This window comes from Lepidochelys kempii, chromosome 9 (assembly GCF_965140285.1).
Source record: "Lepidochelys kempii isolate rLepKem1 chromosome 9, rLepKem1.hap1, whole genome shotgun sequence".
NCBI lineage: Eukaryota > Metazoa > Chordata > Testudines > Cheloniidae > Lepidochelys > Lepidochelys kempii.
The window spans coordinates 59,306,876-59,378,964 of record NC_136388.1 but is presented as its reverse complement, the minus strand read 5'-3'; the positions used below and the strand labels follow the sequence as shown (position 1 = coordinate 59,378,964).

At 46.6% G+C, this 72,089-nt stretch overlaps 1 long non-coding RNA gene across 1 annotated transcript; it reads left to right on the top strand.

Annotated features, from left to right (window-relative positions):
• The first annotated feature begins 31,093 nt into the window (after positions 1-31,093).
• On the top strand, positions 31,094-38,101 carry LOC140917535 (uncharacterized). The gene is made up of 3 exons (XR_012160882.2): positions 31,094-31,209; positions 36,090-36,251; positions 37,887-38,101. It is a non-coding gene; the product is annotated as an uncharacterized LOC140917535 (long non-coding RNA).
• Positions 38,102-72,089: the final 33,988 nt, after the last annotated feature.

Below are 72,089 nucleotides of genomic sequence, written 5' to 3'. Positions count from 1 at the left end.
CAGCCAGGTGGGGAAGCCTGAGGACAAACACACGCCAGCTCCAAACTTCCTGGCTGGGGAACCGTCAGAAGATTTACCTGGGCTACTTTGGAGACCCACCAGCCTTCTCCCTGCAAATAGGAAATCTGCATACTCCTGGGCAAATCCGTCCTTGATCTCTCCGCACAGCTACAGAGCCACAGACTGGTAGGCTGCTTTTCAGAACTCGGGGGGCTCTGATCTGTGCTGGGCTGGCCAACAAGGAAAGCACCGTTTCAAAGATCAGGAAAAGCAAAGTGCAGGGCCGAGCTGTGGTTGCTGTCTATTTCAGTCATTGCATCAGCAGGTGCATGTAAACCTGTCAACAACCTAGAGAACTCCTAGGGGGCAAAATAAACAACAAGGGACAGATAAACTGAGGTGGGTTTGTTAACATTCAGAAATAGGGATGCATTTTGTCACAGCATTTTTTATCCAAGAGCACAGAGCAATCATGGTAGATTTAGTAAAAGTCACTGTTTTAAGGGGAAATGGTGTGTAAAGTCATTGGAGCACAGTTTATAGTTGAGGGAGGTGGGTCTACATGGATCCGTCCCCCCAGAGGGGGAAGGCTTCAGGGGAAGAGGGGGATGAGGAGAGCGGCAGGAGAGAAGGGAATGCATGAATGCACCTGACCCAGAGAGTGTTAGATTTAGCTCACTTTGTTTCTGCACTGCCCCTTTTATGAATATTTGGGGGGACCATGGCAAAAGCTGCACCAAAATGGCAGATATTGAAAAGGAAAAAAAAGGATCAGGAAAGAAACTCTGAGCAAACTATGGGTAACACAGACTGATGATTACAGTGGGTATGTGTATGTATGTATGAGCAGCACAGGAAAGATGAAAGAGATAAGGTATAAACCCTTTTGAATTGAGATAATGGGAATGAACATTTTTTGTATTGCATTCGGATGCATTTACATAGCATTTATTGTGATAGCAGCCGTTCAGTGATATGTTTTGTAAATGGTGCTTTTCATTTATACTCTGTAGATAAGTTTATGAACAGGATAACCTGATGGGGTTTCCTGTGATATCAGGGGACTGGACTCAATGACCCGGCAGGTTCTATGTTCCTATATTTGCCTAGTGTAGCTTTGCTGTGCTTTGCTTTTGTTGTGAGTTTCTTTGATGGCGAAACCTGACAGCTTAAAAGAAAATGGAACTATGGGAAGTTAGAAAAGCCAAGAACAAACAAAGTTCTGTTTCAGGGGCACTGCTGTAGGGAGGAACATAGCTACAGCACTGGTTTTACAGTTGTTTAAAGAGATTGGAGAAGATTTCAGAAGAACCCACATGAAAGTGTGTCCTCTGCTCTCACTGTCCCCTGGGACCTTCCCAGGAGTTTTCCAGGCTCCTCTCAACATCTTCCTTCCTCCCTTCTTCCGCCTCTGCTCCCTCTTCAGTCCCCACTGCTTGTGCTAATCACCTTGTGTGGGAGGGGCCCCGCTGGTAGCGGGTGGGTGACAAGCTCCTGAGCTACTGATAGGGGAGTGGATGACTCAGGAGTCTGGGCATTAGGTTGATACCTTTTGCCCAGGGCACCAGTTCAAGTCCAACCAGTGTTCGGAGTGGCTGAAACACATGACTGTGTGATAGGAAAGGGGTCAGTGGTGTCCCGCACAGTGGGCAGTACTTGGCCCCCTCCCTTCACGGCAGCCTCAGCAGAGCCAAGGACTAGATGGGCTGTGGAGACAGAACACACCTCTCACCCTATCCGGGGTCTCTGCAGAGCAGAGCTTGGGTGCATTGCTGCGGTCACCAGGCAAGCTTACATTGCCATTGCCTGCGCTATGGCAGGAGGCCTGCGTTCTTCAGCCTGGCAAGCCATTCATTAGCCTGGCACAGGAGAGAATGGAGGGAAGGTGTCTGTAAGTTGAAAATACAGCTCTGCTCTGACTGTAGAAATGACACCACAGAGGCCTCCTCTTTATCTTCCCCTGCCTCCATCTGCAAAGCACTCAGGTTACACATCAAAAGATGGTTTTCTTTCTAACTGCCAGCCCCATCAATTCCTGGTACTTGAGTCTCAGACTAGGCTCTTTCCTTCTCACACAGCACTAGCAATAATAAAGGTCCTAGAGGCCAAACTCTACCCTCAGTGACACCTGTGCAACCCCATTGTCTTACCTGGGTTTGCAAAGGTTTCACTGATTGGCCCTGTAATTGTAACTGTCATGATGCTGCACCAGGAGAAACAGAATCCAGGTTGTTCTTCCACGGGATAGGCAGGAGTGAAAACGGAGTTGGCTAAGTAAAACCAGCAGCTTTGAACCTGATACACACATGGGTAGCAGACTGTGGAGTAAGGAGGGGCCATTTTTCTACAAACACCTTTCAGAGCTCAACCACACTTCCAACAAGCTCTTGTGTACTGTGGAGCGTCCCCTTTGAGGTGATATTGGGTGTCCGGGTCTGTCTACGCTGCAATCAGATGTGGGAGTGCAGCACATGTAGATGTACCTGAGCTAGCATTGGTCTAGCTAGGCCAGACATTGATAACAGTGAAGCCATAGCAGTATGAACTTCAGTAAGTTCTGAGTAAGAACTGAGTAAGCACTGGGGGTCCTAGACGGGTCTGTTGAGCGCACACTAATGCAACTTCACTGATGTTGGTTCCTGAGCTAGTCTGGGTCTGTCTACACATGCTGCAGGCACAACTCTGCCAGACCCTCACATGTTAGCCTCAAGAGTTCCCAGGAATCTGGGAGGCAGAAGGTGTCTCAGTTCTGCCAGGCATGCATTCCCCCACTGTCTACTCTTTTGTCCAGATGCTTTCCAGTTTCATAGCTGACGATTGCCAAGTATAGTTTGGCACTATACAGCATTTGTTCTTGGTTGTTTCACAACCCTTGTAAATATGCCTTTCCCAGCCAGCAGCTCATTACTTCTTAGGGAGGAAGGATGGACTTGTGGTTAAAGCAAACAACTTCAAATCAGGGGATTTGAGTTCCATTCACTCACTGGTCACTGTAACGCAGCCTTCAAAGACTCAAGAGTGTGAGCACCAACCTCAGGGCGGCCTGTTAAGAACTTAGACTTCACCAGCCAATAATCAAGTGTAAACTCCACAGACACTAGAACAGCCTAAAAATGGAGTCACAGACATTCCCCTTGGGTTCTCCAATCTGCCTTGCCACCCAAGTGAGCCTGCCTTTGTGACACTTCAGTGGTTCTCAACTAGGGGTATGCCTACTCCTGGGGGTCCGCAGAGGTCTGCCAGGGGGTACATCAACGCATCTAGATATTTTCCTAGTTTTACAACAGGCTACATAAAAAGCACTAGCGAAGTCAGTACAAACTAAAATTTCATACAGGCAGTGACTTGTTTATGCTGTTTTATATAGTTCACATTCAAATGTAAGTACAATATTTATATTCCAATCGATTGATTTTATAATTATATGGTAAAAAGGGGAAAGTCAGCAATTTTTCAGTACTAGTGTGCTGAGACTTTGGTATTTTTTTTGTCTGATTTTGTAAGCAAGTAGATTTTAAGTGAGGTGAAACTTGAAGACAAATCAGACTCCTGAAAAGGGTACAGTAGTCTGGAACAGTTGAGAGCTATTGTGATGGATGGCCCTTTAGACCAAGGATCTCAGCAGTATTCAGGTTACTTCCAGTCCAAAAGGACCAGTCATTTACCTCAGGTCAATTGTACCTTAGATCTCACACCAAAGACACTTGTGACCAGTGTTCCCACTAATTTTTTACATTCATGTGCACAAAGAATTTTGTTATGTGCACCAATATGGAAGTGATGTGTGGCAGGGGTGGGGCTGAGGGGTTCGGAGTGTGGGAGGGGGCTCAGGGCTGGGATAGAGGTTTGTGACGGCTCTGGCTTGGGGTGCGGGTTCTGGGATGGGGCCAGAGATGAGGGGTTTGGGGTATGGGAGGGGGCTCAGGGCTGGGGCAGAAGATTGGAGTGCAGAGAGGTGAGGGCTCTAGCTGCAGGTGGGGCTCTGGGGATGAAGGGTTTGGGGTGCAGGCTGCCCCGGGGCTGCAGCAGGGAGAGAGGACTCCACCCAACCCTCTCTCGCCGTAGCAGCTCCGGGGCAGGGGGTGGGGGTGAGGTGCCTCTCCTCCCCTTGATAGCCTGCTGCAAGGCCACACAGCTTAGAGAGAACTTAGCTTGTAGCCTATCCTATAATAAACTATATACAGATTTATAAAGTAGGAAAAGGAAATAAGAGTTATTTACAAGGTTAAAGCAGATAAACATATATACACAAATGAGTTACAATCTTGTTTCAAAAAGTAATAGAAGCTTCTATAATAAGTGAGCTCTATATGTTCTTTTGGGCTAACCCAGGCTAAGCACTGAGGATCTTTTGCTTATGCCTAGCAAACCTTGCCCCCCAGAGGCCAAGAGCATAGAGACAATCAGTTTCTTCTGTCTGGGATTTTATCCCCTTCCTGCCATGTGCTCTGAACTGCAAACTCAGCTGATGGAAGAATTCACTTGCATAACTTATCTTCATGGTGGGGGAGAGTAGGACAACAGAGTTTTTTGTCCCCTTTAATGCCCCACAATAGACCATCTGGCATCCATCTGGTGTCGATGGACCTTTCCCATTGGGCAGGATGTAGCACCTACTGTTGCAGATTAGCACTTTACACTAGTTAATGCATCTCTCCTGTCTGGTGATTTACATAGTCACAGAGGCTTACAATACAACCACTCTAATATTACCTTACAAAACAAGATGCAGATGTTATAAGTGAGATTAATGCATGCAGCAACTCACAAGCCTTCAGAAAAAGACTAAACACATTTATAATCCTAATATCTATTTTAACCACTCTAACTCATCGGTGATCCAGCCTGGTCCCACCAGGTATTTGTCAATGTTCCATTGAGACACAGGGGTGTTGGCATGAGCTGGCACCTGGTCTGCTGGCATCACAGTCACACTGCAGACCAGCATCAGTGCAAGCTTCCTGAACACCAACCCCCACCAATAAGCCTCACCCTGCCCTGGAGAGGCCACCTCTGTTGGTGAAGCATGGCCCATTCAATCCTTGGCCTTTCAGCTAAAATTGCCAACAACGGGGATTAGTGTCATAGTGGTTTCTGTGATGTAGCTCCTAGCCACTGGACTGAGCCCAGCAAATCCCTTCACACAGGCCCACTAACCAACTGCTGTCAGAGAGCCACATCATTCAATCCCTCCTGGCCTGGTGCAGATTCAAACCAGTGATGTAGAGGTGAAAGGCTCCAAATACTGTTACCAACACAACCACACAATTAGCATAAAATTGAGGGTAACCTCCCTCAGTGGTGAAACAGAAAGCATGTGAACTTGGTTGACATTTCCAACATGGTAACCTGAGGTTTTGCTTCTCCTTCTAGCTTGAATGCTGGTTGAGACAATGGAGAAGTATGAGCAAATACTAACCATAGGCAGGGGATCAAGTGCTGAGGTCTTCCTGATGAGGAACACAGAGACAAAGAAACTGTTTGCCGTGAAAAAAATCAAGACAGATCCATCAAAGAAAATGAGAACCAAAGAGGCAGTGCTTCAGGAGGTGACCATCCTGGGCAAACTCAAGCACCCCCACATTGTAACCTGCCATGAGCACTTCTTTGAGGAGGAACATATGTTCATCATCCAGGATTACTGTGATGGTGGCTCCCTGGATGACCACATTAAGATGAGGAAGGAGGGGTACTTTCCCGAGAACACAATCATGGAATGGTTTGTGCAGCTAGCTATGGCTGTTCAGTACATCCATTCCATGAAGATCCTGCACCGAGATATCAAAACATCCAATGTGTTTCTCACTAAGAAAGGGATGGTGAAACTGGGGGACTTTGGCATTTCGAAGGTCATGAACAGCACCCTGGACATGGCAAGCACTTTTGTAGGCACACCCTATTACTTGAGCCCAGAGCTCTGCGAGGATGTGCCGTACAGCTCCAAGTCGGACATCTGGGCACTGGGATGTGTTCTCTTTGAAATGTCTTCCTTAAAACCACCCTTTGATGGAATGAATCTGGTCAGCTTGTTTTACAAGATTGTGAAAGATGAGTATGCTGCTGTGCCAGAGTGCTATTCTGAGCCCCTGCATGGCTTGATCCAAACCATACTGGAGAAGTGCCCAGAAAAGAGACCCAGTGCCAGCAGCATCCTCAACATCCCTTATGTCCAGCAACACCTCAAGCTTTTCCTTCTTCACCAAGAATCCCAGCTCTTCAAGCAGCAACATCTGGCAAAGCTCCATGAGGAGGACAACACAGATCCCCTCCCACCCACATCTCAAAGTAAGACACTGTTGGCTCACCAAGGGAGGGGAGCCTTAAGGCCAAAGTCAGCTCCACCGTATGTCAGCACCCACAGTCCAGAGCTTTTTGAGCCAGAGGAGCTCTTCAGCACTCTAGACAGCAGCTCAGATTACTCTGAAGACTTTGAGCATGAAAGTGTGTCTTCCATTGAGGAGAACTTAGAAGACGACATACCCATTCCACCTCTGATCAAGGAGGTGCCAAGAGAGATAAGTAAGAGCTGGGTACTGGCCACTGTTGGGGAGAGTTTACTCAACTAGTCTATCCTATGCTTCTAAATACTGTAAAATAATGGGTTTAAACAGTAAGTGACATCAGAGAGCCACCAGGGAACACTGGGTGTAGGAGGGGAGGAAAGGCTCCGGAGACCAGGCTGAAATCCAAGAAATGGAAAAGAGGAAAGTGTGAGATTTTGCTGGTTTGTTTTTATTTGGTGGGGAGAGAGGAAAGGGAGCAGCCCTGCTAGGCCCCCAGCCCTGGTTCTTGACTTTTTTGCCTGTGCAGAATGGGAGGTTTTCATTATTATTTATAAGAAAATCAAACAGCCACAGTATAAAGGCTGGTTCCTAAATCCTGACAACTATCATTTACATATACAGATGTAGCATCTCAGGAGATTATGGGCTTCATATTAAGAAGTGCCTCCAATTTTGTTTCTGAAAAATTACACGTGCGCATTTGTTTGCATAAACCTCACATTTCTACATGCAAATAGGCATCTGTGCATGCAGGGCAAGTAATTGTGAGCCTAACTGCACACTTTCCAGGCACAAAGTTAGAGGCCCCTTTGAAGGTGGCTGGAAATTTGTCCTTAACTATACAGCTACAGACATACCCCATATGAAAGCAGCAAACAGCTGCCTTCCCACATCATATTGAATTTCATATCCACACTGAAAATGTTCAGACCTGGCCTCAATATTAATTTTGTCAAAATTACAAGGGAAAACTATAATTTCAAGTGTTTTCAAATTCAGAACCCAAATACGAAATGCAGGCTTGATGCAGACACATACAACTGCATGTACATCCATGTATGATCTGCATATCTTCGGGATGAGAAGCACAAGGCTTTCATATCAACCTTCAGGTCTTGTGTGCAATCTGAACCATGCACCTCTTGCAGTCTGAGCAAAAGTCTTACCTCTAGTATGTCTCTGCTAAAATTAGAGGTGTCACAACTTTCATAGTATTTTTTCTTCTGCCACCAGGGCTTCATACCAGGATCTCTGTCACCAAGAGCCACATCCTTAAGCTGCTAGGGCAGCAATAAGACCGTTGACTCTTAGGTTCTGCAGGTTCTTGCTCTGTTGGGCTAATGAAACAATCCTGCATATGCCTCTGCTGTCCTGGATTTCCTCTGCAATAAAATATCCAGGCAACCGCTTTGGCTTTAATTCAGTCTGAACATTACACAAAACTGAAGGACTGGCTTGAGACATGTGATTCCCGGATTCCCTCCTGCCATGACCTGAATCCGAGGTGACGGCTGTGCTATGTAGAGGGCACAGAGAAATACTTCAGTCCTTGCCCTTTTAACCTTGGAACCACCAGACATTTCAGCTAACAACACTGTGGAGGAGCCAGCAGTTGGCTAGAAGGACCTCTCAGGGAGGTGCTGGCAGCGCACTGTGAAACCATGAACCATACAATATAATGTATTGCAAAGTTACCAGGCACTGCTAAATAACTCCACCTCTAAGTTCTAGGAGCATAGAAAAGTGTCCCAGACAAGGGCATGGGCAATTTTTTTTTGCACTGTCTGAGCTTAAAAAAAAAAAGGATGAGCATTTCCCCTGAAATTTTGTATGAAAATAAGGACAAGTCAGATTGTTCTTACACAGGCATATAGCGCCATGTGGCTCTGTCTGCCCTATGTGCCAGCCCATGACACTGGCCACAGTGGCCAGCCATGCAAGGGGAGTCTGTGGAGTTCCTAAGGGACATGGGGCCTCTGTGCACCTAGCTCTGGGAGGCAGTGCCAGGCCTCTCGGCATTTTCCTTGGCAGGGGCAGCTCTGTATTGCCCACAGAGCAGGGACGTGCATCATAGGCACAAACTGAGCCCTATTTACATAAAAATAAATATGTAACCCAAATGTTTCCCTAAGTTGGGTATATAAGCAGTAAGTAGCCACAGCTCATTATGGGCTGTATAAGGCCTAACCCTGCAAGTGGTTACTACCATGTATATCCATACTCCTGTTCAGAGGCACATGATTTCAGGATGGGGGTGAAGACACCCAACCAACTTCATAATATTCTAGAGGTTTGCTGTCTAGGGCTATAAAGAGCTTTGTACCAGGCACACTTTTCCATCAGTTAGAACTAGACAGACCCATGCATACAACTTTGACTCTACTCCCCAACCTGACCTACAGTAACCCCTCTTAATCTAGTCCTGCCCCTTCCCGCAGCACTCTCTGCCAGTGGACCTCAGGCCTGGCCTGCTGCTGCCTCTTCTATTGCAGACAGGCATTAGGGAGAGCTAGCCATGCGAAAATGGCTGGTGGCTTTGGGATGAGGTAGAATCAGATCTAGGATAAGATCAACCAAGTGGATGTTTTTACTGGAGACTTAAGCAGGATTTAAACTAGAGACTGGTCTGAACCAGAGCCCCAGAGCTGGACACCTGGAATTTTGAGGGAGCTGAAATCTGGACCTATACCCAAATTTGAATTCTGCATCTCAGGACCATCTCTGGTTGACATCAGTGTTGTCATAGAAAACCCACTGCATTAAGCCCCTGCTCTGTCTGACATGTGTCTTCCTTCCTTTGTTGCAGACCAGTGCAGCTCTCCTGACAGACTATTACCCTCCAGCCCTCTGAGCACAGATTTACAAGGTACCTTCACATGTCCTGTTGGCACAATCCCTGAAACCCAGGGCAATGAAGGCCCAGATCAGGACTTTCACAAAGGCATGCATGATCTTGGTCAGATACGATATAACCCCCACGCCAACCATGTGCCCATCATTCGTTTTTGCACACAGTGCGTTGTTGTACAGCTGGGTTTACACTGGGAACAGATGTGGAAAAGACAAAATACATCCAGGAAGATGGTTCTGGAGCATGCCTGGGAATGTCGGGGAAGAGCCCCAGTGTCATGAGAGTCCAAGCTCCGCTTTGCAATCCCCTTGTGCAAGTCAGACAACATTCAGAGAACACCCAGCCCCCTGGCTGATTAATCAAACCCAGCCGAAACTGGAAATTCTTTCATCTTGTTACAAAGTTGCTTACTGCACTGAAAATCTCAGTGTTCTGACACAAGTTGCATAGGTAAGGGGTCCTCAACCTTCTTCTTTCTGAGTCCCCGCCCCACACACACACATGCTATAAAAACTCCACGGCTCAGCTGTACTGCAACAACTGGTTTTCTGCATATGAAAGCCAGGGTGGCATTAGGGGTTTGGAAGCAGGGCAATTGCCCGGGGTCCCACATCACAGGGGGCAACGCAAAGCTCAGGCTTTGGCTTCAGCCCTGGATTGTGGGGCTGGAGGCCCTGGGCTGCAGTCCTGCACAGTGGGGCTTTGGCTTTCTGCCCTGGGCCTAGTGAGACTAATGCTGGCCATGCTTGGCGGACCCCCTGAAACCTGCTCGCAACCCCCCAGGGGGCTCTCTAGCCCCGGTTGAGAATTACTGGCATAGGTCACTGGCAAACACAAGCCTTCTGGGAGAACCAGTTAGTCCTATCCTCTCAGGGTGTGTCTCAAGTAGGGTAGCAGGGAGGCCTCATCCCACTCCTCTCTGGCTCTGTTGGGGAGGTTTGCAGTCCTGGCATGAGACATGCACAGGGCTCCCCCAAGCCGCACTGAGGCCATCCCCTGTGCAAGGGCCGAAGGTCTGTGTAATGTGGTGTGGAGACAGGGCATGGCGGTGGGCCAGGGTGTGATGGGTGGTGAGGTGTGATGTGTGTGTGTGTGTGTGTGTGAGGAGGTGTGTGTTGTGTGGGGGCACAAGGTTGTGTATGATGAGGAGTTGCTGTGTAGAGGCAGGTGATACGTGTGACATGCCAGGGAAAGTGAGTATGTTGGGGGGAGCGTGGAGCTGGGTGCAGCGTGTGTGTAGTACAGCAGGTTGAGTTGTGTATCATGGGGGGGGCGGGGTTTGGTGCAGAGGAGCATGTCATATGGCTCTATCCTGAGAGCAGCACCAAGAGCAGCCTGAGACCATACTAATGCTCTTGGGGCTCCCCTGCCCCTCCCGCTGCAGAGTGGAAGGATGAAGCAGAGCTGACCGATTACCCTGATGATTTCGAGGAGGTTGAGGAAACCAGCCTGGAGGAGGTGGTGAGCAATGCTCGCTGTGCGATCAAGGTGCCAGCTGACAATGAGGCATTCCAGGAGGAACAGGTGGATCACCAAGGGCCCGCTGTTCTCTCCTCCACCCTGAAGACTTTGCGGGAGACATGCAAAGGTGAGGAAACACTGGGAAGCCAGTAAATGCACTAGGGACTACTAATCTTCTTGCCTTTCCATACTAACTGCAGGCTTGCAGGGAACGGACAAGGAGGCTAGGCTCATCTGATTCCTGGGCTTCTGCTTTGCAGGAGACAAGCTGAGCTGTGAAAAAGGGTCCTCAGCTTTTTCCATGCTTTGATAGAATTCAACCACCCACAACCTCTCTCCTTCACATGTCTTGTCCTGGAATCCTTTGCATCATTCCACACAGGGCACGGGCCTAGGGACCCCTAGGTTCAAAAGCTCAACGTTAGCTTGAGGCCCCAGGTGGGAAGTAGGAGTGGGGGGTGGGACTCCACCCACCTCCCTAATGCTACTGTTGGTACCTTCTGGGGGGCTGTGAGACACATCTTGAGGGAGTGAAGTGCAGTCACTATGGCCCATTCTTTCTGCTGAGTCTGCCAGAGAGGGTGCAGTAACACTTAGCACAGTCCATCCCCAGCGCAATCACTGTACACACTTGAAACCAGTGAACTTCCTGATTGGCTCTCAGATAGCTAATCACCCTTATCTCCATTTCACAGCTGGGGAAACTGAAGCCAAAAAGTCATGTGACACACCCCAAACTGTACAGTGCATTGGGGCAAAGCGGAGACTAGACTGTAGCCTGGCTAATTCCTTCCTATCACCCTGATGTGGCAGCAGCTGTCCCTGCCATGCTAAGTGCAAGGTGCAGCAGCAGTTTTGTGCTGTAGACATCTATCTACCAGAAAGTCGAGTGAGATCTAGAAATACTACAGAATGACCACTGGGCAGTGTCAGCCTTCAGTCCCTAGTCAGCTGGGCTGGGTTTGAACAAGTGAGGTGAGAAGCAAGGTTCCATACCACATTGCCCAACTCTGAATATATCCACATGGGGTCATCTGAACTCACCTGTCTGACACTTGCTTGCAGGTGGGGTTGGACCTTCTCTGTATGATGAAATCACAGGTCAGGCCCAGTTCACCCCTGAGGATCTGCAGCCTCATTTTGAACATCGAATGGGCCCTGACCACCTGGAGACCTGCTACCTGCTCCTCAGCTTGGACCAGGAAACAACTTAGTCCAGGCCTCTTCATGGAAACAGCCTGAAGGACGAGAGTTTAGCTGAAGATACAAAGTAGTGTGCTGCTGAGTGTTGTTCCAGATTGGCAAATAAGGTGGCCTGATGGCCAATGCTGAGTTTTCACTCCTTGCTTGGTACATAAGAGCAGCCATGCTGGGTCAAACCAATGGTCCATCTAGCCCAGTGCCCTGTCTTCCAACATTCTTGGTCATTCTTCCAACAGCGGCCAGTGCCAGGTGCTTCAGAGCAAATGAACGGAACAGGCAATCGAGTGATCCATCCCCTGTTATCCACTCCCAGCTTCTGGCAGTCAGAGGTCTAGGGACACTCAGAGTATGCGGTTGCATCCCTGACCATCTTGCTAATAGCCATTGATGGACTATCCTCCACAAATAGCATCACAATAATATAAAGCACTGAGCCTGCTGGAATCCTGCTGCAGAGATGGAGTGCAGAAGGAGGGTGCAGTGGCATAGGGTGTGCAGTCACTAAAGTACCACTTTCCAATGCAAAACTAGGGTTTTTTTCTTTTCCAAACTACATTTTCATTTGCCCTTGGATTATTTTTTGGCCCAGGAGATGGAGCTGTAGGAAGTAGCACAATATAAATAAAGTTTTATGACAGACATTAGAAGGTTTGACAGCTCTGGGCGCTGACGTACATGGTATAAGCAGAAGGCTCACTCAGCAATGTGAAAATATAGACTCTTCATTAAGTCTTGTTCACTTGCTAATCCTGAAGTCTCTGAAAACTCCCCAGTCCTTGCCTATCTTGTGCCACAGCCAAATAACTATTGACTTCCAAATGCTGATCCACAGACCCAGAAGCTCTAACTAAGCCCAGAGCTGTAACTGTAATAGGTACCACTTCCCTGGAAGCACAGTTTTGATCTGGTCTACTACATCCTTTTATAGGACTTGTGTGAAGTGAGGGAATATGAGAGCTAGTCTTCCCTCTTTCTTATCTTCAGACTAGAGTCCCATTGACGGCTGATCAACCAATGCTTCTGTGATTTCTAAGTCAAGCTGAAATTCTGAAGTGGCAAGAGTCTCATAGGTAACACATGCCATCTGTGCCTTCAGAATGCCTGCAGACACCTCTGCATGGATTGCCTCCCACAACCCATATTAAAAGGGGCAGGATCAACTTGAAAACCACTTTTCTATCTGAAAGTTGTGTACGAAAAATTCCTATTAATGAAAGAGATTAGAGGAAATGTATGTAGCAATTCCATTTTGACAGAACTCTCATGCATTCATTAGGGAGGGGAACTCATAGGCAGCGTTCCCCAGGCCTGGTGATGGTGGAGCTCATGGCTATGCTCATCACCAGACCCCACAAGTGGTTGTTTATTGGTAACAGCATCAGCACAGCTGAAATGGGGGCGTGTGTAGTGAGGAAGGGACAGGGGAAGTGTGGAGGTCAGAGGGTGCACATGGTTGTTGGTATTGCTGCCAGGTATGCCCAAGAGATCCTTGTTAAGGATTAGAAGGGAGCAGGAAAAAGCCTTATAAAACAAAATATGAAAGAAGCATTGCCAATCCTAAGTGTTCAAACATCGTGAGTCAGGCCCAAAAAATCATGAGCATTTAAAAAACAACTTCAGAGTCTTATTTGCCTTTAGAGTTCACATTTGCAAACCCAGACACTTACCTTTTAATGAAAGCTAAGATTCTCACATAATGTCCCAACTTCAAGACCTGGGGCAGAGGGGAAGGGAGGATGTAAAAATATCTACCAAGTATCACAGGAGTTGAAAACACTGTAAAAAGGAATTTTTGAAAAACGTCCTGTCCATGCTATTTAAAGGGTGCTTTGTCAGAAATCTGAATGTTTTAAAACAACTTGACAATGTCCCTTTAAATCTGAGATGGCTTTGAACAGCTATGACCATGGGCACACACAGTTACTGCACTTAACATAAAAATAAAGCTAAAACTCAGACTGAGTTGCTGATTAATAATAACTGCATCAGTGCCCACTTCACCTAAACAAACTCTCAGTCATCTGCATTACAGTGACAGTTCTGCTCTATTTCCTCTGTAACTCTCAATGGAGAAGAAAGGAAACACCAAAGCTTTCAGTATATTTATTTCTTCTTACTATATTCAGCTTTTGCAGTATTGCTGTAATCATGTTGCTCCCAGAATATGAGACAGACAAGGCAAGCTTCTGTTGGTGAAAGAGACAAGTTTTCAAGCTTCACAGAGCTCTTCTTCAGGCCTGGAAAAGGTAATCAGAGTCCCACAGCTAAATACGAGTTGGGAGAGATTATTAATTGTAAGGGGTTAAGATATGTTGCAAGCAATCACTTATTCCAAATGCTAAATTCTACCAAACAAAGATCTCGGCAAATAATTTCCAGTTAACAATTTATTCTACAAATTTACTCTCTTTTTCTGCTTGCAAAATATCCTTGAGCCACTCCTGATTTACTTAATTATATTAGCAAAAAGAACAAGGAGTACTTGTGATACCTTAGAAACCTGTAATTATATCAATTATTCACAACCACAACTATTGATAAGTGATTTCTTGTCAGACAGGATGCTATTAAACAGGCATCCGATGAAATGAGCTGTAGCTCACAAAAGCTTATGCTCAAATAAATTGGTTAGTCTCTAAGGTGCCACTAGTACTCCTTTTTATTAAACTACGTTTTCTTTAGCCATCTTAAGATCTGTTTCTTTATCTGGTGATTGTGGGCACCTTCTTAACAGCCTGATATAACTTTGTTTTAATATAATTTAAATGGAAATGGAAAGGATGTGACTTCCTGCTTCTCAGCTAATGCCTGCTGATCGGCTGCTCTTTTAATCTGTCTGCAGAGGAAGGCCTTAGGCTTTAGGTCTTACAGTATGGTTGCAGACAAAGGCCTTATCCTTATGGAAGGATGGGAGTGGGGTACCCCAAAAACCAAAGTGATTCAGCAGCAAGATTTAGCAAGTCTTGATAGGTCTACTTCTTTGTGTTGGTTTTTTCCCCATCTCTTTGTTAACACCTTTTAGAGAGGAAGGATTACACTGTAACTAAAATAGTGTTAGTGAAGAAGTGTGTGGGACACATGTTATGCTTTGGAATATTCAAATATTATTGTATCAACTTTCTAAGTGTTATAATGATGCACATATCGTTATGGGCTGTCTAGTGACTGGACTCGTAGCTCAATGAGTGAGCTACAAGATGTTTTCCTGTAGGAGCTAAAATCACTGGTGGGTGTGTGGTGAGGGGGGAGGTAATGTATGCAAATCACTAATGCTAAACACAGCAGGTAACAAGTGTGGGGAAGTTTTGTCCCCTGGAGAAATAGCATAGAATGGTTTGACCTGGTTCAAGTGGCCTGTCAGAAAAAGAACTGTAAACCATATAAAGTAGCCACTGTGACACAGGGAGAGAGTTTACTCACCCTCAATCAAAGAACAGAGGTGAGATTGTGACCAAGAGGGACAGGCCCTGCAAAGGACCTGAAGTACTCTGAAACCTGCCAGATCTCCATGTGAAAGATGGGTGTCCACTTGGTAAGCCAGGCATTCATGTATGTTTTCTCTGTAATTATTTTGTTCTGAATAAAAAGTACTTTGCTTTACGAAGCCTGGCTGGTCATCACTGGTTAACTCTGTCATTGCCCCAGACAGAACAGGATGGCAGGTGCTGAGCAGAAGCTGGCCCCGCTGAGATCATGACAGTGAATCACAGGAGTCGGCAGCCTAAGGACCCAGTCTGGAGGGAGAGGATTGTGAGATTCCATCATGAGGAAGGTGATGGCTAGAAACCTGACATTTGACTGCGGTGCCGTTACGAAGGCCACAAAGGGGTCAGAGGTACAGGTACCTGGGGGTGGTGACCAGCTCAATGACAATTAAAAGGACAGTTGTTAACTACAAGTCACTGAAGGCTGCTGAGCAAACAGCAAGCTTTAGGAAAAAGTTACATACAAACAAATCATGGTGTCATTAGTACTTCCACCAATGAGAGAAAGGAACAGGTGTTAGAATATACTTCACACAACTTAAGCCAAGTGGTTACAGGTCAGATTCTATAAAGAACAAAATGCCTTTGCCAGGAGTGGAGCATCCCGGGATTAGGGAAGGGGTCCCAGGCCTCCAACCACATGCCTCTCTCTCCCAAAACACCAGTCCTCCTGCCTGGGGACAGACCAAGGTAAATCCCTGGAACAAGTACTATACTGAACAATATCTAGCTCAAGCAATTCCAGGAGTCAAGCCAGGGAAGGATCTCTAGCAGGGGTAACACAGATCTTCTTTGCCCCTGGTACAGCATATAGCCCCCTCACAGACATAGACACAGATTCCCTGTCCTGTGTTAACTCAACCCTCCTCCAGTGAGTCCTACCTCTGGCACATTGAAGCTGGTGTTTGGGGTGAGCTATGAATGATGGGGTCCTGATGGGTGGTCCCCGCTGTCCCACTGGTTCCAGGCTGCATTGTCCACAGGGGTCCCTCTCAGTTTTTGGTCTCTCTCTTGCTAGTCACTCCAAAAACTCCCTGCACAACCCATTTCTTTCTCTCAGTCCCCGGACAGTTCACTGGCCCAGAGCCCACGCAGCGGTCACCACCCATCGCTTGTCTCTAGTTTGGAGTGGCATTCCCTTTTGCCTGTGGAGCTCAGCCCTCCAGCCACGAATCACATGTGTTCTGAAGTGACACCTGTGTACTCCAAAGGGGTCAGGTACTCCACAGTCACTTACTGTGGATTCCCACCCACACAACATGGATAGTCTGGTTGGAATGCCCCCAGCCCATCTGAGCCTCCACCAACGGTGGGAGACCTGTACTGCTCTTCACACCTTCTGCTCCCACTGAGCTCACTGGGTGATGAAGACACATGCCACTTATGGGCTCAGCCCCTTGGAAAGAAGGAATCAATATTTTAAAATAGGGACATTTGCACCAGCGCCACAGTACACAACAAATAACCTCTCAGATGGGTAACAAATTCCAGGGCCTGGGCCTGGGCCTGTGTTGCTCTCATACTCTCAAAGAGCTCCCAAAGGAGGAGACCAGGATTTGACTACTGGTGCAAAATTCAGAGACACCTGCAGAAGCCAAATGCATCTATGGTGTTATTCCACTGACTTATGGGAAGTGACACCAGGGATAAATTTGGACCTGGTCATACCCATGCGTTCTGTCAATCAGAAGATTATACTGCGTGGCTATATTGTATTGGCTGTGTGCAGTAATCCTAGAGATAACAAAGCCCCATGCATGAGGGAAGTGTTCCACTTTAACCTACAATCTGAGTGTGAAATCTGCTACAGGTTTGACTGTGGAGCTGGGGAACACACTGGCAGAGCAGTTTTACTACCCTGGCATTTCAGGATTATTTTTACTTTGCTCTCATGAAAACTGCTGTATCATGAATATCTCTCTATGTGTATTCACCAAGTCTCACCAGTCTGAAAGCATGCCTTTCCCAGACAGAGGACAATGGGAAGGCTCTTAACTTTAAAGGCCACAATAGTTATGCTAAAGAGCGTAACTGTATCCTACCTTTCTGCTGGGAGGGGCGCTGGTGCAGGTTTGGAGCAATGGAAAGTTAATGAACACGAAACAGAAAGCCAGGTGACCAACCAGGGGCTTAAATAAGGTGCACAGAAAGCAGTGGACAGGAAAGAAGCCAAGCTGGGGAAGGAGATGCCAGGAGGGAGAAGCAACCCAACATGTAGGAAGGAGCCTGCATGAGGCAGGGGGCCCTACCTTCCTTCCTGGACATAGATGGCCCCCCCCAAGAACTTGCAAGGTAAGGATGAGCTAGTGAGAGCACTGCATTCAGGATGTTGGTTGTGCTCATACAGAGCACCTGTACTCTCTTGTGCTTTATCTGTTAAGTATAAAAGAGCATTAATGTGTTAGAGACTGTGCAAGTTCTATACATCACAACCATCAAGTGCCTCTTGGGGGCATTAAGTGTAAACACCTTGGGGTGAAGTTCTGGGAGAGGGAGTATTTAAATGATGGGGGAGTCTGAAGAGTCAGCACTGGACAATTTGGCATGAACAAAGATACCACTAGCATTCTGATCCTAAGCAATGCTATGAGCTGGCCCTTCCTCTGCACGTCTCAGCCTGATGCTGTGTGTTGAAGAATCAGAATACACACTGAGATTTCCTTAACAGATGCTAAACTTTTATTTAACAAGGAAAGAAGATCCCCAGATGTTCAAAGCAGCCAGTTGCTGTTACCAGCTTCCAGACAATTTTCCTTGGCATAGCTCTGCCTCCAGAGTAATTAAACACCGATGAAAGCTGGAATATTAATTGCAACAATATACCACCATTGGGGCAGTCGCTGCCTAGCCAACAAACATACCACTCACTCAGACTCCAGTTTAACCCATGAGAATACATTCTGCCATGATTAACTCTATAATTGCTGCACTGAATCCTGAAAAGCAGAGACTCAATATCTTCGCCTGAAACATTTTTCTCTCCTCCTTAGAAATCCTAAAGCCCTTGCTCACATGAGCAGCACAACTGAAGTCATTAGGCCTCCTCTTGTGAGTAATGTCAGGCCCTAAGTCCAACGAGAAGTTTTCTATTTTTCGACAATTCTCTCCGTTGGTACCAACTCTGAAAGTGTTGGTACCAAGCCGGAAGTGACTGTGTTTGTCCTTCTCAGTTCCTGCACAGCACTCACACAACCCATTCCTAGGATTAATCCACAATCGGAAACGCTTCACAGTGAAAGATACTCAGCTCTGTAGCCAAGTAGGTCTGGTTTCCCCAGGCTGCCCTCTGTACAGAACAATTCCAATGGCCTGGACTTTGCAGATATGACTGTGGAGAAGAAAAAATCTTTGGTCTGCATTACAGCTGTGGTCTAGGAATATAAGAGCTTCAGAAAGTGCAACAGTTAAATCAGAGCAGAATGACCCCCAGTAGCATCATTGTGTCCAACTGCTTATGCATGCCCAGGTGGTCAGTGAGGATGACGGATGGAAGGGGCTATCAGGGGACACCTGTGTCTATAGCTGGGCACAAAAATCTACCAGAATACCTGACCTGGGGCCCAGTGGCTGAACAGGGATCTTGATGCAGAATTGAGGTCCAGCTTGCAGTAGCATACACTGGGTCTTGGGTATTAACTTCCAGATTTGGCTGTTCTGATGAGCTTCCAAGACAACGATCTGCCTTGAATTGAATGGTCCTGAGTCAGGGGGAGGGCCCTAGCAGACTGAGGGGGCGGGGAACAAAGTGTCCCAAGCCAGGGGGATGGGGTACAGTAGTAGAGAGATCAGGGAGTAATTGCAGCAAGGGAAGGAAAGACAGGGGGAGCCAAAGGAGGGTGTTTCTTGGGTTTGTACCATCTACAGCATCACAGCCAGCCATGTTTCTGCTCTAGGTGCAGAGGCAGTTGAGGGGCAGGAAGAGAAAGAACAGACAGGCCCTGGCTCAGAGGCCTAGGAGGAAGCCATGCCCTGTCACAAAGTGTGTACAAGCCCTAGAGAACCTTCCTGTCCTACCTGAGGCCAGGTCACCCCCCACTGCAAGCTGTTCCCCCAGAAGCCATCATGTATCTGTGAGGAGCTGAGAGGTGACCTGGGGAAGGCAACATCTCCAGGAGTGTTTTTGCAGTGCCTATCAGGGTCACTGTGGCCCTGAGTGTTCTCACCAGGTACCTCTCAAAGGACCATTGGGAACACAATCAGGATCTCACCACCAGCTTCCTCCAGCAGTTCTGAGGCCCACCGAGAGAAGAGCCACAGCCTGCGTTTCCTCAGGGCTGTGTGCCGTGGGCAGGACAGACCTCCCGCTGAGGGCTCCCGGGGCAAAGCACAGCATTCAGGAACGGGGAGCAATTCTGCTTCATCAGTGTGATGTGTCTGCAATGTCCAAGCCTGTCAAGGCTGGGCCAGACACTCCAGGGCCTGCCACAACTCGTTCATCCTGGACAGCTTGGGACCCCCAGCATGGGCAGGGACAGGCACTTCCACAGCGGGTTCCGTTCTTGGTGAGCCCCGGCAGCTCACGCTGTGCACTCAGAGCACAGCCACCCACAGACACGGCCGGGGGGAGGAGCGCAGGAAAAGTAGCCTCACCGTCAGCCCACAGGCGGCAAGGGCGTACTCTCTGCGCACCAGGCTACTCACCCCACTGTGCTGCCTCCAAGCAGGGCAGAGGCAGCTACAGTGACGCCCTAAGGACCCCCAGCATGGGCACTGGGAGGGCATTTGCCCTACTCAAGATGAGATTAAGGTGTCTGCAGCAGGGGTAGAGTATTATAGATCCCAAAATGGAAAACCAGATTGTAGGGAGGCGATGTGGTTCCCTGGAGCCCTGGAGGGGGACGAGCTCCGCCGGACACCAGAGTGGGCGCAGCCAGAGCACTCCAAGCCCGCCCCCCCAGAGGGTCAGAGGCCAGACAGGAAGTATAAGAGCTCAACCCCAGAGCTCACTCAAGAGGCAGCTGCTGGAGCAGCCAGACACCTCTGGCCCAGCTCCCGCCAAGGAGACTCCAGCAACCAGCAGCGGACCTGGAGACTGGCTGACACTCGACACGGACCAGCATGCGGGAGAGTTGCCGAGCCTACCCCTTGCCAGCTACCCCAAGGCTCCAATGGTGATCAACCCCCCTGAGGAACCCACCTTGACTCAGGTACCTCCAGAGGGAGAGTTGGGAAGTAGCCTGGGGTCAGCCGACCCGAGTCTGGCTGCAATGCAGCCGGAACCCACATCAGTGTGTTGCAGCCAGGAGCCCCACTGACACAGCAGCGAGCCTTTGGCCGCTGCTAGGGCCCCAGGCAGGGACACAGTGGAGTGGGAGGGCCTGCGTCCCCCCTGCCACCCAATGTGTGGGTGGCAGTCTCCCCCTCTCCCAGGCCACTCGGAGCCTGAAGCCTGGGTGTGCTGTTTACCTGTGTTTGCTCAGCCCCTGTCTGAGGGCCTGAGCCTTGGGGCATGGCTACTCTGGAAACTTCAAAGCGCTGTCGCAGGAGCACTCCCGCAACAGCGCTTTGAAGTGAGAGTGTGATCGCATGCGAGCGCTGGGAGAGAGCTCTCTCAGCGCTCCTGGTAATCCACCTCCACGAGGTGATTAGCTCCGAGCGCCGGGAGTGCAGCTCCCAGCACTTGGAACCTGTTAACACTGGCACTTTAAAGCCCTCTGACTTGCTGCACTCAGGGGGGTGATTTTTCACACCCATGAGCCAGCAAGTTAGAGCGCTATGAAGTGTAAGCCCTGGTCTACACTAGGACTTTAGGTCGAATTTAGCAACGTTAAATCGATTTAAACCTGCACCCGTCCACACAGTGAAGCCCTTTATTTCGACTTAAAGGGCTCTTAAAATCGATTTCCTTACTCCACCCCTGACAAGTGGATTAGCGCTTAAATTGACGTTCCCAGCTCGAATTTGGGGTACTGTGGACACAATTCGATGGTATTGGCCTCCGGGAGCTATCCCAGAGTGCTCCATTCTGACCGCTCTGGACAGCACTCTCAACTCAGATGCACTGGCCAGGTAGACAGGAAAAGAACCGCGAACTTTTGAATCTCATTTCCTGTTTGGCCAGCGTGGCAAGCTGCAGGTGACCATGCAGAGCTCATCAGCACAGGTGACCATGATGGAGTCCCAGAATCGCAAAAGAGCTCCAGCATGGACCGAACGGGAGGTACGGGATCTGATCGCTGTTTGGGGAGAGGAATCCGTGCTATCAGAACTCCGTTCCAGTTTTCGAAATGCCAAAACCTTTGTGAAAATCTCCCAGGGCATGAAGGACAGAGGCCATAACAGGGACCCGAAGCAGTGCCGCGTGAAACTGAAGGAGCTGAGGCAAGCCTACCAGAAAACCAGAGAGGCGAACAGCCGCTCTGGGTCAGAGCCCCAAACATGCCGCTTCTATGATGAGCTGCATGCCATTTTAGGGGGTTCAGCCACCACTACCCCAGCCGTGTTGTTTGACTCCTTCAATGGAGATGGAGGCAATACGGAAGCAGGTTTTGGGGACGAAGAAGATGAGGAGGAGGAGGAGGTTGTAGATAGCTCACAGCAAGCAAGCGGAGAAACCGGTTTTCCCGACAGCCAGGAACTGTTTCTCACCCTAGACCTGGAGCCAGTACCCCCCGAACCCACCCAAGGCTGCCTCCTGGACCCAGCAGGCGGAGAAGGGACCTCTGGTGAGTGTACCTTTTAAAATGCTATACATGGTTTAAAAGCAAGCATGTGAAAGGATTACTTTGCCCTGGCATTTGCGGTTCTCCTAGATGTAGTCCTAAAGCCTTTGCAAAAGGTTTCTGGGGAGGGCAGCCTTATTTCGTCCTTCATGGTAGGACACTTTATCACTCCAGGCCAGTAACACATACTCGGGAATCACTGTAGAACAAAGCATTGCAGTGTATGTTTGCTGGCATTCAACCAAAATCCGTTCTTTCTCTCTCTGTGTTATCCTCAGGAGAGTGAGATATAATTCATGGTCACCTGGTTGAAATAGGGTGCTTTTCTTCAGGGACACTCAGTATAGCCCATTCCTGCTGGGCTGTTTGCCTGTGGCTGAACAGAAATGTTCCCCGCTGTTAGCCACAGGGAGGGGGGAAGGTTGAGGGGGTAGTCACGCGGTGGGAGGAGGCAAAATGCGACCTTGTAACGAAAGCACATGTGCTATGTATGTAATGTTAACAGCAAGGTTTACCCTGAAAGACTGTAGTGACTGTTTTATAAAATGTCTCTTTTTAAATACCGCTGTCCCTTTTTTTTTCTCCACCAGCTGCATGTGTTTCAATGATCACAGGATCTTCTCCTTCCCAGAGGCTAGTGAAGCTTAGAAAGAAAAAAAAACGCACTCGCGATGAAATGTTCTCCGAGCTCATGCTGTCCTCCCACACTGACAGAGCACAGACGAATGCGTGGAGGCAAATAATGTCAGAGTGCAGGAAAGCACAAAATGACCGGGAGGAGAGGTGGCGGGCTGAAGAGAGTAAGTGGCGGGCTGAAGAGAGTAAGTGGCGGGCTGAAGACAGGGCTGAAGCTCAAATGTGGCGGCAGCGTGATGAGAGGAGGCAGGATTCAATGCTGAGGCTGCTGCAGGACCAAACCAGAATGCTCCAGTGTATGGTTGAGCTGCAGCAAAGGCAGCTGGAGCACAGACTGCCACTGCTGCCCCTCTGTAACCAACCGCCCTCCTCCCCAAGTTCCATAGCCTCCACACCCAGACGCCCAAGAACGCGGTGGGGGGGCCTCCGGCCAACCAGCCACTCCACAACAGAGGATTGCCCAAAAAAAAAGAAGGCTGTCATTCAATAAATTTTAAAGTTGTAAACTTTTAAAGTGCTGTGCTTAAAGTGCTGTGTGGCATTTTCCTTCCCTCCTCCACCACCCCTCCTGGGATACCTTGGTAGTCATCTCCCTATTTGTGTGATGAATGAATAACGAATGCATGACTGTGAAGCAGCAATGACTTTATTGCCTCTGCAAGCAGTGATTAAAGGGAGGAGGGGAGGGTGGTTAGCTTACAGGGAAGTAGAGTGAACCAAGGGGCGGGGGGTTTCATCAAGGAGAAACAAACAGAACTTTCACACTGTAGCCTGGCCAGCCATGAAACTGGTTTTCAAAGCTTCTCTGATGCGTACCGCGCCCTCCTGAGCTCTTCTAACCGCCCTGGTGTCTGGCTGCGCGTAACCAGCAGCTAGGCGATTTGCCTCAGCCTCCCACCCCACCATAAACGTCTCCCCCTTACTCTCACAGATATTGTGGAGCACACAGCAAGCAGTAATAACAGTGGGAATATTGGTTTCGCTGAGGTCTAAGCGAGTCAGTAAACTGCGCCAGCGCGCCTTTAAACGTCCAAATGCACATTCTACCACCATTCTGCACTTGCTCAGCCTGTAGTTGAACAGCTCCTGACCACTGTCCAGGCTGCCTGTGTACGGCTTCATGAGCCATGGCATTAAGGGGTAGGCTGGGTCCCCAAGGATACATATAGGCATTTCAACATCCCCAACAGTTATTTTCTGGTCTGGGAAGAAAGTCCCTTCCTGCAGCTTTTGAAACAGACCAGAGTTCCTGAAGATGCGAGCGTCATGCACCTTTCCCGGCCATCCCACGTTGATGTTGGTGAAACGTCCCTTGTGATCCACCAGAGCTTGCAGCACTATCGAAAAGTACCCCTTGCGGTTTATGTACTCGCCGGCTTGGTGCTCTGGTGCCAAGATAGGGATATGGGTTCCGTCTATAGCCCCACCACAGTTAGGGAATCCCATTGCAGCAAAGCCATCCACTATGACCTGCACATTTCCCAGGGTCACTACCCTTGATATCAGCAGATCTTTGATTGCGTGAGCTACTTGCATCACAGCAGCCCCCACAGTAGATTTGCCCACTCCAAATTGATTCCCAACTGACCGGTAGCTGTCTGGCGTTGCAAGCTTCCACAGGGCTATCGCCACTCGCTTCTCAACTGTGAGGGCTGCTCTCATCCTGGTATTCATGCGCTTCAGGGCAGGGGAAAGCAAGTCACAAAGTTCCATGAAAGTGCCCTTACGCATGCGAAAGTTTCGCAGCCACTGGGAATCGTCCCAGACCTGCAACACTATGCGGTCCCACCAGTCTGTGCTTGTTTCCCGAGCCCAGAATCGGCGTTCCACAGCATGAACCTGCCCCATTAGCACCATGATGCATGCATTGGCAGGGCCCATGCTTTCAGAGAAATCTGTGTCCATGTCCTGATCACTCACGGGACCGCGCTGACGTCGCCTCCTCGCCCGGTATCGCGTTGCCATGTTCTGGTGCTGCATATACTGCTGGATAATGCGTGTGGTGGTTGATGTGCTCCTAATTGCCAAAATGAGCTCAGCGGCCTCCATGCTTGCCTTGGTATGGCGTCCGCACAGAAAAAAGGCGCGGAACGATTGTCTGCCGTTGCTCTGACGGAGGGAGGGGCGACTGACGACACGGCTTACAGGGTTGGCTTTAGGGAGCTAAAATCAACAAAGGGTGTGCCTGTACATCAAGGAGTATTTCAGGCAGGACTGCACGGAGGGTTCCAATAAGAAATGGTGCACCAAAGTTATCGTTGTTATTGGAACAAGGAGGTTAGCCTGGCCTCTGATTGATACATGGCTAGATTAACCTCGCTGCGCCTTCTCTGTGACTGACTGCAGTGTGATCTAGACAGGGGAGGAGGAAAATGAGTACAAAACAAATCTGGTCTATTTCTTGTTCTGACCCACTCCATCTATCCTTTACATCTTTGGCTGGCAGCAGACAAAAAAGGCGCGAAATGATTGTCTGCCCTTGCTTTCACGGGGGGAGGGAGGGTGGGAACGGGTTCCTGACGATATGTACCCAGAACCACCCGCAACAATGTTTTAGCCCCATCAGGCATTGGGATATCAACCCAGAATTCCAATGGGCAGCGGAGACTGCGGGAACTGTGGGATAGCTACCCACAGTGCAACGCTCCGGAAGTCGACGCTTGCCTCGGTACTGTGGAAGCGCTCCGCCGAGTTAATGCACTTAATGCACTTAGAGCATTTTCTGTGGGGACACACACACTCGAATATATAAAACCGATTTCAAAAAAACCGACTTCTATAAATTCGACCTAATTTCGTAGTGAAGACATACCCTTAGTGTAGCCAAGCCCTTGGACTCTTTACTGCCCCGCCCTGACCCAGGGCCTGGGCCTGCTGACTATATAAACTGCTGCTCAGCCCCTGCCTGAGGGCCTGAGACTTGACTCTTTACTACCCCGCCCTGACCCAGGGCCTGGGCTAGTTATCTGTTAATTGTTACCTGTGTGTGCTCAGCCCCCTACCAGACGGCTTGAGCCAGGACTCCTGCAGCCGACTGATTCCCCAAGGGGCCATGCAAGGACTAAGGAAAGTGGTGTGGTTCCCCGCCGCCCTGGAGAGGGACGAACCCCGATGAACCATCTCTACACAGATATTCCCAGTATGCTGAAGGCTCCCCCACACTGTTATCCCTAGTGGGGTGCCATTGGGCTCAAACAGAGAACACAGACTTGCAAAGTGAGCCAGATGGGGAGGGGACGAGGCAGCCCAGGGAGCCCAAATGGAACCAGCAGCAGAGAGCAACCACCTGTTGGCCCTAGTCCCACAAAGACAACTCATCGCCAGTTTAGCTGATGAGAGAGGAGTAAGGGGTGATCTCTTGGGAGTAGTGACACATGAGCAGAAGCTGATGCGCCACAAGAATTATTAGGGGAGTTATAGCATCATAGTTTGCACAGAACTAGAAATGTGGCACATCTCCTCCACATAGTCCTAACAAGGGGAGAGGGGAATGAGCCAGTGAGAAAGTGAAGGACTTATGGGCCTCTACTTCTTTCCTCCCTCTCTTTGAGGTACCTGGGGACAATGCCTGTGCTAGAGCATATGCTGTTTGTCCTGTCCACCCAACATGTGATGGGTTGCAGTGGGGGAGGTTTAGATTGGATATTAGGAAAAACTTTTTCACTAAGAGGGTGGTGAAACACTGGAATGCGTTACCTAGGGAGGTGGTAGAATCTCCTTCCTTAGAGGTTTTTAAGGTCAGGCTTGACAAAGCCCTGGCTGGGATGATTTAACTGGGAATTGGTCCTGCTTTGAGCAGGGGGTTGGACTAGATGACCTTCTGGGGTCCCTTCCAACCCTGAGATTCTATGATTCTATGATTCTATGATAGTGACTGTGAAAGGCTCAGGAAGATTAGAGAGGCTATAAAAATAAAACTCAATATTAATGCGGATTTCAACTATTCCCATATTGACTGGGTACATGTCACTTCAGAACGGGATGCAGAGATAAAGTTTCTTGACACCTTAAATGACTGCTTCTTGGAGAGGCTAGTCCTGGAACCACAAGAGGAGAGGCAATTCTTGATTTAGTCCTCAGTGGAGCACAGGATCTGGTCCAAGAGGTGACTATAGCTGGACCGCTTGGTAATAGTGACCATAATATAATTACATTTAACATCCCAGTGGCATGGAAAACACCACAGCAGCCCATCACAGTAGCATTTAATTTCAGAAAGGGGAACTGCACAAAAATGAGGAGGTTAGTGAAACAGAAATTAAAAAGTACAGCACCAAAAGTGAAATCCCTGCAAGCTGCATGGAAACTTTTTAAAGACACCATAATAGCGACTTGACTTAAGTGTCTACCCCAAATTAAAAAACATAGTAAGAGAACCAAAAAAGTGCTACTGTGGCTAAACAACAAAGTAAAAGAAGCAGTGAGAGGCAAAAAGGCATCCTTTAAAAAGTGGAAGTTAAATCCTAGTGAGGAAAATAGAAAGGAGAAAAACTCTGGCAAGTGAAGTGTAAAAATATAATTAGGAAGACCAAAAAAGAATTTGAAGAACAGCTAGCCAAAGACTCAAAAAGTAATAGCAAAAAAAATTAAGTACATCCGAAGCAGGAAGCCTGCTAAACAACCAGTGGGGCCACTGGACAATCGAGACACTAAAGGAGCACTCAAACACAATAAGGCCATTGCGGAGAAACTAAATGAATTCTTTGCATCGGTCTTCAAGGACGAGGATGGGAGATTCCTAAACATGAGCCATTATTTTTAGGTGATAAATCTGAGGAACTGTTCCAGATTGAGGTGTCAGCAGAGGTTTTGGAACAAATTGATAAATTAAACAGTAATAAGTCTCCAGGACCTGATGGTATTCACCCAAGAGTTCTGAAGGAACTCAAATGTGAAATTGCAGGACTACCGACTGTAGTCTGTAACCTATCATTTAAATCAGCTTCTGTACCAAATGACTGGAGGATAGCTAATGTGACACCAATTTTTAAAAAAGGGCTCCAGAGGTGATCCCAACAATTACAGGCCAGTAAGCCTCACTTCAGTACTGGGCAAACTGGTTGAAACTATAGTAAAGAACAAAATTGTCATGATGTGATGATGAACATAATTTGTTGGGGAAGAGTCAACATGGTTTTTTTAAAAGGGAAATCATGCCTCACCAATCTACTAGAATTCTTTGAGGGGGTCAACAAGCATGTGGACAAGAGGGATCCAGCAGATACAGTTTACTTAGATTTTCAGAAAGCCTTTGACAAAGTCCCTCACCAAAGGCTCTTAAGCAAAGTAAGCAGTCATGGGATAAGAGGGAAGGTCCTCTCATGGATCAGTAACTGGTTAAAAGATAGGAAACAAAAGGTAGGAATAAATGGTCAGTTTTCAAAATGGAGAGAGGTAAATAGCAGTGTCCTCCAGGGATCTGTACTGGGACCAGTCCTAGTCAACATATTTATAAATGATCTGGAAAAAGGGGTAAACAGTGAGGTGGCAAAATTTGCAGATGATACAAAATTACTAAAGATAGTTAAGACCCAGGCAGACTGCGAAGAGCTACAAAAGGATCTCTCAAAACTGGGGGACTGGGCAACAAAATGGCAGATGAAATTTAATGTTGATAAATGCAAAGTAATGCACATTGGAAAACATAATCCCAACTATACATCTAAAATGATGGGGTCTAATAGCTGTTACTACTCAAGAAAGATCTTGGAGTCATTGCGGATGGTTCTCTGAAAACATCCACTCAATGTGCAGCGGCAGTCAAAAAAGCAAACAGAATGTTGGGAATCATTAAGAAAGGGATAGATAATAAGACAGAAAATATCATGTTGCCTCTATATAAATCCATAGTACGCCCACATCTTGAATACTAAGTGCAGATGTGGTCACCCCATCTCAAAAACGATGTATTGGAATTGGAAAAGGTTCAGGAAAGGGCAACAAAAATTATTAGGGGTGTAGAACAGCTTCCATATGAGGAGAGATTAATAAGACTGGGACTTTTCAGCTTGGAAAAAAGGTGACTAAGGATATGATAGAGGTCTATAAAATCATGACCGGTGTGAGGAAAGTAAATAAGGAAGTGTTATTTACTCTTCATAACACAAGAACTAGGGGTCACGAAATGAAATTAATAGGCAGCAGGTTTAAAACAAACAAAAGGAAGTATTTCTTCACACAACTCAGTCAACCTATACAACTCTTTGACAGAGGATGTTGTGAAGGCAAAGACTATAACAGGGTTCAAAAACGAACTAGATACATTCATGGAGGATAGGTCCATCAATGGCTATTAGCCAGGATGGGCAGGGATGGTGTCCCTAGGCTCTGTTTGCCAGAAGCTGGGAATGGGTGACAAGGAATGGATCACTTGGTGATTACCTGTTCTGTTCATTCCCACTGGGGCACCTGGTATTGGTCACTGTTGGATGACATGATACTGGGCTAGATGGACCTTTGGTCTGATCCAGTGTGTCCATTCTTATATTCTTATGTTATGTAGAGTTTCTGCAGTCCCATACTGTGTAGGGGAGGGCTATACCTAAGTGATTCCCATGGTTACAGCATTGTCTGGGTACCACTCTGTGTATGCCAACATCCCTCTGAAAATCCCAAGGCTCCAGTGTACACATGTGGTGATGACCAAGGCATGCAGAGCAGGCATTTTCTCCAGATAAGTTTGGAAATTTGCCCCTTGCCCCTGTGTGAACAAAATTGAGTGTGCCACCAACTCCCCAGCTTTGAGACTCTCCCCGCCTGGGCCCCTGCCTCCCTGGCTCAGCTCATACTAAACTGTGGAGTTTCCAGCTCTGGGGACTCAGAGGACCCTGGGAAATTAGGAATCTGTAAGGCAGTGAGAGCCAAGGAAAACACTAATGCCACAGGAGCCAGGGAAGTAAAAGGTTCATCCTTCACCTTATTGAGCTCCTTAATGTTTGGAGATAATAGAAAGACATCAGTTTATAGCCGAGCCAGTTAAACTCAGCAGTGCTTAAATGTTTGTACCATTAAAACCCTAACTTCAAAGCTGAGCTGTAAGGTAGAAAGCCAGAGGGTGGGGGCACCCTTACCTCCCAGTGCCCAGAGGAACTGCTAAGAAAACCATAATCCCAGGCTGCAGGTCACAGACGCGCTTGCTCCCAGGCCTGCAGGGCCTGTGTGTTGCAAAGGGGAACTCAAGAACAAGCCCTGCAGTCAGGTAAGGCCTGATCCTGCTCACATCAAAGTCAATGGAAGTTTTGCTATAGAAATCAACAGGAGCAGGATCCAGGTCTCAAAGAGCAGTGGTGAGGGTCTCTGGAGGGAGCCCTGGCCAATCCTCTGTGCCAGGAAAGGGGTGTGTATGAATTAGGAAGGACTGGTTAGGTTCTCCAACAGCTGCCCCCTAAAATGACGACAGCCACATAAGCTGGCTGGCGGGAAGGCCATTGTGAGAGAACACTCCCAGGGCAACAAGCTCAGCAGTTCTAGAATCGCAGACCAGTGGCGGCAGTTAGGGCCAGAGCTTGCCCAGGGAGCTGGAGTTATTGGAGGAGAACAATGACGGGTCCCAGACGGGGGGTGTTGAAGACGGCCATGGAGCACTACCTCTATGCCCGCTCCCGGACTGCAGATGAGCTGTTGGGGACAGAGGAGGTAGACGAGGTGAGCAAGGGGGAGGTGTGAGGCTTCGGGGAGTTGGAGCGGAGGGACGAGGTTTTCCTTGGTGTCAGCTGGAGCAGGGTGGGGTGAGGAAGGGGGAGGTGGGAGCAGGGAGGGTGAAGGAGGGAGCAGGTGGGAGCGGGCGGGGGTGAAGGAGGGAGAGGCGGGGGGCTGAGGGTGGGAGAGGTGAGAGCGGGGTGGGGGGGTGAGGCCAGGGGAAGTTGGGACCAGGGGAGATGAGGCCAGGAGAGGCGGGAGCATGGTGGGGTGAGGAAGGGGGAGGTGGGAACTGTGGGGGGTGAGGCCGAGGGAGGCGGAAGCAGGGGGGTGAGGCTGAGGGAAGTGCGAGCAGGGGGGTGAGGAAGGGGGAGGTGGGAGCAGGCTTCGGTGAAGCCAGGGGAGGTTGTAATTAAGGTGTAGGGGCCCCAGCCTGGGGGGAACAGACACAGTGGTAAGTCTAGTTTAAGCAGGTGGAGGCAAGGAAGAGGTGGAGGGTTTGGTCCCAGTGGGAGGCCAGGAAGTTATGGAGCGAAATATCTGGCTTTCACCCCCAGCTGCAAGTTCCTTCTTTCCACAGACATCAGGGAGTTTCATATCAGGCCCTTAGACATTTCAGTACCTGGTCTGTGAGTACAGTCAGGTACAGAGATATCGGAATTACCTCAACAGCACCTGTAAATTCTAGTCTCAGAACCAGAGACTAGCTTTAAATATCTCACTCCCAGAACACTGTGTTCTTTGTTTTCTTCTAGAAATTAATGTTTGGCTTATTAAACCATCAGGGTAGTTTATGAGAACTGCAATGCAAGTGGACTATTCAAATGTCAGACTGAAATCCCATTAATGTATTCTTTTTCTAGGTTAGCCACAGAAAACGATTACCAGCTTTAGCACCTAATCGGCTCCTGGATATTCCACGTGGGGCCAAGCTGCCTTTGCTACCGGGCTCCAGTACATTGTTCCGTTCCACCCATTTGGGCAAACAGGTAAAAAATTAGCTGTAGAAAGTGGCAAAATGTCTCACTTTCTTTTTTCCTCACTCCTGCCACTACATAGGTAGAGTATGCCAGAGAATAACAGAAGCTTTTATTATCCTCATTCGTATAATTAATCTGTATATCAACAACATGCTACATAATTTGAAGTAAAGCACTTAAACCAAGTGATCAGTGTGAAAATCACTTATCCTAGCAAAATATAATTTCTCAAACCATGTACAATATTTAAAAAAAAATTCTTGGCTCTAAAAGACAAAGTCCTACTGTTCTTGGGCACCTTTTTATCAGAAAAAGATACTGCAGGCAAGACCAAAAAAAGCCATCAAGTCCATTCCACTGGGAAAAAGAAGGAATTCCAAATTCCTGATCCCTAAAAAAGACCAGGAGGGCTCAGGCATATCCTGGATCTCAAGGACCTTTATCACTGTCTAGCCAATTAGAAGTAGTGGTCCAAAGGAAAGCTCACGCAGGAAATTATCAAACTCCTTCTACAAGAAGGCTACTAGCCATGCATTCTGGACTTTGCCAATGCTTAGGCTGGGATTTACAAAGGCACCTAAGGGATTTGGGCACCTAATTTCCTTAGACGTCTTTGAAAATCTCAGCCTATTTGTATATATGGACACACCTCAATTACAGATTATATCTGAGATCTGTAAGAGGGGACCAGCACTACTAATTCTGTGTTCATGGAAAACTTGGCTGTAGTTGTCTACCTGCCCAGCAGGGAGTGCATGTGTTCTCCTTTCTGGAACTGCCATCCGTGAATCAACCTGTGTCACCAGTAGGGTGCTGAAATCAGCAGGGGTCACAATAAGCTACCTAGTCCCAGCTTGCTTGCCCAGCAGCCCTCTGAAATAAGCAAAAGACCCAGCAGTCATGGCTGAGCTCAGAGGTTTCCTACTCCAGGGTCTGCTCCAAGGTATCATGAGCCTGGTGGAGATTTGTCAAGGCCAGAAGTTGTTATGGGTAGACACAAATTTTAGATCTTGTGGCCTCAGTAGGAGTCATGGTACCCATGGCAAGTCTGCACAAGAAACCACCTCATTGGACCCTGAGATCCCATTTTAAACAAGCCACACAGAGACTCTCCTATCACATCCAGATGGCCTTGGGGCCTCTTTGCCCAGGTGGCAGGCAAAAACAATCCTCAACATGGACTTGACTTCCCACTTCCACTAGCACAAATTGTAATGAGCATGGATACATCCACGCTGGGCTGCGGAGACCACATCGAGGGACTTCACACCAGGAATGGCAGCGATGCATTCAGGATATAACAGCAGGCCTGCCCACACGCACCAAGGACTTGGAGAGGCTTGGTATCCCAAAACGGGGTCCAGGTTCCAGTGGAAAACCACCATGCTCTATAACAAGAATAAGCAGGGGACACCAGGTTGCATTTCTCATGCTGGGAAGCTCTGCATACGTGAGAATGGGTTTTGTCTGTGAAATCTGGTCTCCCTCGTGAAATCTGTACAGTATAGGGTAAAAGTACACAAGACCAGATTTCACAGGGAAGACCAGTGTTTCTCAAACTGTGGGTCCCAACGCAAAAGAGAGCCATGGGGGGTTGGGAGGAGGGCAGATTGCAAGGTTATTGTTGGGGTTTGCAGTATTGTGACCCTTACTTCTGTGCTGCCTTCAGAGGTGGGTGGCTGGAGAGCAGCGGCTGCTGGCCAGGTACCCAGCTTTGAAGGCAACGCCCCGCCAGCAGCAGTGCAGAAGTAAAGGTGGCAATACCATACCGTGCCATCCTTACTTCTGCACTCCTGCCTTCAGAGTTGGGTCAGGAGCCCTACAGTTACAACACGGTGAAATTTCAGATTTCAATTTCTGAAATCATGACATTTACAATATTTAAAATCCTATGACCGTGAAATTGACCAAAATCGGCCGTGAATTTAATAAGGCCCTACCCATAAGGTATTCCGGGTCACCACTTGGACCAAGGGCTGAGAACAGCCACAGACAGAGTCATTTGCTAATAGACCCTACCATGAGTGGTCTCTGGAACACAACGTGGTGAATCTACTGCTTGCGGGGGCGACACGGAAGGTGGATCTTGTCAGCTTCTTGCATAGGTAAGTATCAGCCTGTCAGAGGATGGAAGCTCCACATGCCTTTCCCCACCAATATCTCTTAGAGGAAAGGTGTGGTAAGGATTCAGTGGCTCTAACAGATCAATTCTGGCTCCACCCTGCTACCAATGAAGTTGGGCGATTCCATCAGGCTTGAAGGTTGGTCACAGATGATCACTCCGACCCAAGACACTTTGCTCTATCCCAACCCAGGAGATGTCTCCCTGTCAGCCTGTTTCCTGACAGGGCAGAGGCCTGGGGTTCCTGAATAGGTGCTGAAAACCCTAGAATGCATTTAGCCGGAGGACCTACGAAAGGGTTGCGGCATGGTGCACTCAGGCTTATGCTTATGCTCAAATAAATTTGTTAGTCTCTAAGGTGCCACAAGTCCTCCTTTTCTTCAGGCACTTGTGAGCCCCTTTGAATTTCCCGACAAAGCACTGCTTGACTACCTTCTTCATGCATCTGTGTCTGGTCTAACGATAAATCCCATCTATGGTTCCACCACACGGATCTGTTCGCCACACATCTGAGTGCTAACATCAAAGGGTCAAAGCTGAGTGCCTACATTTAGGCTCCCAAATCTATATTTGAATTAGTGGCATGATTGTAAGAGGTTCTGGGCACCTACAACTCACCTTGATTTCAGAGAGGATCCTGTGTCTTGTCCAGTGCCATTTACTCTGGTTAGATAATGACTGACTCAACAGAGGAGGCTCCCCATTGGAAATGGAGCCATTAAAGCTGCTTCCAGTGCTTTTCCAGATTGCCTTCGGTGTGCACTGTGTTTCTGTAGCTTCTTATCAGCTTGCTCTGTTTCTGGTTCTCTGGTTCCTCAGAACACCCATGTTCCTGAGGGCTTTGAACTGCTTAGCTGACAGCATCACTGTGTTAGTAGCAGCTCCCTGAGACAAGGTAGGTTTTCAGCTTTCAAGTTTTGCATGTGCCAATTACCTAAGCACACTGTGGGGGTTGTATAGTCCTCAGAGAGTCAGGATGCCCACTGGTTAGCACACCTCTTTTTCCAGTCTCTCACCTCCGGGCAGGAAGGGCCTTCAAGCCAGTTCCTATCCCTTAATGTGGCTTATCCTCACCTCAGGCTTTCAGTGTCCCTCTCTCCCCTTACTAGAGGGGGAGATGGGGTGGAAATGAGATTTATGCCCCTCCTCCAACAAGGGCAGTTGGTAGGGGAGCTTGGGCCCTCCCACTCCACCAGGCTCCAACCCAGGGCCCACAAGAAACAACAATGTTGGGCACTCAGGAGTGCTCCTGGAGCTGCCTTTCTGGGTCACAACCTACCATCCTTCTCCCCTACAGCCTCTAAGTCCTATAAATAGCAAAAGAAAATATGACTAACCCTTCAGCCCCATCCAGGCTCAGCAGGCAGTCTTCTTCCTCACTGTGAGCCTTCTTCAGCATTCAGGAGCCCTCAGGGCAGGTCTGTCTTCCTCCCCAGTCTTCCCCTTCTGGGCTGATTGGCACTCGCTCTCTTTTAAGCTTCCTGTCCAACTGGAGCATGCTCTGGAGGTGGAGATCCACCTGGGCCCAGTAGTGTCCTTTAACCCCTTTGGGCCCAGGGTGGGATTTGTACACCTGATCACTAGGAGGGTCATTGGCCTGGTCACCTTCCTCACACAGAAACTGTCTTTCTACACTTGCGTCTTGTCGTCTTGTCTGGATTTGACGCATTCAGGATTCAAGAGTCCTTTGTAGGGTCACTGGAGCATCTTGCTACCTTGGAGACATTTTGTCAAGCCCTCTGGATGAGGCCAGAACACCAAAAAGCTGCTGAGAACTCTAACCAAGACTCTGTTTACCTGGTCAATGGTAGTGGAAAAAATACCTTGACTTTCTTTCAGGATGATACCATGAAAATGGCTCAACGGTTATTTACTCTTTAAAGACTGTCTTCAAATATATTGCCACAGAGTTTGGGAAGGAATCCAAATCTGCATACATTAGGGCCTAAGCCAGCCTGTACATAATTTAGGAGCCTAGAGTAATTCAAAGAAAACTGCCCCCATGGGGAACTGATTGACCCTTTGAGCCTGTGTGTGGCTTTATTCTCCAGATTACTATTGCATGGCATTTACTGGAATTAATTTATATGGTGAGGAGAATCCTCCTCCAGAAACTGGTCCCTTTACTCTCATGTGTCTTGACATCTTACAGCTTATTGTATGTATTTGTATTTTGGAGCAATATATACAAACTGAAAGAGAAAATCTGAATTGTTCTGCCGGTAGTTTTTCTGAAATTTGGCTATAGATTTTACTTTTTTTAAATTAATTTAAAATACTTGAATAAAATTGTAGGATCTGGTTTTCAAACCAGGCTTCCATTTTTGTAGGGGCAAAATTACGATGGATGGCATCCACAACTTGCAACTGCTATGGACTTCCAGAGAAAGACATAAATATATTGCATATACCACACTCAGGCACAATTCACTACAAGTGCAAATTGTGTCCACAGAAGTAAATTTTAGTAGAGCATCTAAAATTCTCTATAAATATCTGAAATAGTTAGTCTTTTCAGTACAGCAACCAATCGAGCAGTTACTCAAACGCTGACAAGCTTCAGATTAAGACAAGTTTATCTTTCACTTTAAGAGTACCAGAAGTACATAAATCTTTTGTTTGGGTAAAATTCACACCTAGTGTAATTCTGCTGAAACCGGGAATTAATCTGACCGAATGATGTTTTAAAATTTTGGCCCGGATGTATAAAGAATTGTGGAATGTCTCTCTTCTACAGACAGCTGATATTTTGTTTATATTTTTGCAGCTTTATCAACCTTCTAGCGGTTTCGATCTTGGTGAGCCTTTCTGTCAAATAATGACAACGAAATATACGAGTCTCCACAATCCTCATTTGCATTCCTACTACAAGAGCACAGATAATCTACGGAGATTTAAAAGAGGAGGCTATGTCACCAATGAGAACAAAGTAGGTTAAATCACATGATGTTAGTAATGCGGGGCATGGGTGTTCACAAACGCTTAGTGTTGGCCTGACTGCTCCCCTAGAAGGCAGTGGGAGCTTTGCCATTGACTTCAATGGGAACAAGAGTTTGGCCAAGAGTGAGAGCTTTTTACATTCACACCCATCATATTTTATAGCTTATTTTGCCTTCACAGAAAACTCCTGTAGGAAGCAACACATGGCCATGCAGGCAGCACTCCAGACATCTGACTGGCACAAGGCAGGTTGCCTTACAATGAGCCAACACAACCCAAGGCAACAGCATGTGACTGCTTCTCTTGCTCTCCAGTGCAGGGCCCAGGCAGAACTCTACACTATTTGACATCAGGGGCTGGGAGAACAGCCAGTGTGGCCACAGGAGATGCTGTCTCCCAAGTGGGCAGCGTGGCCAAGCTCCTGCCTCCTCTGGTCACAGGCCTTTCCCTTTAGAAAACTTAGTACTGGAGATCACTCTGCCTCCAGCACCCACCAAGCAGCTAGAATGCAGGCAGCCAGAATGCCTAAGGCCATTTGTTCTCCTTGGTTACAGCCTCAGTCCTGTCACATTTCTCGGGGCATCAGGACTGTGAGTCACCTTTTACCTCCAGCCGCAGCGAGACGGGGCCTGGCTGGAGCTAATGTGCGTGCCAGCTCCCTGACACTCCAGTCTGTCAGCACCTCCACCTATCTCCTTAGATGCTCTGCCAGCCTGTACTTCACCATGCAGGTTATCCTCAGGCGCACGGCTGTCCTTGGCCCCCTTGCAGAGTGCTCCCCTGCAGTACCCAGCCCTGGCGCTGGACACTCGCAGAAGTTACCACCTCTTCTGTCTCCAGAGGCAGAGCATATGCCAGCCTGCTTGGCTCAGCTGAGGGTGCACGCTTTAGTTTTAATATACTGCACTGAGATCAGCTTATAGGAAAACCATGAATAAGGTTATTAATAAAGAACAGAGATTTACATGATACTGAGTGAAGACAGCAGAAACAGAATTGGTTACAAATATAACAAAAGTAGAAGACGCTTCTAAGTGACTGAACTTAACTTTAGCAAATGACAATCCTTTGTAAGGGTGCTAGAACCTTTGTAGAAATGGGGCCAGAGGCGACGCATGGGGGGGGAGGGGGCATGTGGGATCACATGCTCCCCCTCCCCCAACATTTGTTGCTTGGTTTGTACTGAGCATGCTCAGTAACATCTGCTGAAGCCACTGCCCTCACTCTGCCCCCACACTATTAGCAGGTACAGGTTGTCTCTTTGGGGGAGGGGGGTCAAACTTGTATGTTTCTTTTGTCAAAAAGTGGGGGGCGATGACCCCCTGCCTCTCCCCCCAGTTCCAGCACTGATGGTCCTTTTTTTCTCCATTTAAAGAGTTTGCTGATTTTCAGTTCAGTCAGGATCTGGGGCCTGGCTACAGATCTGGTTGCCCATTCCCAAAGTGGAGGAGACTGTGAGACTGCAGTGGCTAGGAACTGCAGAAGGTTCCCTCCTCACTCTATCATTTCGGGGGTGAAATGGAGGGTTTGGCTATCAGCAAAGTGCTTGTCTGAGAACTCAACACACAGATTGGTGAAGGCATTCGTGGCGAATAAAGCCCTTAAATCCATTCTCAATTTTCAGAAAATGTTTGAAAAACGAGTGACAAAACGACAAGAACCCAGTCTGCTTCCAGAAGGAGGTGACACCTGCCACTTTGGGGAGTGGCTGATGCAAGAAGAAAGTCCAGATTTACATGACCCAAAGGGACAGATGAGGAACAGGTACAGGACACAAAATGAATTTATAATTTACTGATTTGGGAGTGTCTGTGGGGGCCTGCACAGAGCTCCTAGAAGGACGGGGCCTTATTTTTACCTATACTGAGTGTAAATGATGAAATACCTCATTCTAATTTAAAATTGTTTATTAATAGGGCGTGAATTGTGTTAGGAACCTTGTGAAGTCAGTTCTAAATTTTTCAGGCGGATTAAGCAAACAGAAACCCAGGCAAAGAAGATGTCTGGAGCTGAGCAGAAAATTGACTGGGAGAGATTGTCACAACTGATTCTAACCAATTATTTATGCTTTTCTTAAAAGAGATTTAGACACGATTAATAAGGAATTGGAAAAAATCAAGGCCACTGGACAAGAAAACCTGCACCTTCAATGGGCTGAGGAAGAGAAAAAGCAACACAGCCAAAATAAAAAGAAACAACTTAAACTTCGTAAAAAAATGGAGGAGGTTAGAAACAAGAAACTGAAACAAAGACAAATATATATACTTACACCACACCTTAAAGAGACAACTGACAAATATTTAAAGTTGTTAGCAGTGAGTGAGTTTTCTGGCAAGCCCATAAAGAATTTTAAAGAGTTAATGAATATGACCCCAATCTTGCAAACACTTATGCATGTTGTGCTTAACTTCAAGCATGTGCCCACCTTTAAAATAGGGAAGAAGGAGGATCCAGGGAACTACAGGCCAGTCAGCCTTACCTGAGTCCCTGGAAAAATCATGGAGCAGGTCCTCAAGGAATCAATTCTGAAGCACTTAGAGGAGAGGAAAGTGATCAGGAACAGTCAGCATGGATTCACTAAGGGCAAGTCATGCCTGACTAATCTAATTGCCTTCTATGATGAGATAACTGAGTCTATGGATGAGAGGAAAGCAGTGGACGTGTTATTCCTTGACTTTAGCAAACTTTTGATATGGTCTCCCACAGTATTCTTGCCAGCAAGTTAAAGAAGTATGGGCTGGATGAAAGGACTATAAGGTGGATAGAAAGCTGGCTAAATCGTCGGGCTCAGCAGGTAGTGAGCAATGGCTCCATGTCTAGTTGGCAGCCGGTATCAAGCGGAGTGCCCTAAGGGTCAGTCCTGGGGCCAGTTTTGTTCAATATCTTCATTAATGATCTGGAGGATGGCGTGGACTGCACCCTCAGCAAGTTTGCAGATGACACTAAACTGGGAGGAGTGGTAGATACTCTGGAGGGTAAGGATAGGATACAGAGGGACCTAGACAAATTAGAGGATTGGGCCAAAAGAAATCTGATGAGGTTCAACAAGGATAAGTGCAGAGTCCTGCACTTAGGACGGAAGAATCCCATGCACCGCTACAGACTAGGGACCGACTGGCTAGGCAGCAGTTCTGCAGAAAAGGACCTAGGGGTTACAGTGGACGAGAAGCTGGATATGAGTCAACAGTATGCCTTTTTTTCCAAGAAAGGTAATGGCATTTTGGACTGTATAAGTAGGGGCATTGCCAGCAGATCGAGGGGATGTGATCGTTCCCCTCTATTCGACATTGGTGAGGCCTCATCTGGAGTACTGTGTCCAGTTTTGGGCCCCACACTACAAGAAGGATGTGGAAAAATTGGAAAGCGTCCAGCGGAGGGCAACAAAAATGATTAGGGGACTGGAACATATGATTTATGAGGAAAGGCTGAGGAAACTGGGATTGTTTAGTCTGCAGAAGAGAAGAATGAGGGGGGATTTGATAGCTGCTTTCAACTACCTGAAAGGAAGTTCCAAAGAGGATGGCTCTAGACTGTTCTCAGTGGTAGCAGCTGACAGAAAAAGGAGTAATGGTCTCAAGTTGCAGTGGGGGAGGTTTAGGTTGGATGTTAGGAAAAACTTTTTCACTAGGAGGGTGGTGAAGCACTGGAATGCGTTACCTAGGGAGGTGGTAGAATCTCCTTCCTTTGAGGTTCTTAAGGTCAGGCTTGACAAAGCCCTGGCTGGGATGATTATTTGGGGATTGGTCCTGCTTTGAGCAGGGGGTTGGACTAGATGACCTCCTGAGGTCCCTTCCAACCCTGATATTCTATGTGGGCAGTTCTATTGAGTTTAATAGGACTGCATATATGCTTAATGTTAAACACATGCATAAGTGTTTGGGTATATATTGGAAGAAAAAAACCTGTACATTTTTAAGTCAGATAGGCAGAGTTACATATTAATATTTTAAGGCTCAAATTTCTGGACACTGCCTTGATGTTTTCTGCCTGCTTTTTATAGTCACAAATCCTACCACTTAGACAGTTCTGCCCTTGGGAAGAAATCTTGGCTCCAGTGAAGTCAATGGCAAAAGTCCTATTGAATCAGTGAAGTCAGCGTTTCACCCCTTATTTGCATTCAATCAGGTATTTGAGAGACCAGGTGGGTGAGGTAATATCTTTTATTGGACCGACTTCTTCTGGTGAAAGAGACAAGCTTTCAGGCTTACACAGAGCTGTTCCTTTGTGTATGCTCAAAAACTTGTCTTTTTCACCAACTGAAAACAAAAGATATTCCCTCACCCACCTTGTCTCTGCAATATCTTGGGACCAGCACAGCTACAATTTACACTGCAAACGATCAGGTATTTAGCAGTCTTAGCAGTGGGATTTGTGCCCATGGTTATTTGTAGGGGTCAAACAAATAAAAGTGGAATTTTTCTGGATGCAAAATTGTGTTTATAAGAAGGGAGACCAGGCTGAGAGCTGGCTGAAAATTGAGCCGTAAATGCATGACATTGGAATTGTAGCATTAAGGAGTGGTGTTTACAGGGTCACATTGAACACGGCATTTTGCAAGTCAGTGCTTCCAACGGGGTGTTGGTGGCTGAAATCGTGAGAGTAATTAACCATGGGAACAACTTACCAAGGGTTGTGGTGGACTCTCCAGACTGACAATTTTTCAATCAAGGTTGGACGTTTTTCTAAAAGATGTGTTCCAGGAATTGTTTGGGTGGTCTGTGTTATACAGGAGGGTGGTCCCTTCTAGCCTTGGAATTTATAGATTTATGAACGGTCCTGAAGAATACTTGTCATTCTGCTATCCAGCAGGCCCTCTGACAATCAAGCATTAAAACTGAGTAGAATTTAATAACTTGGAAAAATAATTTTGTAGGTACCAAATTTTTCCCTCTGGTAATTCCATTGACTTCAGTCATCTGACCTTAGAAATGAATTTGGCACAATGTGTTTAGAATGTACTGATATGAAAATCATTAAATGAAGCAATAGAAAATGTGTTGTGTGCCAGACACATTTAGTAAAATACACTTATAATTATCACCTTTTGGTGCAGCATGGCAAATTTATGATCCTTAGGCATGGAAAAAAAAAGAAATGTTACTTCTGCTGAAAATTGGAGACGATGTTAAACGAGAATCGAGAACTGAACATCTGCGAAGGAAAAACAGAGAAGAGAAAGCTAAAAAGGTATATTAAAATACTATATCTTTTAAAACTAACATGCCACAGAACAAGGACACTAGGCCAAGATCCTCAAAGATACTAAGGGTATGTCTACACTATGAAATTAGGTCGAATTTATAGAAGTTGAATTTTTTGAAAGCAATTTTATACAGTCAATTGTGTGTCCCCACTTAAGACCATTAAGTCGGTGGAGTGCGTCAACAGGACTGAGGCTAGCGTTGACTTCCGGAGCGTTGCACTGTGGGTAGCTATCCCACAGTTCCCACAGTCTCCACCACCCATTGGAATTCTGGGTTGAGATCCCAGTGCCTGATGGGGCAAAAAACATTGTCGCGGGTGGTTCTGGGTACATTTAGTCAGCCCGCCCCCCCATGAAAGCAATGGCAGACAATCGTTTCACACCTTTTTTTATGGGTTACCCGTGCAGACGCCATACCACGGCAAGCATGGAGCCCACTCAGCTCACCATCACCATATGTCTCCTGGGTGCTGGCAGACATGGGACTGCATTGCTACACAGCAGCAGCTCATTGCCTTGTGGCAGCAGATAGTGCAGTACAACTAGTAGCCGTCCTCGTCATCTCCTGGGTGCTCTTGGCTGGCCTCGGTCTGGTCAGTCGGGGTACCTGGGCAGACATGGGTGCTCCTGGCGGACCTCGGTAAGGTATGTCAAGGGTGCCTGGTCTGACATGGGTGCTCCTGGCAGACCTCAGTAAAGTCTGTCAGGGGCGCCTGCACATAAATGGGAGTGACTCAGGTCATTCTCTTCTTTAAGTTTTGTCTAATGGAGATTCAGTCCTGCCTGGAATATTGGCAGAGGGATAGCTCTCCCAGGCAGCAGCACTCCCTCCCTCCATGAAAGCAAGGGCCGACAATCGTTTCGTGCCTTTTTCCGTGCAGGCGCCATATTGCTGTCAGCATCATCATCCACCCACCGCTTCCACTGCCACTCTGCTCTCCTGCTCACGCCATACAACGGCAAGCATGGAGCCCACTCAGAGCACCACGGCAGTTGTGACCGCTCTAAACACCACGCGCATTATCATGCATTATATGCAGAACCTGCAGAAGCAGGCGAGTAGGTGATGGCAGCGCGGTGAGGAGAGTGATGAGGACATGGACACAGACTTCTCTCAAAGTACGGGCCCTGGCAATTTGGCCATCCTGGTGGCAATGGGGCAGGCTCATGCTGCGGAACGCCGATTCTGGGCCTGGGAAACAAGCACAGACTGGTGGAACTGCATAGTGTTGCAGGTCTGGGACGATTCCCAATGGCTGCGAAACGTTCATGGAACTTTGTGACTTGCTTTCCCCTGCCCTGAAGCACCGGAATACCAAGATGAGAGCAGCCCTCACAGTTCACAAGTGAGTGGTGATAGCCTTCTGGAAGCTTGCAATGCCAAACAGTGACCGGCCAGTTGGGAATCAATTTGGAGTGGGCAAATCTACTGTGGGGGCTGCTGTGATGCAAGTGACCAACGTGATCACTGAGCTGCTACTATCAAGGGTAGTGACTCTGGGAAATGTGCAGGTCATAGTGGATGGCTTTGCTACAATGGAATTCCCTAACTGTGGTGGGGTGATAGACAGAACCCATATCCCTATCTTGGGACAAGACCACCAAGGCAGCCAGTACATAAACCAAAAGGGGTACTTTTCAATGGTGCTGCAAGTGCTGGTGGATCACAAGGGACGTTTCACCAACATCAACGTGGGATGGCCGGGAAAGGTACATGATGCTCCCATCTTTAGGAACTCTGGTCTGTGGGAATGGCTGCAGCAAGGGACTTACTATCCAGACCAGAAAATAACCACTGGGGATGTTGAAATGCCTATAGTTATCCTTGGGGACCCAGCCTGCCCTTTAATGCCATGACTCATGAGGCCATACACACGCACCCTGGACAGTAGTCAGGAGCTGTTCAACTGTAGGCTGAGCAAGTGCAGAATGGTGGTAGAATGTGCATTTGGATGTTTAGAAGCTTGCTGGTGCAGTTTACTGACTCAGTTAGACCTCAGCAAAACCAATATTCCCATCATTATTACTGCTTGCTTTGTGCTCCACAATATCTGTGAGAGTAAGAGGGAGACATTTATGGTGGGGTGGGAGGTTGAGGCAAATCGCCTGGCTGCCGATTATGTGCAGCCAGACACCAGGGCGATTAGAAGAGCACAGCAGGGCGTGCTGCGCAACAGAGAAGCTTTGAAAACCAGTTTCATGTCTGACCAGGCTCCAGTGTAAAAGTTCTGTTTGTTTCTTGATGAAAACCCGCCCCCCTTGGTTCACTCTACTTCCCTGTAAGCCAACCGCCCTCGCCTCCCTTCTTTGATCACCGCTTGCAGAGGCAATAAAGTCATTGTTATTTCAAATTCATGCATTCTTTATTAATTCATCACACAAATGGGGGGATAAGTGCTAAGGTAGCCCAGGAGGGGTGTGGGAGGAGGGAAGCACTGAGTGGGGTGGCAGAGGATGGGAGGACGGAAGGACAAGGCCACACTGCACTTCAAAACTTATTGAATGCCAGCTTTCTGTTGCTTGGGCAGTCCTCTGGGGTGGAGTGCTTGGGTGCCCGGAGGCCCCCCCACCGCGTTCTTGGGCATCTGGGTCAGGAGGCTATGGAACTTGGGGAAGAGGGCGGTTGGTTACACAGGGGCTGCAGCAGCGGTCTGTGTTCCTGCTGCCTTTCCTGTACCTCAACCATACGCCGGAGCATATCAGTTTGATCCTCCAGTAGCCTCAGCATTGCATCCTGCCTCCTCTCATCACACTGATGCCACCTCTCCTCTCACTCATCCCTCCTGTCCTCTCGCTCGTCCCTCCTGTCTTCACATTCATTTTGTGCTTTCCTGGGCTCTGACATTGTCTCCTTCAACACATTGTGCTGGGCTCTTTCAGTGTGGGAGGCCTGCATGAGCTCAGAGAACATTTCATCGTGAGTGTGGGGTTTTTTTCAGCTTCTAATCTTTGATAGCCTCTTGGACGGAGATGATAGGGGGAGAGTTGAAACATTTGCAGCTGCGGGAGGGAAAAAAGGGAGATTAGTCTTTAAAAAGAGACATATTAGAGAACAAGAGGTAGACTCTTTCACAGTGAACCAAGCTGTTAACATTACATAGCACGTGTGCTTTCTTTACAAGGTCGCATTTTGCCTCTTATGTCAAGGGTCTGCCGGTATGGTGTGAGAGATCACACACGCAGGGTCGGCGGGCAACAGAATTTGGCTTCCAGGCAGACATGGTAAGCCACAGTCTTTTGGCTTCTTTAACCTTCCTAACATGTGGGAATGGTTTCAAACAGCAGCGCTCCCATTTCGCATACCAAGCACCCGTTGGGTTGGCCCATTAAAATGGGTTGGCCATTTAAAAGGAGGGGCTGCAGTTTTTGGGTTAACGTGCAGCACAAACCCAACTAACCACACCCCCCACACACACACCCAATTCTCTGGGATGATTGCTTCACCCCTCTCCCCAGCGCGTGGCTAACAGCAGGGATGATTTCTGTTCAGCCACAGGCAAACAGCCCAGCAGGAACGGCCACCTCTGAATGTCCCCTTAATAAAATTCCCCTATTTCAACCAGGTGACCATGAATGATATCACTCGCCTGAGGATAACACAGAGAGATAAAGAACGGATGTTGCTTGAATGCCAGCAAACACCGGGACCATACACTGCCATGCTTTCTTATGCAATGATTCCAGACTACGTGCTGCTGGCCTGCTGTGGTAAAGTGTCCTACCATGGAGGACGGAATAAAGCTGCCCTCCCCAGAAACCTTTCACAAAGGCTTTGAGAGTACATCCAGGAGAGCTTCACTTGAGATGTCCCTGGAGGATTTCTGCCCCATCCCCAGACACGTTAACAGACTTTTCCAGTAGCTGTACTGGCCGCGAATGCATCCCAAGTCTTCTGGGCAAATTAATCATTAAACACGCTTGCTTTTAAACCGTGTATTATATTTACAAAGGTACACTCACCAAGGGTCCCTTCTCCGCCTTCTAGGTCCGGGAGCCTGCCTTCAGTTGGGAGGGTACTAGATCCAGGGTGAGAAACAGTTCCTGGCTGTCGGTGAAAACAGTTTCTCTGCTTGCTTGCTGTGCTTCAACTTCCTTCTCCTCCTCATCTTCCTCGTCCTCAAAATCCACATCCCTGTTGCGTGAGAGTCCATTGACAGAGTCCACGCACAGGGCTGGGGTAGTTTTAGGGGCACCCCCTAGAATGGCATGCAGCTCATCATAGAAGCGGCATGTCTGGGGCTCTGACCCGGAGTGGCCGTTTGCCTCTCTGGTTCTTTGGTAGGCTTGCCTGAGATCCTTAAGTTTCATGTGGCACTACTGTAGGTCCCTGTTATAGCCTCTGTCCTTCATGCCCTTGGAGATTTTTCCAAATATTTTGGCATTTCGTCTTTTGGAACAGAATTCTGATAGCACGGATTCGTCTCCCCATACAGCGATCAGATCCAGTACCTCCCGTTCGGTCCATGCTGGAGCTCTTTTGCTATTCTGGGACTGCATGGTCACCTCTGCTGATAAGCTCGCCACACTGGCCAAATAGGAAATGAAATTCAAAAGTTTGAGGGGCTTTTCCTGTCTACGTGGCCAGTGCATCTGAGTTGAGAGTACTGTCCAGAGCGGTTACCCTGGTGCACTCTGGGGTAGCTCCCAGAGGCCAATACCATCGAATTGCATCCACACTACCCCAAATTGGACCCAGCAAGGTCTATTTCAGCGCTAATCCACTCATCGGGGAGGAGTACAGAAACCGGTTTTAAGAGCCCTTAAAGTAAAAAAAAATGGCTTCGTAGTGTGGACGGGTGCAGGGTTAAACCAATCTAACGCTGCTAAATCCGACCTAAACTCGTAGTGTAGACCAGGGCTCAGATGCGTAGCTCCCATCAAAATTACCGAGAGTTAGGCATTTAAATGCCTTTGCGAATCAGGCCTCTGATGATTAAGATCAAAAGAGCGGTATATAGATAAGGCTTATCATTAACGCTATCCAATACAGAAAGACCTCCTAAAATCTCATCATGGTTGTGAATTTTGAGCTTCATGGGTGTGACACACAGCTCCTCTAGAAACAGTTTGAATTGCTTGTTCTGCTTGCATTTTTGAAAGAAGAGAAGGAAAGAGCCCGAAAAGATAGTTTGGTAAAAGTCTGGGTGTAAATGGGTGCAAAGCCATTTTAACATATAAAATTGTTGTTGGGGGAAGAAACACAGATGGGCGTCAAAGAGATAATGTAACTATGCGGGCAGTTATGATGACATCAAATAATATAATCTAATAAATTAGAAGATATAAAAATTTTAACAAAACATCTATCAATATATCACTGCATCTAAGAACATTCTTTTGCTCTCTGCAATGGAAATCTTAAACAACACTTTCACATTCTTTTTAAATACTCTAGAAACAAGCAAAGCTAGAGAAAAAAATGGCATCCCACCTCAGAAAACTGCATGAGAATGGTTATCAAAGTGAAGAATCTGAAAATCATGAAAAGGGCTGGGGTAAGCCGTTATCTGAAGACTAAGAGATTGCAAAACAAGGGCTATATACATAAAATAATCTGTATAGAATCTGTAACTGCCTTTTGCCTCCTCCCTTGTCTCCAGGGTCTGCAAATATGCTTACTATCAATTCCAGAGCGTTCCCTTCTCATGCATCTTAACCACTCCTCTGCCAAAACTCAGTCATGGCCTCACCTCCTCTTGTCTTGCTCCTCAATTACCAGACTTCTCCTGGCCACCAGCCATGCTTCTTCACAGCAGGGGATAGAACGCCCAATGGCCTGTGATGGGATGTTAGAAGCGGTGGGATCTGAGTTACTACAGAAAATTCTTTCCTGGGTATCTGGCTGGTGAATCTTGCCCATATGCTCAGGGTTTAGCTGATCACCATATTTGGGGTCGGGAAGGAATTTTCCTCCAGGGCAGATTGGAAGAGGCCCTGGAGGTTTTTCGCCTTCCTCTGTAGCATGGGGCACAGGTCACTTGCTGGAGGATTCTCTGCTCCTTGAAGTCTTTAAACAATGATTTGAGGACTTCAATAGCTCAGACATTGCCAGGAGCTAGGATTCATGATGTGACGGAGAGACTGCCGAGACTCATCAAGCCCTCGGATCGCTACCCCTTCCTGCTTCTCCACGTGGGCACCAATGATACTGCCAAGAATGACCTTGAGCAGATCACTGCAGACTACGTGGCTCTGGGAAGAAAGATAAAGGAGTTTGAGGTGCAAGTGGTCTTCTCGTCCATCCTCCCCGTGGAAAGAAAAGGCCTGGGTAGAGACCGTCAAATCGTGGAAGTCAACAAATGGCTATGCAGGTGGTGTCGGAGAGAAGGCTTTGGATTCTTTGACCATGGGATGGTGTTCCAAGAAGGAGGAGTGCTAGGCAGAGACGGGCTCCACCTAACGAAGAGAGGGAAGAGCATCTTCGCAAGCACGCTGGCTAACCTAGTGAGGAGGGCTTTAAACTAGGTTCACCGGGGGAAGGAGACCAAAGCCCTGAGGTAAGTGGGGAAGTGGGATACTGGGAGGAAGCACAAGCAGCAGTGCAAGAGAGGGGAGGGCTCCTGCCTCATACTGAAAAAGAGGGACCATCAGCAAGTTATCTCAGGTGCCTATACACAAATGCAAGAAGCCTGGGAAACAAGCAGGGAGAACTGGAAGTCCTGGCACAGCCAAGGAATTATGATGTGATTGGAATAACAGAGACTTGGTGGGATAACTCCCATGACTGGAGTACTGTCATGGATGGATATAAACTGTTCAGGAAGGACAGGCAGTGAAAAGGTGGGGGAGTTGCATTGTATGTAAGGGAGCAGTATGACTGCTCAGAGCTCAAGTATGAAACTGCAGAAAAACCTGAGAGTTTAAAGTGTGAGCAACAAGGGTGATGTCGTGTTGGGAGTCTGCTATAGACCACCGGACCAGGGGGATGAGGTGGACGAGGCTTTCTTCCGGCAACTCACGGAAGTTACTAGATCGCAGGCCCTGGTTCTCATGGAAGACTTCAATCACCCTGATATCTGCTGGGAGAGCAATACAGCGGTGCACAGACAATCCAGGAAGTTTTTGGAAAGTGTAGGGGACAATTTCCTGGTGCAAGAGCTGGAGGAACCAATGAGGGGCAGAGCTCTTCTTGACCTGCTGCTCACAAACCGGGAACAATTAGAAGGGGAAGCAAAAGTGGATGGGAACCTGGGAGGCAGTGACCATGAGATGGTCGAGTTCAGGATCCTGACACAGGGAAGAAAGGAGAGCAGCAGAATACAGACCCTGGACTTCAGAAAAGCAGACTTTGACAACCTCAGGGTACTGATGGGCAGGATCCCCTGGGAGAATAACATGAGGGGGAAAGGAGTCCAGGAGAGCTGGCTGTATTTTAAAGAATCCTTATTGAGGTTACAGGGACAAACCATCCCGATGTGTAGAAAGAATAGTAAATATGGCAGGCGACCAGCTTGGCTTAACAGTGAAATCCATGCTGATCTTAAACACAAAAAAGAAGCTTACAAGAAGTGGAAGATTGGACAAATGACCAGGGAAGAGTATAAAAATATTGCTCGGGCATGCAGGAGTGAAATCAGGAAGGCCAAATCACACCTTGGTGCAGGTGCAGCTAGCAAGAGATGTTAAGAGTAACAAGAAGGGTTTCTTCAGGTATGTTAGCAACAAGAAGAAAGTCAAGGAAAGTGTGGGCCCCTTACTGAATGAGGGGGGCAATCTAGTGACAGAGGATGTGGAAAAAGCTAATGTACTCAATGCTTTTTTTGCCTCTGTCTTCACGAACAAGGTCAGCTCCCAGACTACTGCACTGGGCAGCACAGCATGGGGAGGAGGTGACCAGCCCTCTGTGGAGAAAGAAGTGGTTCGGGACTATTTAGAAAAGCTGGGCGAGCACAAGTCCATGGGGCCGGATGCGCTGCATCTGAGAGTGCTAAAGGAGTTGGCGGATGTGATTGCAGAGCCATTGGCCATTACCTTTGAAAACTCATGGCGATATAGGGAAGTCCCCGAGGACTGGAAAAAGGCTAATGTAGTGCCCATCTTTAAAAAAGGGAAGAAGGAGGATCCGGGGAACTACAGGCCAATCAGCCTCACCTCAGTTCCTGGAAAACTCATGGAGCAGGTCCTCAAGGAATCAATTCTGAAGCACTTAGAGGAGAGGAAAGTGATCAGGAACAGTCAGCATGGGTTCACTAAGGGCAAGTCATGCCTGACTAATCTAATTGCCTTCTGTGACGAGATAACTGGCTCTGTGGATGAGGGGAAGGCAGTGGATGTGTTGTTCCTTGACTTTAGCAAAGCTTTTGATACGGTCTCCCACAGTATTTTTGCCAGCAAGTTAAAGTGTGGGCTGGATGAAAGGACTATAAGGTGGATAGAAAGTTGGCTAGATTGTCGGGCTCAACGGGTAGTGATCAATAGCTCCATGTCTAGTTGGCAGCCAGTATCAAGTGGAGTGCCCCAAAGGTCAGTCCTCGGGCTGGTTTTGTTCAATATCTTCATTAATGATCTGGAGGATGGTGTGGATGGCACCCTCAGCAAGTCTGCAAATGACACTAAACTGGGAGGAGAGGTAGATACGCTGGAGGGTAGGGATAGGGTCCAGAGTGACCTAGACAAATTGGAGGATTGGGCCAAAAGAAATCTGATGAGGTTCAACAAGGACAAGTGCAGAGTCCTGCACTTAGGACGGAAGAATCCTATGCACTGCTACAGACTAGGGACCGACTGGCTTGGCAGCAGTTCTGCAGAAAAGGTCCTAGGGGTTACAGTGGACGAGAAGCTGAATATGAGTCAACAGTGTGCCCTTGTTACCAAGAAGCCCAATGGCATTTTGGACTGTATAAGTAGGGGCATTGCCAGCAGATCAAGGGATGTGATCGTTCCCCTCTATTCGACATTGGTGAGGCCTCATCTGGAGTACTGTGTCCAGTTTTGGGCCCCATACTACAAGAAGGATGTGGAAAAACTGGAAAGCGTCCAGCGGAGGGCAACAAAAATGATTAGGGGGCTGGAGCACATGACTTATGAGGAGAGGCTGAGGGAACTGGGATTGTTTAGTCTGCGGAAGAGAAGAATGAGGGGGGATTTGATAGCTGCTTTCAACTACCTAAAAGCGGGTTCCAAAGAGGATGGATCTAGACTGTTCTCAGGGGTTGCAGCTGACAGAACAAGGAGCTGACAGAACAAGCCAGCGCAGGCAGCAGTGACCCCTCCTCTTCTCCTCCTGCCCTCCCTCCCCCCAGTTGGGAGGGACAAAGCGGTCACCCACATAAACAGACATAGGCAAAGGGCACATGGGGCCTGGCACCCCCAATCTACGAATAATATACTTGAGTGTTTAAAATGTAATGTCATTGAGCCCAAGCCTCTGGGCAAAAAGCAAAGGGCTATTTTTATTCCAGATACTGAGGCCCAGTATGCTTAAGGTCTTATCCTTCCAACTGAGGAAGTTGCACCAGTTTAAATTAAATTGTTTTTCAAAGCAGTTTAGTTAAACTGGTGCAAATCCCTGCATTTTTATATTGCTTTAAGAGTCTCTTATTTCAGTTTAGCCTAGCTCCATTAGAGATTGTTTAAATTAAACTGAAATAAACCTAACTTGAAATAAGTGCATCCACACTGGAGTTTGCGCTGATTTGACTAAACGGATTTAAAATCACACTTGAAGTTGAACCAGCATAGCTCATTTAGAAGAGGCCAAGTGACTGGAGCCAGTATTGACCCAATGCCCTGCATGAATAGTAGGAAACATCATGCTCTTGGAGGTGTCACTTCTCATAACCACCACATAAACTCTTGTGTTTCCATAACTATGGGATGCATTTTGAATTAATATAAAAGTAATGTTATATGGCACTTGTAGAAGTTGCTAAACTGTGCACATACTAATGTCATTGTTTGCATAGAAACTAATATAGTTCAAATATCAATGAGACTTAAAGAAGGCCCAGAAATGCACAAAATAAATGGCATGAGCTATGAAGAAGTGTAGTACAGGATTTACATTTTACTGCCATTTGATTTAGGAATATTCTGTATAATTCACTCATGGCTCTTCCATGTGTGAGCAATGTATTCATCCCAAACTCATGGCAATAAATTCTTTTTAGCTCCCCCACACCATCACATTTTCTATATGTAACAGTTAGACACCTGAAGTTTTTTGTAATTTATTTTCCAGGAGCTAATGCCTCTAGTCGCCCTTCAGTTAATGGAAAGAAAATCTTACTTACTTCAATGGTCTCTCAACAGCCTTTTGATCAGATTGTTAATAATATCACGAACAAGAAAAGAGCATGTTTTCAGGTATGAACTGATTGCACATACAGATCTCCAGTCATAAAACTAAAAGTAACAGGTGCATGTTGTCATATTGCACATATGCGAAGTATTGTTATGTATAAGTCACCAGATGGTACTGCTATGTATACTGTCAAGGTTCCTTCCCCACTCTGAACTCTAGGATACAGATGTGGGGACCTGCATGAAAGACCCCCTAAACTTATTCTTACCAGCTTAGGTTAAAACTTCCCCAAGGCACAGATTTCTTTCTTGCCTTGGGAACCAGCTTAGGTTAAAAACCTGATACGCTGCCACCACCATGCGATTTAAACAAAGAACAGGGAAAGAGACCACTTGGAGACATCTTCCCCCAAAATCCCCCCAAGCCCTACACCCCCTTTCCTGGGGAAGGCTTGATAATAATATCCTCACCAATTGGGACAGGTGAACACAGACCCAAACCCTTGGATCTTAAGAACAATGAAAAATCAATCAGGTTCTTAAAAGAAGAATTTTATTTCAAGAAAAGGTAAAAGAATCACCTCTGTAAAATCAGGATGGTAAATACTTTACAGGGTAATCAGATTCAAAACATAGAGAATCCCTCTAAGCAAAACCTTAAGTTACAAAAAGACACAAAAACAGGAATATACATTCCCTCCAGCACAGCGAATTTCACAAGCCAAAAAAACAAAAGAAAATCTAACTCATTTTTCTAGCTAGGTTTCAGAGTAGCAGCCATGTTAGTCTGTATCCACAAAAAGAAAAGGAGTACTTGTGGCACCTTAGAGACTAACAAATTTATTTGAGCATAAGCTTTCGTGAACTACAGCTCACTTCACTGGATGAATGCAGTGGAAAATACAGTGGGGAGATTTTATATACACAGAGAACGTAAAACAATGGGTGTTCCCATACACACTGTAACGAGCGTGATCAGGTAAGATGAGCTATTACCAACAGAAGAGAGAGGAAAAAAAAACAAAAAAAAACCTTTTGTAGTGATAATCAAGGTGGGCCATTTTCAGCAGTTAACAAGAACGTGTGAGGAACAGTGGGGGGAAGGGGGAATAAACATGGGGAAATAGTTTTACTTTGTGTAATGACTTTCTAGCAAGATTACTTACTAACTTTACAGGAGTTAAAAGGCTTGCATCCTTGATCTGTTCCCGGCAAAGGTATCACACAGACAGGCAAAACCCTTTGTCCCCACCTCCAGATTTGAAACTATCTTGTCCCCTCATTGGTCATTTTGGGTCAGGTGCCAGTGAGGTTACCTTAGCTTCTTAACCCTTTACAGGTGCACTGAGGATGGAAGAACCCAATGCACAGCTACAGACTAGGGACCGAATGGCTAGGCAGCAGTTCTGCGGAAAAGGACCTAGGGGTTATAGTGGATGAGAAGCTGGATATGAGTCAGCAGTGTGCCTTTGTTGCCAAGAAGGCCAATGGCATTTTGGGATGTATAAGTAGGGGCATAGGGAGCAGATCAAGGGACGTGATCATTCCCCTCTATTCGACATTGGTGAGGCCTCATCTGGAGTACTGTGTTCAGTTTTGGGCCCCACACTACAAGAAGGATGTGGATAAATTGGAGAGAGTCCAGCGAAGGGCAACAAAAATGATTAGGGGTCTGGAACGCATGACTTATGAGGAGAGGCTGAGGGAACTGGGATTGTTTAGTCTGCAGAAGAGAAGAATGAGAGGGGATTTGATAGCTGCTTTCAACTACCTGAGAGGTGGTTCCAGAGAGGATGGTTCTAGACTATTCTCAGTGGTAGAAGAGGACAGGACAAGGAGTAATGGTCTCAAGTTGCAGTGGGGGAGGTTTAGGTTGGATATTAGGAAAAAATTCTTCACTAGGAGGGTGGTGAAACACTGGAATGCATTACCTAGGGAGGTGGTAGAATCTCCTTCCTTAGAAGTTTTTAAGGTCAGGCTTGACAAAGCCCTGGCTGGGATGATTTAATTGGGGATTGGTCCTGCTTTGAGCAGGGGGTTGGACTAGATGACCTCCTGAGGTCCCTTCCAACCCTGATATTCTATGATTCTATGAAAGGATTTTGCCTCTGGCCAGGAGGGATTTTATAGCACTGTATACAGAAAGGTGGTTACCCTTCCCTTTATATTTATGACATATACTCTTGTAAGTTCTTTTTGTAGCCTGTGAGCAGGGTACAATCTTTGAAGAAAATTTGTATTGTTATTAGTTTTGTGATGCATCTTCTTCTGGGGGAAGATGTTGCAAATGGGAAGAGAGTTTGCGCTCTCTCTCTCTTTCTCTCTCCACCTTAATCTCTCTGGCTAGAGTCAATTCTTGTGGCAGAGTTGCTTCCTGGGAACCAGGCACTGGTGTCTGCACTGAGATTTTTGAAAGTGGGATTCCCTGTATGCTGTTTGTGACCACATCTGTTCAAGGACTCGTGTGAATGATGTAAATAAACGAGTTACCCTAAGAAAATACCCATACTCTGCATCCCTGATTTTTTCTCCAACGGGAAGCTGACTTGCAAGGCCCCAAAACTTCCTACTGCGTGGCTGAGGAACTATAGTATGTTCTCCAAAGTTACATAGTGCAGTAGATCTGCACTCTAGATTTCGTGCCTCTGGCCCCTGACAGGCCAGATTTCATTAATTCAAAGTTCTGAGATAATCATTCCAGTGGCATGAGCCAGCACTCTGAGGAAGCATCTTGGCAGAAACAAGGTATCAAGCTATGCTTTTGTTGCACTGCCCCTGAATCGGCTCTCCCTGTGGTAGCAATGGAGGGAATTTAGTGTAGACACTGCCTTAACCACTCTGTGTCAAGGCATACCCAGATTTGTAAAGCATTTGGAGATCTACAGAGGAACATATGCTATGTAAATATGAAATGACATCATCATCCCCACTGGGAAAAGTAAGATAGAGTCACTGAGTGATTCACCTGGAGGGCACCATGGTCCAGGGGCCAAGGCTACTAGATGGGAGCTTTGGGCAAGTCACTTACCTCTCTGTTCTGCCATCGGTAAAATGTGGATAATTACTTCACCTACCTCCTGGGGAAGGGAGACTGGAGGGACATTTAGCCAATGCTGGGGCAGCCCTTTGAGTATATAAAAGTAGGCAGTATGGCAGTATTATTGGTATTGCTGGATGCCTCCTCCTGCAGCTTGGCGGACCGGAGAGCAGTATGTACCAAGAGAACACAGACCCTTCCATGGTCACTATGACACACAGAAAACAGCCTGCAGATTAGTTGATTCTCTGCCCCAAAGAGAAATGTGCTGATTGACAGGTGACTTCTGTGGGACATGGAGACAGTCCAGCACCAGGCACAGGCCCCTGTCACGCATGTGCTGTGCAGGGAGAACAGCTGCCTCACAGTCAGGTGCCCACAGGCATGCTTAACCACTGGGCAAGTATGACTGTGGTGTGCTGTTCCCAAGAGAGGACCACAGCTGGCCCAGCTGTGTGATGTACTGTGATTACTGAGGCCTAGCAGGGGTATAAAAGCCTCCTCTGAAACTGCCAGGAGCTCCAGCATGAATTGGCCAGAATGTCTCAGAGGTTTCATCCTCAAGAAAGCAAGAGTCTAGGACAAAAGCTGGGCATCAAGGCTGCTTCAGTGCAAGTTGCGATGGCCCTTGGCTAGGAATGAGACTCCATCAGACTGTATGAATGCTCAGTGCTGTACAGGGGTTAACAGCCACGCTTTGCTGTACTCTCCCACGCAGCACAGGATGGAGTCCCTGACTTCACCCCCACAGAATGTGCTCAGAGGTGTGTCATACTCCTAGCCCTCCCTGACACCTGTGGTAGGAACAAACAGGCAAACTTCAGTCACCTTGGGCTCATGGGGTGAGATCCTGGCTCTGCTGAAGTCAACGGCACAAGTCCCATGGACTCCAGTGGGGGCAGAATTTTCCCCAGAGTCTTTGGAAGATAAAGGTGGCTGGATCACCTGCCATACCTTCAGAGCTCCAGAGGAAGCAATGTGGCCCTAATTAGTCTTTCACTGACAAGCCCTTTTCTAAACTAGCTGTTTATAGGTGTCACAGCTGTTACTGTCCATCCTAAATGTTTTAATCAGATACAGTAAGTAGTTTATACCATGTGAAGAAGGTAAAACTGGAGTCAATGAACATATTAATGTGTCCTTTCACATTTGCTTGTATTGCAGAACAGAACTGAAGACCTGAACAGTAAAATTCAGAATATAATGACATGGTTCCTGGCTGAAGTAACAAGTATCTTATACCCCGCTGTAACAAAGTATGAAGAGAGAATCAGAGCTAAAACACGTACGACAGTTGTAGGGTCAGTACTCTCTTATGAGAACTCTAATAACTGCAATGAAGAGATCTTTGATGTGTTTGGCAGTCTTCCATACTCCAAGACCAGAAGGGTCATCTTTACAGACACAGGCATAAAACCCACCAGCTCACCAACTGATTGCAAGACCTTCACAGGAGGGAAACCAACTCCACTGCTGGCTCAAAAATCACCTTTCACACCTCTGACAAGGAGCACACAGGTGTCTCTAGAAAGTGAGTTCCGCAAAGAAAATATTCACAAGGGAAAACCAGCAATAACGTCTCAGTTTCAGACTGAAAATACTTCTAGTTTGCACAGGGAGGTCATGAGCATGGGAGCTATAGCTGAGTTTCCCAGAAAGAACTTCAAAACAGAGACGTTTCCATTTAGCCAAACTTATTTTAAACTTGAATCGACAACAAAAGATGCCAACCCCAAAAAATGTCTGATTGGTGGCGATATTTCTTCAGCCTTAAACCAAAGTCTTGCTACAGAAGGGATTTTCAAAAAATTATTTGAGCAGCAAAGAGGAATGGAAGCAAATGGCATTGACAACTTGAAGATGCTACAGGTGGCTGAGAATGTTGTCAAGGACGTTTTTATGAGGGTAAAAGATCTAGATCATTCTGTCTGCATTTTAAAGAAGGCTCCAATTGAGCTTAGTGAAAGATTGTTCTGTAGTAAATTTAAAAGAACCGAATCTCCAGGGACTTTTCATAAAGATTTCCAGAAAGAAATTGGATTAGTTGCTAGAGAGATTGTAGCAACTGTGTTTGATAACTTTCACAAGTGTTTGGTATCCAGCATATCCACTGCATCAGTTTCAATGAGAGGAGTTTCCAAATCAGAAAGAAGTAGATTCATGCAATCTGAATTACCTGTTTATGACCCACACTTTTCTTTGGCGTCTATCGATAAAATAGCCAAAGAGATGGTTGAAAGTGTTATATTCACGCTGGAGTCATTTGTAGCCTTTCAATTTAAACATGACTTTAAATGTAAATTTTCTGAAATAATGAGACTCCCTGTTGAAAATATATCTGGTGCACAACAGAAACCATTCCTAAGGCCTCTCTCAACTCAAGTAGCAAATGAAATAGAATTATCATTTGAACATAAAGTGCCAGGAACTACAAGTAAAAGAATTTTGCCCACATTAGAACCCTTTCATAGTTTTTCTGACATATCAAGGATTAGCAGTGTGATTACCAGGGAAAGCATACAGAATGCAATTTGCCAAGTCCAAAGACTCCATTCAGAACTGAGCATTTACGCTAAAATTGCTGTTACCAAAATTCTGGAAATCATCAAGTGGAATCCTGAAAAAGAAATGAGCCAAAGAGAAACTTCTCCATTTAATGACGTGTCCGAAGAAAACATCATGGCAAGTGAGATAACTGGTGCCATATTAGAGCAATGCAGTCAAAATCAGATGGAAATTACTTCAGAATCGAAGTTTGGAAATCTTCATATGGAAAAACCTGGACGAGCATTTGGAAATAATAAAATTCCTGGTCAGGGTGTTACAATGTCAGAAGGAATGAAAATGTTTGCTAAAAAATTAAAAATTGACTTAAGAGAAACCTTTCCATCTATCAGTGTTCCTGGCATGGTGATTAATTCAGAGGAAAAAACAGCAATGGAAAAGGAAATTCTCCATAATCTTCCAACTATCCAATGTAACCAGTTCTCTGCACGGGATGCTCCCATTACATCAGAGAGAATCAGAAAGTCTCTTTTCTACACCACAGCTCCCAAACCAAGATCTTCTAGACCAGCACTGGAAACAATAAGAACACTTAGCTCCAGGATGACTCTACCCCCGATTGGAAGACAATTTGCACAAAAGTCATTCTGTAAAATAGGCATAAAGAAATCTCCTAAAGGAGACGCAATCCATAGGCCAGTGCGTGAAGAATATGGTGAGTGCCTGCCATCATGTGAAACTGAGAATCAGGCAACACAGTCACAGGATGGTATTAATTCTGCTGGTTTTTTGAGAGAAATGTGTAGTGAACTAATAAGCACATTAATCACTGCTTCTCAAAACATAGACACCCAGGACAGAAAGACAGCTGACACTGATCCTTCTCATGTGATGACAAATTTAATTGATTCAATGTTAAATGAGTGTTCAAAGTCTCAAGTCAAGGAGCTGCCACTGTTGGAAAGTCCCATCCCCCCACCACAGGTTAGCACATTGGCTACAAGAATTATTCACTCCAGTTTATGTGACATTTTGAAAGAATGTGGATCTGAAGCCTCAGATTATACAGATGTAAAAAGTGACCACAGTGCTTCAGTAGAAACATTAGCTACTTCAATAAGGAGAGAAATTATTGATTACCAATTTCAGGGACCATTGACAAAAGCATCATCTTCTACTATATTTAAGCCTCTAGAATCTGGATTAATTGCTGAAGACGTTTTACAGAAGGCTAACAAACTCAGCACACAATGCCAGACTTCCACCACACATACTATTAGGGTACCACATGGATTTTTAGAAGATATAATTACCAAACTGTTATCTAAAATTCTCCCTGAACACTCCAAGATGTCTTCCTCTGCAGAAAAGGAAAATCAAATTGCAGAATTTGACTTTATTCACATGAAGCTAGTAAGTAAGGTTATGACAGTAATCTCTAAAGACCAGAATTTGATTATTCAGTATGTTAAATGTTTGCATCGAGATGATGATGCAATTATTCAAACAGTTGTAGAATCAGTGTATAATAAGCTTTTGCCACAGTTTGGATCCCAATTAACAATACAGAAGTGTTTAAAAAGTGGGTGCACAATTCTTTCTGAAGCAATAGCTGACTTGGTATTAAGAGAGATCTCAGGGAATCAATTGCAGACCATTTTTTCTAGAGAATTAACACCTCACCAATGTGCTGAAGCTGACAATGTTGTTGAAGATATGCTTAGAGACCTCACCGAACCTTCGGATCACACAAACCCCATAACATCAGATATTAGTGAATTATCTTCTCTCATCATAGAAGAACTTTCAGCTAAACTTTTACATAAACTTTTGTCCATATTTCCAATTGTGGAATTAGATGCACAAAATATTTCTTCAGTAAAGGATATAACTTCCAAAATAATCAATTCACTGCAAGTGCTCCTTTCAAAAAATCAGGTAAAGATTAGTGAAAATATCAGTGAACCAGATTCTTTACAAGAAGAAGACAGCAAAGCTACTGGAGACGTTGTCAATTCTGTTTATACACACATTTTGAAACAATCTGACTCTGACATTTCTATTCACAAAGATCTAACAAACAAGAATGATGTTTTAGCTAACAGAATAGCTTCTTTAATGGTAAGTGGTACTTCTAAACATGAATTTCAACCCATTTCGGAGGAAGAGCCACCACCCAGTTCACCTTTAATGCTGGAGGCTGTTAATATTGTTAAAAAGATTCTTACCAATATAGAGATGCCGAATCATCCCTCGGCATCACATATCCCTGTGTTACCAGTGATGTTTGTGGAAGAAATATTAAGTAGATTCTTGTGTAAGATCTTAAAGTCAGCTCACAGCAGAAGCCCAGAAAAAAGAAGTTTATCAAAGACTGAAGTGAATGAAGTTGCTGGGAAGCTGAAACAGTCCATGGAAAAACTAATGTCCAAAAATAAAATCAGTCTTGTGGAAGCAGCAGGTGATATGGCAAATCCAGAACACAACGAGACTCTTAATCAAGTGGCTCGCGCTATTTACAATAATGTCCTTGAAAAATCTGGATCTCAGCAAGACTTTTATGATAATGTAACAAGTTCCAGAACAAATTTTCCTCAACAAGTAGCTAATATAATAATTAATGAAATCTCTAATTGCCATCTAGCACTTGCTTTTAAAGACAATCCACTGGTGGTCAGCCAGAGTACTATAGCACTTGACAGAGTTGTTGACAGAGTCCACGCACAAGTTTCCCTTCATACAGTGCCTGCGCCAGAATGTTCAATCAGAGATGAAAATGCAAATGAGCAACCAACAGAAACGAGGCTACCCATTAAAATAATCCCTTATATTGGAAACAAGGCATTACAAATAAATCCGGACATCGTGTCAGAACATTTAGCAGTTATTTCCATAAAAACAGAGCCTCTTGAGGAGCTGAAGAAAGCATGCTTCGCTTACACTGGACTGAGTATAACAGACCTGAGAAGAGTATCAGTGGCTGGGAAGAGTCCTGCAGCTGAAACTAGTGGAGCTGAAGAAAAGAGAAGAAAAGAAAGACGTCCCTCTCTGGATGCGTCAGGACGGCTGGATGTAAAACCAAAGGAGGTAAGTAAACAGAATGAGATTGGCAATTTGGGGGATATGTCTGTGTCAACTCGTAAACTCCATTTTGTTTTGTGAATGCCATGCTTGTAACCTTCCCTGTAACCGTCCCTTTGCATTGTAACTTCCATCTTGGGTTAAGACATCCCAGGATGTTGACAACCGGTCTATTCTGGGTAGTGGAGGCTCATGCAAAAGGTGTGGGTGTGACATTCTGCTCTGGTTTTATCTGGACCTGTGATCTGGTAGGTCACGCCAATCCTTGACTCTGGGAGCCAGCCTTATCCTGCTCTGCTGTGAAAACCCCCACTCCTGGGCTGTTCACGCACAGCCTCTGGCATGTAAGCTGCTCCTTGGATTGTGCAAACGAATGACACTAGCCAATATCTCTGGTCCCAGACACAACCCTAGGAACCTCTGTCTTGCAGTGTCCACTTATGCCCGCTGGACACTGCAAGCTTATATGAGTTTGTCAATTTAACAAAGAAATTGATATGTACCAGGCTTGTTATCCCAAGGGGAGTCTCTGACATGCTTCAAACCAAATGCACAGCTTCAGGTAGAATAAACAAACAAATGTATTAACTATGAAAGATAGATTTTAAGTAATTATAAGTCAAAGCATAACACATCAGATTTGGTCAAATGAAATAAAAGCAAAAAGCATTCTAAACTGATCTTAACACTTTCAGTGCCCTTACAAACTTAGATGCTTCTCACCACAGGGCTGGCTGGTTGCCCTTCAGCCAGGCTCTCTCCTTTGATCAGCACTTCAGTCACTTGGTGGTGATGTCTGTAGATGGAGGCGGAAGAGAGAGGAAGAGCATGGCAAACGTCTCTTACTTTTATCATGTTCTTCCTTCCCTCTTGGCTTTGGCCCCTCTCCCCCTCCCCCCCACATTAGAGTCAGGAGAGCATTAATTCATCGCAATCCCAAACTGACCAACGGAAGGGGGGTAACGCACTTGAGAGTCCAACAGATCCTTTGTTGTTGCCTAGGCCACTATCCTTTGTTCCTGTGAGGCTGGGCTGGGTTTGTCCCATATATGCCCTGATGAGGTGTGAACAGCCCCTCTGCTCTTGGAGAGTTTTTGACTGGACTTGCTTTAAGCCATGAAGACACATTCTCAGCCTCATAACTGTATACATGAAATTACAACCTATCACATTACTATAACAACGATTACTATAACAATGCTCAGTGCACTGAAGACACCCAACATGACAAACTTTACATTAGATACCACAAAATCATATTATAAGGATGAACGCGGGGGTGCTGAGTGTTCCCCCGAGTTACAGAATGTCACAGTGGGAAGGTCCTAGAAAGTTAACAATGAGCCCTCAGCCATGATGACTCTCCCCTGCTGGGAAATGGGGATAGCTGCAAATAGGGCCACTGACTTTTAATGGATTCTTTTCACGGAAATTTTTCTGGGGAGAAGGGGCAGCTGGAATCCCACCTGCTCAGCACACAGCTGGGAGAACTTGTTTCTCCACTTGACCACCTGTCCCAGCATGGTAGAGACTGGTGCTCTCTAAGCCAAGGGGCTTTTTCATCACCAGAAACAAAAGTCCCAGATGGAGAGAGTGGAGGAAGGAAGGAGCTGGCTTCCACAACCTAGGGACTCAGAAAGGTGGTGAAATCAGACTGAGTAGGGTGTGCTCAGGAGTTTGATGTTCGCTGTTGATCTGTAACTCTCCTGTGTTTTTTAAGAGAAAACTGTGTGTGGATAAGAAATTCCTTTGCTAAGTCTGGGTGTCCTTGGTTTACTGATACATGGTCCCTGAAGGGGTTAACTAGAAACCAGACTCGCATGGCAAGGTGGTCTCCGGGTGCAACACATCTAAGCAACGGGGTGTCTTTGGAAGACTGAGGCACTTTGTTCTGAGGCCTGGGTGGTCAGACTGCAGGGTCCCATTCCCAAGAAGAGTGTCAGACCCATGGTCTGCACCTGGGAATGCACCCGAGAGACCCAGAGCTAAGAAACATGACCAATCGCCTGCCAGACCCAGGGGCTCAGCAGCACATGGGATTCGGCAGAGGGATTCCATCCCAATTGACTAGGATCCATCCAGAGAGGAGGACTGGAGCAGGTTGTGACATAGGAATTTTCATATGCAGATTGATTAAAAAATTGTTCATCCTAACCTCCCCAGGGCCATGATCTCAAAAGCATTTATGCACACACTTAACTTTAAGCACGTGAATCCCACTGAAGTCAATGGGACTAAGAGCTTAAGAGCTTTGCTGCATCAGTAAGACCCTTCGTTTCCAGTTTCTATGGATTTTTACTGAAAAAAGCCATTATTTGTTTTTTACGGATTTTCACCCAAATTTTGGAAGTGCTGCAACTTCCTGGACTTGGTTCCCTCTCCAGGAGGAGAGATAGTGGTTCATAACCTCCCACTGACTTCAGCGAGACTAAGATTTCATCCTAGGAGTGTCTCCTTTTCTCCTCTTACTTATAGCCTTTGCTGTGGCAGCCCCTCAGCCAGCAGAGTAGGCTCTTCAGAAGAGAAAGTGGGGCTCCATTTTCTATTCTAGAGTTTCACATTGGCTTGTCTTAGGGTTTCCCATGATTCAGTTCATTTAACATTTAGTTTCTCTCCTGGCTCTCCCTCATCCAAAGGAGAATTCATCCCTCTGCCTGGCTAGATCCCCACTCTTGAGACATGTGCACCCTTGGCACCATGAGCTCCGAACCACAGAGAAAGTCATATATATTGAAGCTATAGGTCAGCTTGGGTATCCAGACACTGCGCACAAAGCTATAAAAGAACCTACTGCCCCAGTCACCCTTATTTCCTTTCTTGACTGGCTCCACAACCAGCTGCTCCTTTGCCATGTGTTTCTACTTTGCTATTGTTGGTCACATTAGCATTACATTGGTCTCTAGCTATTGTTAGAGATTAACAATACTATCTGAGCTCCTGCAAGGTACCCCCGTTGCCTGGCATCTAGCTGTTGTTCCAGTCCCTTCACTTGACTGTCTAGTTCTGGAGCAATAAATTGATCAGTTTCTAGCCCCAATCTGCTTTCAGTTTGATTCAGCTTTCTCTGACTGGGGAGCGGTTCAGTGTCAATCCCATTCTTTTGGCAAATGCACCCAAATTAGCAATTTCAAGACCAAGCTTGATTACGTTTATGGAGGCGATGGTGTGATGGGACAGCCTACAATGGCAGGCAGCCGATATGCAACTGCTGGCAGCAAATATCTCCAATGGCTAGTGAAGGGACACTAGATGGGGAGGGCTCTGAGTTACTACAGCGAATTCTTTCCAGGTGTCTGCCTACTGGGTCTTGCCCACATGCTCAAGGTCTAACTGATCGCCATATTTGGGTTTGGGAAGGAATTTTCCTCCAGGACAGACTGGTAGAGACCCTGGGGGGGTTTGCCTTTGTCTGTAGCATGGAGCACGGATCACTTTAAACTAGTATAAATCTTGGATTCCCCATTACTTGAAGTCTTTAAACCATGATTTGAGGACTTCAGTAACTCAGCCAGAAGTCCGGGGTCTATTTCAGGAGGGGGTGGGTGAGGTTTTGTGGCCTGTGATGAACAGAAGGTCAGACTAGATGATCAGGAGTTCTCTTCAAAAGCTCTATCTTCAATTTCAGCCCGCCAGCAGAAATTCATTCTGGGACATGTTAAAACCTGACATAGCTAAAGTGGAGCTTTTAAAAGATGTAGAGAACCAGCAGGACCTTATCATGAGACTAGTAACCCATGATATTGAGGCAAAGGTGAAGCAGCAAGAGGAGGAGAAAGAGGCAGCTTTTGAAAAAATTTTAAAAGTAGAATCCTCTTTGACTTTTGAGAGCCAATCACCTCCAGATGCAGCAAGGAGAGAGGACATGGCGTCTGCTCGTCCATTGGAGAAGCAGCAATATGAGAATGAAGCCTCATTGCCAGAAGTCAGGCCAAGCACTAGCAGCCAGAAGAAATTTCTGTCTTTGAGCAAGTGTTGCCAGGCTTTGTCAAACTCGATTCCTGATGATATTGAAGATATCGTCAGAGAAATAAAAGATGACCAGGATAATCTGAACCTTATCTCTTCAGCTAGTACACAGGATAATTTAATTGCCTCCTCATCAACTGAGAAAGAGGCTCAATACAAGGTAAGTGGAGTATGTGAAACTTGTACTAGTTCCCCCGATGATGCTTGGCCAAATCCTCCCCCTACAGAAGTCAATGATAAAACTCTCACTGATGTCACTGAGCGTAGGACCGTAGCCCCATTATGTGACGAGCAGCTCACCCTCGCAGTCTGGAAATGTTCATACAAAGGGCTGTTGATAGTTAATGGGGAGGTGGAGCAGAGATCAGAGCTATATCTTGTTTAAGATCCCCCTTAATGATCAGAAAAAGGAGTCCCTATGTAATTAAATTTGCAGTCAATACCAACCAGCAAATGTACCTGAACATATGGAGAGTGGGTGGGATCCAGAAAGGGACTTAGGCAGTGCAATGCAGAGTGTCATGTCGCCTGACTTTTAAGTGCCTAGAAAAATCACAGGTGCAATCCACAAAGCTGAGTGAGGCACCTAAGCTCCCTCTATCCTGAATGGGGAAAAATAGGCACCTAAGAATACACTCCACAGGAGCCAGGAGGAGATGGAGCCCACCTTGTAACTTTTAGCCCAGTGATTAGAGCACTTACCTGGGGTGTGGCAGTCCCAGGCTAACTTCCCTCTCTCTGCAAGCGAGGCAGATAAGATTACAACAGGGGCCTCCCACCTCTCAGGAGAGTGCTCCCCCAATCAACCCCTCCTCCAGTTGCGTTCATTTTTAGCCACCACGGAACAGCCTCAAGAGGATTTACCGAAGGAGTCCCCCATCCCCAGAATATACCATAGCTCAGAGAACTGTCCTCTCAGGATCCCTGGTCAAAGCCTCTCTCCCACTCCAGAAGAAGGGGGTGGGGAGTGAATCTGTCTTTCCTACATCCCAGGTGAGTGCTCTAATCACCAGGCTATAAGGCACATGCCATCTCTGGAGACAGCCTCCGAGCACACCTACCAGACTGGGCCTTGCTTGCGATGTAGGCAGACAAACACTTGTCTTCCCCTGGGCTTAGGCGCAAGACAGGCGTGTGGACCCCTTGCAGAAGGCAGCAGCATGAATGCCCAGAGGTAGAAACACAGGCCAAAGGGAATTTTCACCCTGAACATATAGGCACCAAGTGAATTAAGCCAGCTACAGGGTTTGATGGGAGTTCTGTGAGGAGCCAAAACTGGGACTCAGGTGCCTAAACCCAAGATTAAAGCACCTAAGTCTGGGGTTTAGCCACCTAAGTACTTTTTTAGATTCTACCCTGTACATCTTACTACACTGTGGAAACATACAAGGCTTGTTTAGCTCATCTGGACTCCTACCTGTCCTCTCATCCTGCATGGCGTCTCCCGCCTTTTGTCTGAGCCATTTTTTCTGTCTCTTGATTATGTGTCCTGTAGGTTAAATCTATTTTTAATGTAGGTTATTTTCTAGCTCTGGATTAGAGCTCCCCAGGTGTCCACCTCCCTTGTGTTAATATTTTATTGTTACATTGTTTAAACCTGAATAGCCAGTGAAAAAAATTAATCTCCCTAATGTATAAATGCTACTAACGAGGAGACATGTTGTGAACACCACTGAGGTCAGAGAAATATATGCATCACTGCTTTTGTACCTGCCCAACAATGAGATTCCTTCATTACCCTTGAATTTCCTCTCTGGGGCAGGAGCATTCAGATGAGGTGACCATGAATGTAACAAAAGGGGACCAAGAGAGGCAAGGAATAGAAGCAGGGCAAAGATGAGTGAGCCAAGGAGTTGAAATGTTGTCTGAAATAATTGTAATTATTCTTCAGAGTGTGAAAGACACAATATTAACTCACGGGCCCCTCCCTGACTTGGAACAGAGAGTCCTTGGCTCAGCCTCAAGCACAGATGTGTCTGCTCTAAACAAGGACAGCAAACGTTTAAGGTAACTGCTTCCATGGTGGAAACAAGAGAGGGTCTGTGTTTGAGCATGGGTGTGATGGGGCGTTGGCACCACACTGGTCTTGAAGGGGTTAATAGAGCCCTAGGGAGGCTGTGCAGGAGGCAGCCAATTAGAGAGGGGCTGAGAGGAGCAGCCAATCAGGGCTGGGCAGCCCAATATAAGAAGAGCTGCAGGGCATAGCAGGGTCAGTTACTCCCTGAAGCTCAAGGAGGGAGGACTGGCTGCCTTGCAGATGGAAGGAAGCCAGCACAGACAGACAGACAGACAGACAGACAGACAGACAGACAGACAGACAGAGCAGTGCTGCTACCAGGGACCAGGGGAGCTAGGGAAGAGCTCCTGGCTGGTGGCTGGGAGTTGCAGGCTGAGGGCCTGAGGCAAGGGCAAAGAGGATACTGGGGCTGCTGAGAAGTGGCCAGACAAGTGGCTGCAGTCCTCACTGGAGAAGTGGTGGAACAGCTGGACTGCAACACTTGCCCCTGGAAGGGGGAAACCCAGATTTTGACATGGACGGAGGGCTTTGTCATGAAGAGGATGCCGCGATTCTTGGAGAGAGGTGGTTCTGGAAGCAGGAGTGGGTGTATTGACCTGCAGAGCTAATCCCAAAGAACCAGCAGGAGGCACCAATGTGATGAATGGAGCCCCATTACAGCAGGAGTCTCCAGAGGTACCGGGCATGGCTCAGTCTAGATTTTGTGGGGGCTCTATGTGAGGTAAAACAGGCCTCCATTCAACTCTTCCTTCGCTTATGACCAGAGCCCTGTGTCCTCCACAGCTCAATGGGACCAAACTCCACAGTTTCATGGCAGCATTAATTTGTGCTGTCACCAGGAAATATCCTCAGCCCCCACATACTCTCAGCTGGAAATGCTCACTGACATCAAGTTTGTAGGTGATCACTTTAGGGACTCATTTTCTTGGCTATGCTTTCCAGGCTCCCTGGCTTCACTTCCCTGAGCACTGCTGGGCAGGATGGCCAAGGGAGGCTGAAGCAGGCTACATTGTGGGGGTCACCTTGCACCCCACATCAGTCTAGAAGATGCTGCAGGCTGCAGCATGGGCCATTCCTGTGGGGCCCTGAGCTTCCTCAACTCCACTGGCTCAGGGGGAAGGGGTAGGTTCAGCCCCTCTCAGTAGATGCACCATATTTCAGGATCGAGCCCTTTATGCTGAAGGATGAAGGGGACTAAATTACACCACCAGCTGCCAGACTGTGCCCCTACACAGCTGTGCTCTCCTATCTGTGGCAGTGCCGTCCAGCCTAGCATTCTATTGAACATTGTGGACCAGATCCTGGGTCTGGCCCAACTGCCTACAGCATTAAATGGGGGGAAGGGAATAAAAGTAGACTGTGAACTCTTTGTAATCTGGAGGCTGCTATGTGCAAGACCAGTCTGCAGTATGTTAGATCAGCCTGGGGTCTGCTGCTAAAAGCCACCAGGAGCCCAAAACCTCAGCTAGAGATCGGTACAGCATAGGGGCCCCTGTGCCCCCTAGCCCTGGGGTGTTCGCTCCTGGTGCTGCTTTCACCAGGTGTGTATCCAGAATCCACCAGTTGCGTGACCCAAACCAGCTGCACTGTGCTGGCCAGTCCTGCCCTGTGTATGGGATATTGCCCTGCCGCTGGGCTGGGGGAAGAGCTTCCCAGTGCTCTCTTCCTCCATAGCACTTCCAAGCAGCAAAGGGCAGGATTTTGCCCTAAAGGTGAGACCCAAAACAGTTATGAGAATGAAGATCCTGGGCATATATAGGAAACAGGGAGTTAAACTTAGAAGCATTGACTTGAGATAGAAAAGAACTGGGCTCTAAATAAAGGTCAAATGACTTTAAAAACTCAAGCCTTTATTTTTTAAAGGCAATATGGGTTTTTTTCCTATTTGCATTACTCCAATTCTGATTTGGATGCTACCTGTAGAGATGAAGTGTGAGAAGTTTCTACCATTTCTGACGAGGAAGTGAATTAGTTCAGTGGTTCTCAACCTTTCCAGACTATTGTACCCCTTTCAGGAGTCTGATTTGTCTTGCATACAGCCCAAGTTTCACCTCACTTAAAAACGACTTGCTTACAAAATCACACAAAAATACAAAAGTGTCACAGCTCACCGTCACTGAAAAATTGCTGAAGTTCTCATTTTTACCATATAATTATAAAATAAATCAATTGGAATATAAATATTATACTTACATTTCAGTGTATAGTGTATATAGAGCAGTATAAACAAGTCATTGTCTGTATGAAATGTTAGTTGGTACTGACTTCACTAGTGCTTTTTATGTAGCCTGTTGTAAAATATCTAGATGAGTTGCGGGACCCCCTGGAAGACCTCTGTGTAGCCCCAGGGGCACACATACTCCTGGTTGAGAACAACTGAATTAGTTCATGTGCCTGATGCTGCAGTAAGTTGTCACTGAAGTCAACAATAAGGGGGTGCTTTTCAAAAGTGCCTAAGTGATTTAGGAACACAGCCCCTAAGGCCAAGTCCAGGTGACTTTTAATGAGGCATGTGCTCCTAGATTGCATGGGTGCCTTTGAAAATCCTACTCAACTATACCTGTGTCATGTAGGTCATTTCAACCCTCAAGCTGAAAGTGTTCAACACGGGCGGGTGAGCAGCACTGTGAGCTCCATTTCCCCAAAGGGAGAACTGTAGCACAAAGTCATTTGCCCACGGTCACAGCAGGTCAGTGGTAGAGCTGAGAACAGAACCCAAGAGCCCTGATCCCCCGTCCAAGTTGCCACCCAGTGGTTCTGCACACGGAAGTCAGGGCGGCAAGACTGGACACAGTCTGAAAAGTGCTTGGGAGGATTATTTGTTAAGCACTGACAAGGCTCTTGACACTGGGCACAGTACAAAGTAGAGACACATCCGGTCCCACACAGCTAACAATCAAAACAAGATTTGCAGATGGAATACACTTATAAAAGCTACGCTTTAGTGCTCGTTATTGTGAGTGTTAATAATCCAAATCACTGCTTCCTTTTGTTTTTAGTGAGAGTGCTGAAAAAACATCCTCCGTTCCTGTGACACAGGACAAAGGTGAATGTTTGTTTAGTATTTTTACTTTTTTGTGGGTTTGATGTTTTTCCCTTCCTTTATCTCAATGATTTTATCAGTAAAAAGCTTCCCATTAAAAGATGATACTCAAAAGGCTGGACAAGCCTAGGTGGGAGCAATTCTCCCAAAGAACTGACTCACTGCATGAAAGAAAAGTCAAGAAAAGAAAAGAGCTTTAAAGGGGCTCTTCAGGCCTTCGATCTAGTTTTCCTTTTCTGTTTGCAGTTCCCTGTACAGATTTGCACAGAACGTTGTCTCTGCGGCAGACCAGCTACAAATGGACCGTTTGCTTCATTGGTTGTCAAACGCATTCTCATGATGTTCCCTGCCATTGCAGGTCCATCAGGCCTTGGGGTGCCTCAGTCCCTCCAATTCTCAGGGCTGAAATACTTTAATCTAACTGCCGTTATTGGAGTCAATACAGGGGTAACTGGTGCGGGTTAGTGGCCTGTAATGTACTGGAGGTCAGACTAGAGTCCCTTCAGGCCTTAAGCTCTAGGACTTCCTATGGCTCTTTGTCATTAATGACAGCCCAGATCCTCAAAGGTTTTTTGGGGCCCTAACTCTCATTCATTTCAATGGGAATTAGGCACCTAAATACCTTTGAGGATCTGGGCCAACTTTACCAAACAGACCAGTAATGGTTCCACTGCAAATCTCTTATGGACAGCGTGGTAAGGGATCAGTCAAGAGGGCAGTGAAGAGAAGGTATGATGAGAGTGAAAGTTAATTACATTGGGCAAAATCACTGCTACAGCAGCCTTCAGGGCCTTTGGGCTTTTTTGGATTGTATCAGAGGTAGCATGTGTGTTTGAGTAAAGGACAGCTGTTCACTTCCTGCAACTGGTGTTTACAGACTGGCTTCCTTGGAACACAGTGCTTGGTAAGCTCTGGGCACCAGTAATGGCTGTGGTGATAGAAATAGATATAAACATCTAAAACAATTGCATGAGGATTCCAATTCACTAAAGACCTGCAAAAATGGCACATAAACTCTAAGAGTTTACTCTTCTATATTATATCATCCACTTACCAATCATTATTATTACATAGTACCTGGAGGCCATGGCCCATTGTGCTAGGCTTTGGCCAGACATGCCCCAAAAGTAACATAAAAACACGCCAGTGTATAAACACAACTCCTAAAGATAAAAGATAGTACCCACTATTTTTACATGCAGATTAAGATACAAAAGTTGCAAGACACTGCTCTATAGTAATGTTAGACAACATTGAAAGTGGAAATTAGCCATGGTTGAGCAAACTATGTATGTGTTACAGGAATATATGTTAACATGCACGAAGCTCGGGACACAGAGGACACTTCAGAGCTTTTTGAGGTAAATAAGTTCTAAAACAGCCAATAACAACATCCCAGAGAGTGGGATCGGGCTTCTCCAGACTTCCACCTCCTTGCATTTTTCAGATCTCTTTACCGCTCCATTCCCGCTAACATTTTCCTGTAACCTGTTCTGTGATCTGTAACGATGTTGCCTCCACCGGGTCTACGGTGGAGTTTATTCCACGGTCCTTCATCTGTTAAAGTCTTTGACCTCCAACCTGGCTCTCACTTGAGTCAATGGGTATTTTTCCATTGGCTTCAATGGAAGCAGTATTAGGCACTTTATCCTACTCTCTAATCTAAACATTTCCTTCACTCCCCTCCCCATCCATCTTCTGAGGTGGATTAATTCTCTTCCTTCATGTATACTGTTCCCTTAAATAGATATTTATAGCCTGTGATACATTTATTTCTCATAAGCCCAGATCACAGACTTACACATGTGCATACAGTTATGAATTACGCAGAAAGTAATTGTAAATGGGGAATTGTCATCCAATGGGGGTGTTTTCTAGTGGGCTCCTGCAAGGATCTGTTCTTGGCTCTAAGCTAATGATCTGCGGGGAAAAACATAAAATCATTGCTGGTAGAGTTTGCATATCACACAGTTGGTGGGGTGGTAAATAATTAAGAGCAGGTTATTTTACTGAGTGATCTGGATCACATAGTAAACTGCTCTCACTTAAACACATGTTTGAGTCCAGCTAAATGCAAGGTCCTACACCTAGGAACAAAGAATGTAGGTCGCTCTTACAGGGTGGAAAGCAGTGCCTCAGAAAAGGACACTTAGGTGGAAATCGACGGACAAGGAACTCCCAGTGAGATGCAGTGGCTGATAAGTCAGATGTAGTCCTTGGTTGTGTACAGCATAGAAGTAAGGATGTTATTACTGCTGTATATGAATTAGTGAGAGTACTACTGGATACTGAGTCCAGTACTGGTGCCCACACTAAAAAGGATGTTGCCAAACTGGAAAAAAGTTGAGCTGTAAGAATGATTTGAGGCCTTACAGTGAAAGAATACAGAAGGTCAATCTCTTTAGCTTAACAAAGAGAAGATTAAAAGGTGACTTAATCATAGTCTATAAATACCTACATGTGGATAAGACTTCTGATAGCCTTGGGTTCTTACACTAGCAGACAAAGGCAGAGAAAGAAACAAAGGCTTGAAGCTGAAATGAGACAAATTCAGACTACAAATGAGGAGGTGCACATTTTTACAGTAATGGTAATTAACTGTTGGAACATCTTGCGTGGAGCTGCGGTGAATGAAACCTTTAAATGAAGGTGGGATGGCTTTTTAGAACAGCCACTAGCTCAGAGTCTATTGGGCTCAGTGGAGGAATCACTGGGTGAAATTGTGTGGCATCA